The 62,288-nt window shown below is 39.0% G+C and overlaps 1 protein-coding gene across 1 annotated transcript; it reads left to right on the forward strand.

Moving 5' to 3' along the window:
• The first annotated feature begins 6,828 nt into the window (after positions 1 to 6,828).
• LOC150085916 (cytochrome P450 3A8-like) lies at positions 6,829 to 52,188 on the forward strand. The gene is made up of 14 exons (XM_090374297.1): positions 6,829 to 6,951; positions 14,843 to 14,939; positions 16,096 to 16,148; positions 19,771 to 19,867; positions 26,717 to 26,833; positions 26,985 to 27,073; positions 27,376 to 27,521; positions 31,012 to 31,127; positions 39,181 to 39,307; positions 40,471 to 40,631; positions 46,716 to 46,804; positions 50,503 to 50,646; positions 51,009 to 51,171; positions 51,759 to 52,188. Exons 1-14 carry the CDS (start codon positions 6,866 to 6,868, stop codon positions 51,861 to 51,863), a joined length of 1,590 nt encoding a protein of 529 aa, XP_090230423.1. The 5' UTR covers positions 6,829 to 6,865; the 3' UTR covers positions 51,864 to 52,188.
• The last annotated feature ends 10,100 nt before the right edge of the window (positions 52,189 to 62,288 follow it).

Consider the following 62,288-nt stretch of genomic DNA (forward strand, 5'->3'; position numbering starts at 1 on the left):
ACCTTTTTTTTTCCTTGACTCCATTTTCTAAGATGTTCGACACATGTATGGCATACTTTATGCAGTGCCCACGATTTATCCTGATCGCCTAGTTTTATGTCAAAGTATGCATAATACGATTTTTTTACGAAATCGGAATATTTCGCCTCTGCTTTACAGAAACAAAAAACCACACACGGTATGTAACAAAATATGTCGGGACTGTTTATATAGACTTTTTTTTTGCCTTACTAAAGAAAACTAACACAATGACAGCTCACGACAGTTTTTACAAGAGTACTGTGACCGCATAAGGGATTGCTACTTATGTAGGCTCTGTGGTTGAGTGGACTGTACAAACAAGTGAGTGCATGCTCAGACAAGTTTAACCCGTAACTACACACAGGAGTCTCCCAGACTCCACTCGGAAAATAAAATTCTGGGAATCACAGATGGGCCGGAAGAGTGGGGTGGGGGCCATCTACCTTCCTGGGTCAAGGTCGGCTACCTTGCAGTGTGTGTAGTTATGGGTTAAACATGCACAATCTGTTGTATTTGAGGCAACTATCTGATATTGATTATGAATATAGGGGTATAAAAGTTGTAAACCATTGCAGAAATTATAGTTATATACGCATTTGCGTATAATACCTAGATAATATTTTGTAATGAAGTGTGAAAAATCTTTACGTGATAGAAACAAACGGACTTCGGTTTAGTAATCAGTAAACATGCATAAATAACTGCCACATGCTTTTACTCAAACCCCAGATAAACTGTAAACCGGTGTAATGTATGTTTGTTATCTAAGATGCTCGTGGATGGCTTGTAAACGATGATTCATTTATTTTCTTGTCATGCCTTTGCAATTCTGTATACTTCTCTTTCGCTGTTCTACACTCTTATTGTCTTCAACTGTGTCTGTCTGTCCGCATGTAGCAATTTGAGAATTTCAAGGAAATCCATCCACTGAGGTGGACGAATTTTCCTGGAATTTATATTTCGGTCTTTCAAAAAGATTTGACGTTCAGCAGTTTGTTTTTTTTCCCAGACATTTGGACACCACTCGAAGGAAAAGTTGGTACCTGGGACGCCTTCAATACCAATTACGATTCCATATGTTTCCCTCCCCTCCCCGTATAGAAACCATGCGATAAATTTGTAACATCATATATGATCATTTTAAAAATTTCAGGACATTTAAAATATTCTTCCGTGCTTTGTAAGTAATCTCCTGTCCACCATTCTTCCCCACCTCCTAAAAGGGGAAGGGAACCAACACAAGAGTATTGGTGCGGAAATCTAACGAGTTTTTAACCGAGGAAGAGAAGACCATAAGACTACCCTACACGTGGTGAACATAACATGGTGAGGTTTTGTTAAATGCTTCTTTGGTACATTCTTGGAGCGTTGTTCGATAACATTACGTAATTATTAACGTGGATGATTTTTGCAAAAGTAATATTGCGTTTCCTGCTCTACAGCCTCAGTACTGTTGGGAGGGATGCTGTTTTCCTCTAGAACTGTGGCAAAGGTTATCCGCAAATTATGGGCTAATTGGTCGAATAACAAACTCAACTTGAAATTCTGCCAAAGCAGTTAACTACACTTAAGTACGGCGGATATAATTGCACTTGCGCACACTCCAAATGTGACGTAGTCTTTGTAATTTGCCACACGCACTTTCCAAATGAACGATGATTATGAACCCTACGGAGGATGTACGTCATAACGTACACCCTTCAGCAAAGTGGGCGAAGCTTATTAAACTTCCCTTTGTCAGAAAGCGAAGCTCAGTATTTTTTTTCATCGCATGCGAGGTTATCTTTCATGGAGCTACGTTAGTTCACTTTGAATCACGTCATGGCAGTGCGAATTCCTCTTCAGTGAGTTTCGTCATACAGTTTGGGATGAGACTTTTTCGAGGTGTTACTCTTAAGATATTTTATGCGTTTCAAATATTTTGAAGAATAATCAAAGACAATTCTTAATTATCTAAAGAGATTATCTAAAGGAATTAAATTTTTATTATGCTTGACCAAGTTTCAGTAAAAGCCATTCAAATCCATCGATTCTGTAAATTGTATTCTAATATCTGTTTGCATGTTTTACTGGATGAAAAACCAGAGTGTCCTGGGAAAGTTTAGGATTTTAGGAATATCAGCGACTAAGGCCGTATTGCTCAGTGTATACTGTCTGTAAATTGTGCGTGTTGTTTGGTCGATTTTCTATTTGCTGGACGAAAAACCTGTGGTTCCGGGATAAAAACCACGTTACCCCATCCTGAGAAGAATCACCCAGCGAAGTTGTGAAAAAAGACCATAAAAATTCCCCACTTCATCGGCGAATTGGAACTGAAGTCTTTTCCACCCGGTGTTGGTGGACGGCGATTTACCAACTGTGCTACCCACGGGGGCTGTCTTGGAAAGACCCCCATATAGACTCCCATTTGCCCGGGACCGACTTATATAATTATTTTTGAATCAATCGGCAGGACATTGAAAAAAAAAAAAAAAAAATGTGTGAGAATCCGATCGGGTTCAGTTTAAAAAGGGCTAGTACTATTGTCACAATTGGAAAGAACGAGCGTGATAATTGGTGAATATGTGAAGTAAATTATGGAAATGTTTTAAATCGATTTATTTTTGTTTTCTGTGTGTTACACATATTTTCGAATTTCTTACAACGAAAACTAAACTGTTATTGCCACAGGTGATGATAAGCACAAAATATGGAGGTTATTGATCACACTTGCTGATCGTATACAGAAGACAACTGGGTGTTACCTTTTTAATGTACCCACCTAGAGATAATTCTTCTTCAAAATCTCTTAATCGGAAATAATTGGAGAGAAGGCAATCTTTGATTTTTTTTCTTTTTAGATAAAATATAGATTTTTCTTTTCCAGTTTAAGAACTTATCAATGCCATAATTCAAAATGTGTGAAGGAAGGCGTTAATAATCTAAATACTTTTGAAAGTTATATGCGTTCTAAAAGAAACACGTGGAGTAACATAAAGTATTATTAAATTCGCCCCCAAATGGGATGGAAATTATTTTTGATTAGGCTGCATATCCAGAAAGTCACAACCCCCCACTCTTGCAAGTATCACTGCCTTTATCAGTCTTAACTTCTTTGAATCACTTTTGAGAAACTTTACTCAGTGCACTTGGAATTATTTGAAGCTTTATCGGCGTTCGCGAAATATACGAAGTTAGAAATTAATTTGTTCTTTGACCCTGCTTGGATTTTGATATTTCTTAGAATCAATTGCAGATCTCTCTTTCTATTTTTCCTGAAAACACTCCATCATCACTCGATATTTCAACTGCTTAGGGATAATAATCTGATATTTACGCCCTCGTGAGCAGCACAGTTGGAAGAATCGCCGTCCTCTCCACACCGGATAGAAAAGACCCGAGTTTGAGTCCCAGCGATGACGTAAAGAAAGATTATGGGCTTTTTTCGCAACATCTCTGAGTTAGTCGGTCTATCATGGTTTTTCATCCAGAAAACAGAAAATCGACCTTAGAACACACGTAATTTACAGGCAATAGACACGAAACAATATGACCTTAGTCGCTGATGCTCCTAAAACCCATCTACAAGAACAACTGACAGTTCTCATGTTTTGCGTTTGTTATTACATTTGGTTGTATCTTTAAAATTAAAATATAATAAATGAATTTTCTGTTTATACTCCGGGACAACCAAACGGTCAGAGAAGTTCACAAGCTAGACAGATTACAAGAAATAGCACCGTATTCAGTAGCCACGAGCTTGAACCCCAGTTACGCAAGGCACGTGTACTTATGCACCCGCGCGCCTGACCACTAGGCTACGGCGGCCTGCATTCCTTTGTACTTAAAGCTGAATATGACGCACCAATCAAACGCACTCCTCCACTCGCTCTCTATACATCCATTATCAGGCCGAACAATGGTTCTTCTGGTGCCTGGGGGAGGGTAATTTCTGCATCCCCACGCACAATCAACAATAGAGTATATCAAACGATTTGACCCTAGAAATCCTTTAGAGCTATCCCAGTTTCCCACAGATAACCGTTTTTCAGTTGGTTTTTTGGTCCTTGTAGTTTTGTAGTTACCATAAAATCCTGTCAGCCATCTGGATTAAGATTCGAAGCCGTATGTCGGTACTCTTTCCATGTTCCGCCTAAAAACGCACTGCCCCTCTCTAACGCGCTGAGCTTTCTTTCTTCAGATCAGTCGCATCTTTCTCTGTTTTCTTAATCCTACTATCGAACTGCCTGCCACGAATCATTAATTCAGGGTATGTTTTCTCCTCCGGTTTCTCCAGATAAGCAATGCATTCAGTTCCTTTTGTCAAAGGCATTTACAGAGGTTTAAAAGGAATTCTACAGCAGGACTTGTGAAACGAGTTCAGTTGTTTCAGAATGAGTGCCGGTTCCAGCTAAGCCACGAGGTATCCGATATCGTAAACTGCGTATATTCTGTGAAATAATATCGAGTGCTTCAGTATAATATACGATATATGGATAGCCTGTGTGTGTGAAGAGAGGGGGTAAAAAAAGAGAGATATTGGGGGATTTTCTTTTAGTTCGGTTTTAATGAAATTAGTGAAAGTGCAGTAAATCGTAGCAAACCAGCCAAATAAAACATTTTAGGAAAATTCATCCACTGAGAGTAGACTTATTCCATGCGGACGGATAAAAAAAGAAGAAATAATAATAGCCGGATTTTTATTGAACCGATTTTAACGAAATTTCGGATCGATCAATTTTTTTATGAAAGAGCCAAATATAAAATTTATTAAATGTCCACTCATTGCAAGTAGACGTACTTTATGCGGACGGACAGCTATGATGAAGACAATAGCACTTTACATATAGATGACAGCACCTAATAAAGTTCATTCTTCCTTGAAAATTGTTTTAATTCTTATTTCCTTTTGCTCGAGAGCATTCGGCAAGAGATACACCATTAGAAGAGTCCACGAACAGTCATCTTTCCATTATTTAAAGGCAATATCATTTTTAACTGCTTCTCCACTGAGACATCGCATATCGCCATAGATTCTATTAGCGATTGCCTAGTGCTTAACAAAAAAGACAAGGGTCATTCAAACAGGCGCACTCTTCACGAAGAAACAGCTCCGAGGAGGATATTAATTGAAGATAACGCGTTTCTAGATTTCACAAAAGCCACTGAATACTTGAAACAGTTGTAGATTTTGTCTTTTGATCGAATACTTCCAATGAGCAGCAGGTGTTAGATATTTTAACAGATTTCCTCCATCAGCTTCAATACAGAATGCTGCTTCTTCAACCAGTAACAGCAATGAGTGTAAACACGAGCGCTTTATCACACAGGTAAAAGCTATGCAATAAGTGCTCGTGAGCTTAATTTTGGTCGAATTGAGCGAGGTTTTGGCATACAATCATAGATGGCAGCACTAACAGGAAACGGTTTCCAAGCAACGCATACACATATCATATTTGCTACTGGCCTACAACAGGTGATTATCCCCAAGCGATTGTTGTCTGGAAGTATCTGAACCCTGGTGCACTTATCCTTCAAGTGGATTCCTCACCATAAGCTTGCTTGTTTGCATCTCGAGCATAACTCATAACTATTCGACATCTTTTACTATAGAAAGAAACTAATCCAATAAAATGCAGAGAAACACGCGCAGCTCCATTATTGCGCATGTGCAGCGATTACGAAAAAATTTTTTTTTTTTGGACCACGCGTAGGAATTGGATGAAAACTTCGTTGATGGCACTGAAAGACATCGTAAAACATTTCCTCAATACCATCAAGAGCGGTTCAAGCGTTGCATTTCTGCAAGTGGAGAGGAGGAGGGAACTTTTAAACTGCTAACGAATGCATGGTACATAGTTGAATGGTGCACGATCATTGTCCTCATAATTGCTAAACATCCATCTCGTCTCGATTTCTGCGCTCCCTAAAAATGTCGAGTCGAAGCTGAACAAACGAGTTTCGAAGAAGCTGCAGTTAAACTTATCCGGACTTCCACACGTATTTGGTTGAAAAATAATTCCTCGAATTATTTCTCGCAATCTTCAGCAATAAATCCGGATTCGGTTCCCGTTGACAATGTGAGGAATTTCGAGACTTTTCGACCTTGACTCAGTTGACTGTTTCAGTGCGAAGGTGAAGGATTTTTCATCCCACCAACAAACGGCATTTAAAACGCGTGACCAAGAGCTTCATGACCTAAATTGCCTCGCTCTAATCTAATCCTTCTCTGCTTATGTATTCCGGGACATGTAATGTCAGAGAAGTTTAAAATTATTTTCTATAGCTGCTAAACGCGCACAGGTTGTTACTGCAACTGACTTCGTGCACGTACATAATTCTCTACCTGCATGGTAGAGAATCCACAAAATCCTCTAGTAAGGGGATAATAAAGAAGATTAACACAGTCGCTCACAAAGTTTGCGCATACGATTTTTATGATTCATACTTGTTTTCGCAGGAAATAGCTGCAAAATATGGCAGGGGAGGGAGCCTGTGAACTGTTAGTATCTGTAGGGTATTTCATTCTGATATTCTTATCGGAACAAAACATTGCAGCATTCCTCAATGGACTATTTGATTGGGACGTGTTGCTTAAAGAAAAACAATTGCGTTGTCCGTAAACTCGGTGTTACTGCGCTATCCCACGGTTATGCAACGCGAGCTTGGAAAGGATGTTGTCACGTGCAGTTATGGTGCGTCATGTACTTCCAACTATCGCCAACAGCGCATGTATTGCGTCTGCAGATGAGATGCCGCAGCTGTCCCAGATAAAGGCTCATTAAGCGTCTTCTGTGTTTTCAGTGAATTCCTGTCGCTGTTGACAGCACTTCGATAAATTTCCTCACGCTCGGAGTTTGTGTCAATGTGCACGATGGAAATATTCGAGATTGGCGTTCCTGGTTGGTTTTTATACGTGGTGCCGCTGTTGGCCTTGGTTGCTTCGTACTTGTAAGTACTTTTAGTGTGTAATAGTTAGTTCTGAGACTGACTTGTAAGACAGTCTGACAAATATACTTCTCTTAGAAAGAATGGTTGGTGGAAGTGAAGCATTTCAGGAATAAAGAAAATCATTACGAAAATATTTCGATTAGTGGGAGTAGGCATGGAAGTAGGGCATTTGAGGAATATGGTGAACAATGGTATGGTGCAGTAGTAGGTTAAAATTAAGTTCTGGACAATAGTTTAATCCTTCTATTACAACTTGTGGACGCGACACTTTATGCATTTTGAGAAAGGACGTCTGTATGGAGAAGTTCAAAGGTATGGTCAGCAAGAGATGTGCCGATAAAGATGAAAGAGTTCCGTTGTTTGGGAAAAACAGGATGGGAGTTATGGACGTATGAGAAGAGCGAGTTTAAAGAGTAACACCGTGATTGGGTCAGGTTTAAATGAGATAGGTGGAGATAAGTGAATGAGGAGGAAATAAAGTTTTCGCACTAAAAGTTGAGTGTTGCTGTTGCTGTTCGGAGTGGTTGCTGTTGTAGTTCTGGGTTCACTTCTAGGAGAGTTCCCAGAACTGTGTTAAAGAGAGAAGTCTCAATGTTAGCAGAGAAAGTATCGAAAAGAGTAAAGTAAAATGGTACTTCTTGTCCAGTTACTCCTCAAGCAGTAACGTTATTAGGGAAAGTTTAGCTTATCTGTCGTCGGGCATCTTCCTTTGCTAGAAGTTGATCTGGAAGATGGGTAACAAGCCAAGACAGTCAGTGCTCCTCACTACTACTGCAGTGGCAATTTCCTTTAGTACTAACAGCCAACTGTTCCCAAAATAAGAAAGTACTGGAAGAACTATATGGTGTGGGGGGTTGATTTTTTAAGAAGGGTAAATATTTAATATTACTTTAATATTCCTTGTTTCTATTCTTATTTTGTTTTGTTCCCTTATGTGTGTTTGTCCACTTTATCTTATTACCCCCACTTACGCATCTGAGATTTCTTCACAGGAGAATTCCCGAATCAAGGGAACTTCTCAATTATTTATAATTCCCTTCGGAAAGGCTGAGTGTTCAAGAATGACAAACAACACACACACATTAACATATAACATAACAGTTTATTTACACTTACATATACAACATGAAAATTATCAACTCTCAGGCACATACTATTATTATTCAATTTTTCCTACGAAGTATCAGTTATATACATGCAATTACGTACATTGGTTTACTCTAGCAAGGTTATCCCCTTCTATACAACACAATCAATATCATTACAGAAAATTGCTATAGTTCTTCTTCTTTAGAGGTTTAGTTAACATCCCTTTTATACAACCTATGTAAATCAAATTCTTACCCTGTAACTGATTTAGGAATTTCGCTCTTCTGATTTATTTAGTGCCCCTTTTTGTCTCGGGGATTATAATATCACAAACTTCTCTAATTAGGATAAATCATACATTTGATATGAATTTCTGGACTAATGCTTGTCCCAGCTACCTTTAGAAGTCTATCTCTTACTCTGTGTTTCCTTACCCTTCCCTTCCAAAACATATATGTCAGACAATAACTTGATAACATATCCAATTTCTCTCCTTTGCCTTCCTACATATGTCTAGTTATACAATAATCAGTCATTACTATCATTAAACACCCGTATTTTCTCAATTTACTTAGTTATACCTGTCAAATTACAATTATTATCTAACTTATCTTTGCTTTATGTGTATAATTTGTACATATATACCTCACAGTATCCTTTTAAACTTCCACTAATCTGCTATTAAGGTTCCTACAGTCCTTTAGGGGTAAATGAGAATACTATATGCTAGGCACTTACTTAATTCTTCGAATCGAGCTCCTCTGTTTTGGGGGCTTCAGCTCCTTGTTGGGACCGGCATCATCATATGTCAAAGGCATTCATCTCCGGACTTCTAGCGGAATATTCGTGCGGGGTGACAATTCTGGTACTCTGCTGATCTTACTGTTCTATCTGGACTGGACTGGGACTTAGCGGTACGATCATACTCCGTCGTATCGGGGACTGCTATCTTTCCTTCTGCAGCCTTTCTCCACCTTATACAGGCCACTTTCCATTCGCTGCTTCCTTCTTTATCATCGAGCTACTAATTCCGCATTTTCGATCCTTCTCTCTCTACCTTATTAAAACTTATTCACAAAAAGAAAACTCAACGGGCATCTCACACTAACTCCTCTACTCCACTTTTTACAGCTCATCCACAAGGAGATAGCTCAGAGGGTCCACCGTCGCTTCTCCGCTCCACCTATTAAGAACTTCTTATTAAATTAAGATGTAAGAACTATTCTTACATATATTTTGAGGAGTTTATAAAAAACCAAATTTTGATAAATATCTAAGTTAGAAACAGACAAGCACTCAGCAGATTTGCTTGTGCTGTGTACTTTTCAAAAGGGAGAGATTAGCTTAGCAGCAGGAGGGATGCTGACCGGACTGTGATACAATGGGTAGGCCAGTTTGACGCAGTTCGTGTGTACAGAAAAAGGGCTAGGGCAAACTTACGGTAGCAGGGGACAAAAGAACGCCCACACCCCTAGAATGGTTTCGGACTCCATCCAAAGGGAAGACCCAGAGAGTTCACCGTGTTCGAGCTGTAAAAAAAGTACAAACAGGCCGACACGGGAGGCACTCTCAATAATTTCACAGGCGGCATCTCGTAAGGAAGCGTGACGGAAGAGGTAAAGTGAAATGGTCATCCCAAGGATAGTTCTTGAAATTGCTTAGCGCCCGGATGTTCTCGACACAAAGAAGGGAGCTCGACCTACCAGACGCGGGTCGGGACGATGTGGAAAAAAATGAGCAAATAAAATTAAAGATGAAGAGGGAAAGATAAGTAATGATTGGACGAAAAATAAGGGCGAGTTGGAAACAAAAATCGGATGCAGGAAGAAGACGGAGCGAGAGCCCAAAAGTCAGAGTCCCGAAACCTAGAAGAAGAGATCCGGAGAAAATTCCGGGGAGAGGCGTGAGAGTGGAGGAAAGATATATTTTTGGGAGTGCGGGAAACGCATATAGAAAGTTCCGAAAAATGATAGTATAGTGGGGAAAATAATAGCAAAAGGCAGAATGGTCAGAGTAAGGAAGGTCGTTCGAGTTATCCACTGAGGGCTAAAAGCAACAGTCCTGGAGAAAGATCCTGTGCGCGGTAGGAACGCCTGAGGTCGAGCCGGGAGCACATCTAGCGAATCTGCGGTGGCCAAGCCCAGCGAGGAAATAGCGGAAGAAGCAAAAGAAAGAGAACTCATCCAGGTGGTAGAAAAGGAAAGCAAGTAAGTTTATGTAGAATATTTATTAACAGAAATGGTGTTATAAAGAAATAAACGAAAGAAAAGGTAACGGAGAGGACAGTCAGTAAAGAACTAAAACCAGATGAACACTATATTGTAAGGGATAGAAATTAGAGTCACTAACTACGGAGAAAGAGAGATAGAAAGTGTGTGAGTGTTACTCATCTGTGATTAGAAGTATCTGAAAAATAAGGAAAGTTGTTAAACCTGAAAAAGGTCAAGTTCATGGAATGTATAACTGGTAATAACAGTGTATAATATTTATTCTGTAGAAATTCAGTGGAACATTCCTCTCTAGTGTATATAGGATGAAGGTGAAACTTAATGGAATTACCCCTTGTATATTAATAATTAGTGGATTGTAAGAAATTGGATATTATGAATTATATAGTGTGTGTAAATATCTTGTATAAACAAGTAAATAAATCTAGTTTGTTTTATCATGAGCTTCATATGTGATATTATATAAGTCATGGGAACTATTCTAGCACGGGGAGATGATAACAATAAGAGAAAATTAGCTTTTCCTCCAACTTGGATCTTCTGATACAAAACCTTGATGACAAAGGAGTGAGTAAGAAGGGGTACTGATTAACTGCGCAGTGGATAGCTTGTGGGTCTTGGAAGGGTAGCGAGGAAACCCCCCTTTGCTTCAAGAAAGGTTAGAAAAAAATAAATTTCTTAAGCATCGGCCTAATGAAGGTTCCGAGGAGGGATAGAGATTTGTAAAGATAATAAATCCTAGAGCTCGAAACAAAACTGCCGTTCCAACAATTGGCGGGCCAGATTGCGTATTGTAATTGTTAAAGATAAAAATCAATCCTAGCCCCCATAAAGAAATATTTCCCAGCGCTCGTTGCATTCGGGTCACTACCCTTGCCTTCCTTCCGATGTGGATTAGACTATAGCATACGGCCACTGTTCTTGCCTTCCAATGACGGACAGGCTTATTCTCCTTACACTCCATAATTTTCTACTACGACCAAACACTCAACTGTCCATGTTACTAACTCATTTTTCCAAACGCCGACAAGAATCTCAACTTTGTCTCCCCCTAACTCATTTCCATACACACCCACATAACTCAACTCAGGGATCTGCCTCTCTCTCTCTCCCTGTTCACTCACTCTTTTCATCTCAATTATGTACCGCCCCTATGTGTCAGACCTGCCCTAATTTTTCAGCTTTAACCAATCTTCTTTTTATCAACTTTCATTCTGTCCTATTCGTCCTTTAACTTTTCTCAAGCTGTATCTACAATGTACGATTCAACCTCTTATTTTAATAAATCGTAATTTTCCCAGGTTCTCTGTACCTTTGAAGTGCGCCATCATCTTCGCCACCCCTGGTTAAACAGCGGATTTATTTCACACGATCTACCAAACTTGCCATCGCCGACAGCCAGACGCCAGTCCTAGTTCTAATCCGTGCATTTGACCCGTATTTACTACCTGTCCCATATCCAGGTGTCATGATCAAGGAAATGTCCGACAATATTCAGCCTACTGCCCTTTGTTCTTTCAGAGCCTTAATTGTTCACACATACTCGCCAGTAGTCGCTGCTACCGTTCCCGTCGTTTTGGTGTTATCCTGGGAGCTCACCCCTTATTGCCTTTGTCAAGCTTACCGCTCCCTTTCTATAATTTAACCTTGTCTAATTTTAATCCCTAGCGAGTGCCTTAGTAATATTAGTGACTGGTAATGTTTTGCTGTCCCATTTTGCTATTTCATAAGCTTTACTTTATATTAATCTCACTTTTTATAAAATATTATACTTGTAAGATTTTACATCTTACAATGCCAGATTTTAACTAAAAATAGAGATTTCACCTCACTCCCTGGAAGTAATCCGCACCAAGAGACCTTGAAAGAGAAAGAACAAAAGTCCTCTGAACTGTGTTGTATCGGAAATTATTCTACTCCAAAATAACATACAACTTTGTAGATTATTTTAAGAATACTTTGTAGATTATAAGACAAAGGTAAGGGTGAAGTTGAAGAAATTAGGAGAAATATAAAGAAACGTTTAGTTAGTATTCGATTGGTTGAAGTTGTAAAGATAATTGACAAATGATAGAGAGAGAGAGAGATGGAATTGTTAAATGTTGAGTTACTTTTGAAGTTGAAATATGCGGAAAAGGTTACGATTGAATTAGTTTAGTGATTGCAGTTGTAGAAAGAATTAAAATTATTTGAGAGAAAATTTATGGAAATACAGTAAATCCTCTGTATTCCGGATTAATTGGAGGACAGGTCATCTGGATTAAGCGATAATCCGGATTAGTGAAGCAAAAGATAGCCTTCAAAGATGAACAAATACTTAGAACACAAATAAATGGAAAATATAATAAATAAAATATACGTGGTGCTGTTGAAAATAAATAAAAAAAATATCACTGTAAAGTCTTTTATTTAAAAACTACAAAAAGACAATACATTTATCAGGTGGCGCTGGCGTCGCACACCAACGCCACTCGATCGTTGCTATGGATACTACTTAAATACAGCTTCTTCCAGCAACGCTTCTTTTGGCTTTTTTATTGTCAGTGTTTTTGATGCACTGCTTTTATCACTTCCCACATCGAATTTTAAAGAAAACTTTAATTTTGGTTTTTAATATCTAACGCAGTCTATTAAACAATACCAAATTCTTTAGCAATTTCTTTTCCAAAAACATAATTTTCAAGTTGTTCTATCACTTTGAGCTTGTTAATGATAGTTAAAGTACCGTGTTCTCTTTTTATTCCACTTTTCAAATCCTGACAACCCATTCGCATGGTCCAACTCTCTTTGCGCAGTCAGAGTGACTCATCTGCATTCCTAAATCCCATGTTTTTCAAAGTACTCAACCCTGAACAGAATTTTTCATATTTCTATCCGGATTAACTATAACCGGATTAGGGAGTTTACTGTAATAGCGTGTATTAAAAGATTAATGAGCAAATGAAAGATTTAAATGGAAATGAATACTAGTTCTGTGTATATTTGTAAGCAGTTTTTTGTAATTCATCAGTTATAACGAGATATGTGCTATTAAAATTTCATTTCAATAATAGACTTGAAAATACGGCTCACGTAACTTAAGCTAAACAGTGCATCGCGTGAGTAGTGACGTCGTAACTTCTGGCAGAAGGATAATTAGCAAGTACAATACCCCGTGGAAAAATTCAATCGAATAACAGAGATCGCTTAGTTTTGCCCAGTCCGCCATTATAACTTTTCATACAGTTGACGAGTGGTGTGAATAGTTCTAATGGAGGAAAAACCTTTGTGAGAATAAATCTGTCAGATGTGTCTTGAACCTGTTCGGGGAGTTAGAATTTTTTTAATTTATAGGAAGATTTTTCTGACTTTTGCTCCTTTATGTCTTTGTCCGATGACTTTTATGAAAAACGGACCTTCAGGTCAGCTTGCTTAAAAGTAAAAAAAAAAGTTAAGTTTTTTTTGTTCTATTGCTGTGCAAAAGGACCTGAATACATGAAGGAAGTCTGTGTTCACAGTTTGGAAACAAATACAATCCCAGATTTCTGTAGAACAGCTGGTAGATGTTGAGGATGTTCCTTGTATCTCGTGCTCCGTGATGCAATCCAAGACAGGTGTAAAATTGATTGCTTTGAGAATGGAATTGATCCTCGTAAAGTTTACTTAGCGGTTGGTATCCGAATTAAAAAGAGAGGAAAAGAGCAGGCAGCTTACGGCCACTCACAAGCCTTCTCTTTCAGAGCGTTAGTACCGAGTGAGAAGCCCAATGAGTGAACTGCTTGTTGTTTTTCCCTCTACTTTAGTCTGAGAAGGGAACATATACTCGCGTGGCGGATCTACCAAAGATTATCGCGAGTGGGGAAATCTTGCGTGTGCAGTAGTAATTAGTATATCCCAGCTAGCTTATTATCTAACCCAATTCCAAGAAATCTGGCTCTAAAGTAAGAAATAATGTCGCCCTCGTTTGGATGGATTTTTAATGACATATGCCATCGTAGATCCCAATTCCCAAATTGCTTTCTCAATATCTCTGGATTATAAAGTGGTGGGGTGTTTGTGAGAGAGAGAGAGAGAGATGCGATGGGTGATTTTAAAGAATACGTTCCTGTATTTGATGTGACCTAGCTTTTACCACACAGCAAGATTAATAAAATCGTTCTGCTGCCAAACGAAATATACTAATCAGACCTTCCAATTGAACATTTTTATAATTAAAATTATGGAGTTTTTAATTTAAAATTTACAACTTAAGATGATGAAATATAAATAAGTAATTATAAGTAAGTAAGCTTTCGCCATTTTTAATTCAAAAATGCTGCTGCTCACTGAAAATGGTAGGATCATTAAAAATGGGAAACATTATTGAAATATTACATCTCAGGCATTCTGAATTTGCTCCTAAAAATTACAACTTCCGTAGGAATTCCTGTAAAAGTTTCCTCACATACCACTTCTCCTAAAACCAAGTCTTTCCGATCCAAATCAGTTCAAAGCCAGAGAGAGAGGGAAAGGGCCCTTTTCCCTCCGTAATTTTTAAAAAAATTAGACGTGAAGTGAGATAAATGAAGGTTCTTATATATTGTATTTTATTTCAGTTATCTCACCAGGACACACAACTATTGGCAATCAAGAGGTATTCCGTGTCTGAAGCCTTATCCAATTTTGGGAACATTTCCAGAGTTATTTGGCAAGGTAAAGTACTTTTATTTTTTAAAACTTAAATACGTAAGATTTGATCATTTATGTAATTACACTGAAAGAATACCCTGTACACTAGGTCCGTTCAATACACTGATTATATCATCGCATTCAAGGAAGTCCACCATGCTTCAGGACCGCCTCCATAGCCAGGTGGGAAGGAGCAGCAGTGCGTAGCACACGCTTCTTGATTACACCGGGGTTCGAGTCCGTCACCACCAAATACGGAGGATGCGGAAAGGTCAGGGAATGACCACCATCCCCGGAGCAGTATAGCCTTAGTTGCTAATGCTCCTAAAAACCAAATAACAAACAAACAACCATGCTTCCGATGACTTGCTGTGCTCAACTGGCAGTCCGTTCTTGTATTTCTGAAACGACGAAATTGGAATTTTTCACCAATTACAATTTTTAATGTTCAAGTTAAAAAAAAATAATAAATAAAAAACCTTTTAGGCGATAGTTTCAATGCTGTTGGCATTTCTGTACTCGGAAGACAGCCATCTAGATGGATAAATCTAATTCAAATTAAAAGCTGATTGTAGTAATAGATTGGATTGAAACATTTATTTCCTTTTCATTTCATTAACTTTTCCATCCATAGGCTTTTCAGCCGACTGAAATGTCAGCAGCAGAAGTTAAAAGGTGTCCGAGAAATCATTTTAATTTGAACTGTCAAGAAGTCCACAAATTACAGGTTTTGAATTTCAGCTGTTCAACACGCAATGCCCCAAGAATAGTTGGTCTCGGCACTAGGAGGCTAATTCGAAGCTTACTCAGTTGGAAACCTTACATTTTTTTCTTGAGAAATGATTTTATAGTGAAACAATTCAAGCGAGAAAAACGGTATGTTAAAACCAAGATGATTATAAAATTATTTTTCATAGAGTGAGTAACCTAGGGGTCCTAGTATCGGGGGTCTTTTTCCCTCCTATACAGTAGAATAACCGAAATCAGTAAATAAAACAACCAACGTTTTGCATATTATTTTACATTTGGCTACTGACCTTTTGCCTATTCTATTCCTAACTGATGCTGAATTAATCCACTACTTGGGGATTCATTAACAACATTTCTTCTTTTGAGATTTTTCTGCATACTGAGAATTTCATTTTAATTACAGGTAATTGTTATTCATTCGTCCTTTCAGATTTTTCATCTAAAACAACTCGAATTGTACCAGAAATATGGAAGAATGTTTGGGTAAGAATTATATATATTTATAAAAATAAATAAATTACTTTTAAATATAAATATTAATTAAATATTTATTTATTAATTCATACAACCTTTTATAAATTTTTGCTATTTGTTTTCAAGGTAAAGAACACAAATATTGTGTTATTTTATTTATAAATCTCTGCTATAAATGGATGAAGTTGCTGTTTTATTGAAATTGGAGTATCGTATTTGCAGTATCTAGTTTTCTTATCACACATCTGTAAGAGTGTAAGTTCAAGGACTAATTTCCATGCCGTGTGTCTGAGAAACCTCAGTAACTCCTTGTTTCAATTTCCTGTCTGAAAAGGAAAAAAATTCAGATAAAAATCTTTAAAAATAAATTAAATAAAACTTTTAAAAAATCTTGACATAAGAAAAATAAAAAATAAATGTGGCCGAGTTATTTATTTCCTCGTAGCCTAGCTGTCCCAAACCTCTAATTTAAAAAGGGGTACCTGTGATATTTGACATTTAACATAATAAGCCGATGATATTTAACGTTTTGCAGTTTGTTCTTCCTGTCCCAAAGAGAGGTGTAAAAAAGAAAAATCGGCTTTCTTTTCCAGAAACACATTCAAAAAGGATTCGGTTCAAGAAAAATTGAATAATAATTTCAGTTATTTTATTTTTAAATGTTTTTTTTTATTCTATGCTCCGGAACAATGACGGTCCACCGGAGGAGTTCATTAGAACTAAGAACATCACCGTATTTCTTATTATCATAGATTCGAATATTCCGTGTCAGGGTTCGACAAATTTTAATAGCCCGGTTTTATCGTTGACAATTATCCTTTTCATTGTACATGTGGACTGTGAAAACATCAAAGGAAGTATTAAATGAAAACCGTTGTATTACGATACTATAAACTGCATTTAGAAATATTAAAATATATTTCCTAAATACTTCGTGCTTAGCAATCTTTCTTCATAGCAGCGCGTACCACGTGAATCTCGTGTGTGATTAAGCGCTTGCAACTGTTATAAAATGAGTTTGTGGGGCCACATAAGTGAAAGGACGGCGAGTGAAAATGCCTGAAAATGTTAAGATGGACGATGCAATATTTCCGGGCAATTCTACAGTTATGGAGAAATTTTCCTTGTCTCGAAGGTGTGTGTGTGTTCTGTCAGCTAAGAGGTTGTTTCTGTGCGAAGCATTTCTGACTTGTGGAACTCGTATTTATTTTCTGCATGCTTGTAATACTTTAGGTCTGTAATTGCAAGTTGCTCTTATTTACTCAGAAATGAATTGCAGAAGAGGATCTTCGTGCCGTTCCTCAAATTCAAGTAAGCAACTTTGTGATTGAGTTTATACTAATTGCTGCTGGGAACATCATCTTTATATCACGGTCTACTATCATTCAAACATGCGCTATTTCACAGCGCATGTTAGTTAATGCTGATCATACTTTTGACTTTTTACTTGTCCCCATGTTTGATTTAGGGAGACGTACCCTTACTGCATGCTATTCGGAAAACGAGTTCCCGATTTAAAAACAACGGTAAGTGGGGATAAACACCCTAGGCATATCAAAGAGGACAGTGGGCGGGGTAAGAAGATTGGCACTGCCCATCATTGCATTTTTCCTGTCCGTTTGTTGAAATATGGACTACTATCGGTCTGGAATTTTACCGAAAAATTAATTATTATTTTTATTGGTTTAATACTTCGAAATCTCTGTAGAAACCACACAAATTTTGGTTTTGATCTGACGATTCATTTTTTCTCTTTTTTCCTTTACTGTGCCGAATGAAGTTGAAGTGGATAAAGTAGAATACAGATCAGTGATTCGGTTCCTCTTTCTGCAAGGAAAAGCATCCAAAACAAACCACGAAGAAATGGTCGCTGTTTATGGAAAACACTACTAAGGTTACAGTGTTGTTGCACATCAGTATAAAAAATTAAAATGTGGAAGAACTCAGTGCATGATGAAGAAAACCCAGATCGCCAAGCAACAACTGTAACAGAAAGGGGCGTTGGAAAAATCGAAGCATTAATCTTGGAAGATCGCCGTATTAGGGTCAAAGAACTAGCTAGAGAGCTCCAAATTAGTGACGGATCTGTGGGGAACATCATCGACCAGCAGTTGCACGTGAGTAAAGTGTCTGCTAGATGGGTTCCCAGATTTCTGATCACTTACCAGAAGAAGGAAAGAGCACGAAAATGAAATACTGTTGATGTGCCAGGAAAAACTAAAATAGTGCAGCATCCTGCTTATTTCCCCCGACCTTGCATCCTCGGATTTCTTCCTATTTCCTGCCCTTAAGTCCTTTCTTCGTGAAAAACATTTTGCTGCTGATGATGAGGTGATTTCTGCTGCTGAGTCGTGGTTTAAAGGACAGTCAAAGAATTTCTACAAAACTGGCCTGCGGACATGTATTGAGAGACGGCAAAAATGTGGTATTTTGTCTTGCGACTATGTTGAAAAAGAGCAAAACATGGTGTTTGTTGCAGCCTTCTACGAATGTTTTTGAACCCCTCCCCCTCGAACATTTTTTGGGTAGGAAAGTGGTACAATGAGTTACCTACATTTAGGAAAAAACTGAAATTTCAAGCAAAGAAGACTCGACTGGATATATGAGATTTAACAATAAATTAAAAAATAAAATAAATAATCAACGCATCTAGTAACCGTTTGAGTTAAGTAACCTTCAAAGTACTTTCCATTGGTCTTTGTATGCACACTCTGCATTTCTGATATTTCTGAAATCGTTGCTCGAAATATCTTCAAATGATTCAAAATGAAGTCCGTTCAAGGAGTTGTTTGGAAACGCCAAAAGAGTCGCATTTGGCAAGGTCATTCAGGATGTTTTTTCCAGTCAGTACTTGCCTTTCAGAAATAGTGGGAAAAGTGCGCTATCCAAAGAGTTTATTTGTGAAGTCTTGTTCGTTGCCAGAAGGTAGTCTTCTGTGACAGTATAGCGGTTTCGTTACTCGTTTGGAGATGTCTGAGTACGATACCAGACTACAAGGCTATATTTAGTCAACCTCAGAACGGAGGGAGCAGAAATTTTCCCAGTGAGTTATTCCTGGTTTTTTAGTCCTCACGACATACAAATCTGCCATTGCCAACACACAGTTGTACCGATATAATACACATTGGCGCAATATGGTCTAACTAACTAATACGCCTGAAACCCAACAACTGTAGTCAGAAGGTTCTAAACCTTTTTAAGAAAGAGTTTTTGGTTGACTGTTGTGGGATAACGAATTAATGGGAAATTGCTTTGTTATTGATAATGGATATTAAGATGGTTAAAAGCAATGACTGAACTGCTTTGCTGAAACTACTTACAGAAATTATTTCCATCAGTGTTTCCAGTTATGCCTGAGACGTTGAGATGTGTATAAACTCAGAAGGAGAGGAAGGATTTGAGCGAGTCTATGACTACAAAAGTCAGTGGCAAAATGCTTGTTTTAACAGAAATAGTATGGTTACTTTTCTGACCAGAGCTTTTGGTTAGTTTCCTTTTTGTCATTTCTAAATTGAAAAGCAAGATTTTCTTGCATATTGACATCAAAAAATATACCGTTCACAGATTTAAATTTTCAGTTTTGTTTCGATCATAAAACTTTTCAATATTTATTTTTGTTTATTTCTTTCAGAACGTACGAAGGCACCCGACCTACTCTTAACCTGGCCGAACCCGAACTCCTTAAACAGATCTTAGTCAAGGACTTCCCGTACTTTATAAACAGAAGGGTAAGTTAAAAATGCGTATATTTGCCGAATTATTGGTTTCAAGGTGCGAAATATCACAATTCAGAGCTGAGCGAAAGATATGAACTCTATGCAGCACATCAGAATAGTTCTGCCCCTTATAATCAAAATATTCTGACAGTACTTTTTCAATAAAATGTATATTTATTAAAAAAAATTAATAATGTAAAAGCGCAATTTTGGACTTAATGCTAGAATAGGAGTGCTACTTGTGAGAATATTTTAATTTGATCAATCGTCCTTGAAAGCAGTTAACTGCAGAGCGTGACCCGTTGAAGAATTGAGAGAAGGGTTGACCTGTTCTGATACTACTTGAATTCTAACCAAACTAATTCTATGAATTGTTTGGGTTTCGGGATGACTCCATTTCCTATACGAAACACATTCAACTGTGACCATCTTGCTATTCCGTTTGTCAGTATAATCGAACAGCCGAAATAGTAATATTCAAAAATATATTTAAGCTGAAACACGTATAGTGTAGCTCAAAAAATCAGAATAATGCCAACCTACGTGTCTTTTTATTCGGTAAAACTATCTAAGAACATGACTAAAAATTAAGCTATTACTTAAAATGCAAAATTGTTTCAAAGTTTGGCTGCAGACTCCTATTGGACTACTTTAAAAGCTATTTACAGATTTTTTAATTTCAAATTTGATTTAAATATCGAAAATCTTCATCAGACTTTTTCCCTACACACAAGATCGTCTGTTTCTTACTACGCGGGAGTATATTGGTCATTAGTCCCTACCTGATCAGACAGATTGGGGACTGCACGTGCCTTATGTCTGTGCAAGTGTGAACCTTCCAATTTGCGAACCTTCCGATTTCTTTTTCTTACATATTGTAATATTACTGTTAATCCCTGGCCTTGTGGCCGTGAAGGGATTATTGCAATGTATCCATTGTATTACTATTATTATTGTAATAAAGATTTCTACTATTCTACTAACTCCATAGTAGGGATCTTAACCCACCACGTGAGGTTTTCTAACTCAGTCTCGATTGAAAAGACTTTTGAAAAAAAATTTTCTCAGTCAGTGACTGGATTCTAACCGAGACCTGGCCAATCGAGTGGCAAGTGGTGAACTTGCTAAGAAAACACTTTCACAGAGGACAATCGGATTACTGTTCTTCTATTAAGAGTTCTGAATGAGCAAAATAAGCTCTTTATCTCTGATGCCGGATTATCGGGCGCCGTGAATCTATTAGTTTGGTTGTAAATTACGAACATTTCATAAAGCTCAGGTCTTTCATCCAAATCATGAAGTTACAATCATATCAGTAAGATAAGATTAGTGTGGCACCTTTCCGCTACTAGGTAGTCGGATAACACCACACGAATAAAAAGCAGCAGCCCCCGTACCTAGCAAAGAAATAGCGTTTACAGTGATCGGCGTAGCATAGTATTTTCTAACGCAAGTTCAGACTACGTCAACAAAATTCTTCTGTGTGTGATGAATAACTAAAGGTGATGGTGATGTATTCGAAATCATGGCTGTTCAGTTCGCATAACTGCTCATTCGGTTAACCGGCGTCCTACTGTAAAAGCAGTACAAGGCCAATTTAAAGAGTCTTCATTAAAGTGAAAGAATTAGAAACGTCAATAATTCATAATCTAATTGCCCTACTTGAATGAAATGAAAATGTTTTTTTTAAGGACGTTCATAAATTTGGGGGCATACGTCACCCTACCAAATAATGGTTCTGTTTTAAAGATTGACGCGAATCATAGTGCATAATTGTAGAATGCCATCAGCGAGAACGTTTGAGAACCAATGCAGCGAAGGACGGAAGAAATCCAGCATAAAATTAAATACGTTTGCATGACTTTAATCAACATCGACAATATCTTTGTTTCCAACTATTAAAAGTAACTCATTATTGGTGCAGGAAAGATCACACAAGATCTACTATACAGCATTCAGACCATTGTTAACGCTATAGAGTAGAAGGTTCTCTTGTTGATAAATATCACAGAACACAGAGACGTCAATGGCTCAGTAACCCATTTGATGGCGGTTGTTGGGCTAATATGGTCACGTGTGAAGTGATTTACTCGAGACAGCTATTATGTTGGAATTGTGAAGAAGAGAACGGTTGGAGAACATGATTGTATACTTGTCATTTCAGATTTCCTGCTATAGGGAAGATAACAGGATAGGTACTTAATTCTAAGCATTTATTACAGAGAAAAAGTATGTGATTTGGTAATAGCTCATAGAAACTTTTAAGAAAGTATATTCCAGTAGATCTACTCCAGAACCTTTTGTCTTTTTTCGTTGAATGAACACCAGATTTCAATTCTTCTGATGAAAAAGGAAGGCAACGTTGAAGTAGGGGTAAAATTGATTCATTTAAACTTTTGGTTTCAGCCTGTAGAGGGGAGTCAAGAATTGGATCGTCCTGTGGGATGAGTTTCTGTAGTATAGTATTTTATTGACGGTATTGTTCATTTTAAAAAGGCTTCAGTATTTGTGATAACTCTATTAAGGATATCACTTGAATTTATTTTGTTTCTGAAAATTTAATCAGAAGCCAGGGACCCTCGCTACTAATAGTTTTTACTAAGATTCCAACTTACTCTTTTGAATTGTTTTTACGATTAATTTCTTAGTATTTGTAAATGCCTTGTATAGTCTTCAGAGTTCTAATAGTATGGTATTGTTGTTTCTTTCTGCATTTTGAAACGTTTTTCTAGTATAGGCCTTAGTATTACAATTTGCACGACGCACTCTAGTAATGTCCTTTGTGCATCCGCTAGACCCAAAACACGGTTATAGGTCGTAATTTGCCACTCCATAACAGACCTTTCCAACTTACTGGGAACCCACGACCTATAGTCGTGGGACAATAAATATTGTCCTTGTACTAATATCCGTTCCTGTAGTGTTCGTGAGTGATTGTATTCAATGACTGATGGAATCTACGTACCACTCATGAGGGCGCCACCCGGTCTTTTTCCATCAAATTTGCAGTCAATCCGAATGTTTCCCGACTGGGTTGCACCATGACGTTTCCCGTTGGTGATTATCAGCCACTGTTTATCTAGGGTGTCGTAGTTTTGTTGTCATGGCACGAACACATTTATGGGTATGGCATCCTATGATGACTCTCCGTTGAAGGTCGCAAAGCTCAACGCTTCGATGAATTTATTGCATTTCTTCGATCAGCATACATTTACTGTGAACACAGTTGCTTTTACACCTACTCCGGACGCATGGATGGCAGGTGTAATTTATTTTTCTAAAATCCCTGGTGTGCGAGGATATTTTGGCAGTATAGCATATAACCCTTTACTGCTAAACAAAAAATCAAAAAAGAGCTCAGTGATGGAAACACAGATTTAACTAGTAGGGCTAGTTTAAAAATGTTCACAAATGACAGCAATAGCAAACAATTAAAAAAAAATTAAAGTACCCTGGTTTACTTAAATTCTTTCGAAGAGAAAAATCACTGAACGAAAGAGCTGAATAAATTAAGTTCGACAGACATTGTGTCAGTGTTCACGAAGTATGTAACTTCATAATCCTTCATAGGATAGAAATTCTGACACCAATTCTAAGCCCGGCCTATGTAGTCCAAACAAAACCGAATTGCTCACTGCCGAACAAAATGGCTATCGGGATAGGTGATTTTTCTCATGTACCTATAACAGATTTCTAGAAAATGCAGGTAGATTTTGCAACCAAGTTGATCCTTTTTTAATGCCTCTGAATATACAGTTCTGCCCTAAAGTCTTATATGAAACAAGGTTATGTGCACCTTACCAGCATCATAGAAACAGTGTAGGACTGTTCGTGCAGTGGAAAGACATTGGTAACGGTAAATCTTCTTGCCAGAATATTGGAGCATTTTTACAGTTTCTTTAAATACTTTTACAATCCATTTTCAATTAGATGTTTTATTTATACGATGTACAATGGTATTTTTTGGTAAAACTATTTTACCAAAATTAAAATAAAATGTCTTTATTGCTTGCTGCTAAATACTGTACAAGTACTAGAAACAATAATTCTGATCAAGGCGACGTGGCCAGAAGTTTTACATTGGGAAACGTTTTACAATAAGGAATGATACATTTGATTAAATGGGAAAATGAATAGTTACATGGGAAATTATAAGTTACACAAAATTAAAACATGTAAAAATGGAATTATAATAAATAGGAAAACATAAAGAGAAACATAAATGAACATCGTAACACAATTTGGAAGAATTTAATTTAGGTTCAACAGATGCGATCCACTCGAGGAGAATGGTGAATGCGACGGATCTCAAGGATAAGCGGAAGATTGTGCCATTGACAGACATCCCAGGTGTTTGGGGCGTTTATCATGCCTGTGTGCATTTTTATTGTAGTCATTAAACGCCTGCTGTCAATTAACTTTGGGAGCATGGGTACATTTAGCCGCTCAGCCCAGTTTTTCTCAATTAAGGGGGTCGGTGATGCTTATTTGTGGCCCATTTCAGGGTCCAGTAATCACACGCGAACACCGGTTATGGAAGTGAGGGCGACGCAGATGCCCAAATTTCACCAGCGTGTAAAATAACCTGATAAACAGTGGTTTGAAGATATCTGGTAGTGGTTGCGGCATCGTTGGAATGAAGTAAATGTTGCTTCCCTCTCCAGCGTAAGGTGATAAATCGCTTCCGGAGGTATTCTGTGTACGCATCAAATCTCGCCTTCGGATCAAAATAGACACCGAGGTCCTTGTGGCAGTTAACCACTAGGATGCAAGTGCCAGAAGCTGATGGTTGAATTACTGTTGGTTCCTGTTTCAATGAATAATTCATTATTGCAGATTTTGAAGGGTTAAGGTTTAATCCAAACGTCTTCAAGTAAGTCGAAAGAGCGGTCAAGTTCTCTGTGTTTGAAAACTTAATTGCTTTTGGGTTTGCAGACAGTGGGAAAATGAGGCCAGACAGAACGCCACCTTGTGGGACTTCTGTATTGATTTTTCTTGTAAAGTGGGTCTTCTTCATTGAAAGGTGGACATTTCTATTCCCTCAATAAAGCGGTGAGGAAAGCTAGTAGTCTCCATTAATCCAGAAGAAGGATTGCAAAAGACTGAGAAGGGCTGTGATGTCTAGGCTGTCAAAAGCAGCTTCAGTATCAGCATGCACAATAATTTATATTGCATATGGAAGTATTAAAAGCAAGAACAATATAGAAGTATATGAAAGCTGTTGTCAAAAATTTTAGATAGTAGAAACCGGACTCCCAGTTGACAGGGGCTACGTGGTTGATTTATTTTCTGTATTTTCAATTTTAGATTTTAGCGTTGTTGAGTTCATTGCTCAGGTATATAAGCTGGACTCTAGCTTGGAGAAGGCAGTACCATCTCGAAGCAGATTGATGTTTTTCCATCAACATCAAATAATTAATGTTCGAAAAATAATCACTTGAACGTGTGCAGTAGAAGAGGCATCCAATTTTAAGAGTAGCACAAGAATTTATTAATGAAATCGGGTCATACAGCCGGGAATTACCTTAATGAGCAGCCTTTCATTTTATTTTTTGGCCATCCGCAAATATATCAAAGTTGAATAAAGAAAAATTCAACCGGTGATAGCGAATTTCACTCGAATATAAAGTAACTTTCACTTGACCAAATATTTTATTTAAAATTAAATTTTAAATAACACTAATTTAATAAACACGTGATTGCAGGGTTGTTATATTTTATTATTCTACGAGAACTGTAATGTAACTTACTGATGTAACATCTCTAAGAAAATCAATTATTAATTTAATGATTACCATTAGTTTTCAGTTGCTTCGCACCACTCTATATCATTATTTTTATTTATTTTTTTTTTTTCCAGTTTCTGAAGAATGTTACCGTAATATAACATAATATACTGGTGTGCAAAATGTAAGGACCATTCAGGTTTACACCCTGTATCTTCTCATAGGAATGGCCTGGATATGTGAAAACCATACCAAAGGAACCTTGTGAGGTAGAGAAATGATAAAGGAAACAACACCGACACAACAACGGAAATAAATCGGTACAGAGGGACTTTATTCCAAAAATGGCAACATTGCACCGGCTGCCATGATACAGATGCATCACTGCCAAAGATTGAACAAAGGGAAGAGGTGGTCCTCAGTAGGTGATATAACCACCCCTAATGCCGATGCACGCTTTGCACCGCTTGTCCATACTTAGAACAATGTTGTTGATAACTTCTTGGAGTAACATCATCCATTCCTCTGTCAACGCCATCTTCAGCTGGTGAACATTTTCTAGTGGGTGTGGACAATGTGCTCGATGGGATTTAGATCGACAGAAACGGGCAGGCCAATCCATACGAACAATATCCTCACTTTCCAAAAGCATATCAACAGCAGCAGTGGGATGGGGTGTGGCGTTATCATCCATAAACACGAACTCTGGGCCAATGGTACATTGGAACAGACGCACATGGGGAAGGATTACTTCAGTACAGTAGCGTGCACCGGTTACAATACCGAGTTCCAGTTTCGGGAGTTTTGTACGTCCATCAAAAGTAACGCCTCCCCAGACGAGAACACCACGACCGCCATATTGATCCCTCTCAGTGATGTTTGCGGAGTGATACCGTGTGCCAACCTCTCATCATATTAGCTGACGTCCATAATCGCTCTTGAGGCTGAATCTACTCTCGCTAGTAAAGAGTTCCTTAAGTAAAGATCTTGTGGTTGTAACCTTTAGAAATAGTGTTTGTCGTTACGTTTTTCACACCAGTGTATGTTTTGTTAATCAATAAGAAGCTATCTTCCTGAAAAAGTTATCAGCTGTAAACTACTTCCAGTTTTCATAATTTCTATCATTTGGTTTCAGGTTGTTTCGTTTGGGGATAAAACTGTAAATAAGATACTTTCTTTGCAAGAAGGTGAGCAGTGGAAGAGAATACGAACTATCATAACCCCAGCGTTCACAACAGGAAAGATGAAGATGGTAATCGCTATTCCTTAAATATATATTTTCAGATTGAGCTCTTTTTGAATAATAGATTCGTGGTGAATTAATATTGGAGCTTCAATATTGATACTGATTTAAATTTAGAAACTGATAAATGATTTAGTTTAATTTTTTTCGCTTCAATTAGATGGCAGTGGTTATTTGCGACTGTAGTGACACCTTAATACAGAATTTCATGGAAGCGGCAAAGGAAAAGAAGTCAGTTGACTGTAAGAAGTAAGTGAATCATTAACTTATTTTCAGACCTTATAAAGAAAAAACTTAAATCATAAAAGCAATCTTTATTTTTATATTTTCAAATGAAATCCTTTTTTAGATCTGATGTAATCTTTGAAGGTTATCACGCGGTGAAATATTTCAGCCTAACAAGGACAGCCATCTACTTGGGATTTGGTTCTTTTATTATTTTATTTTTTTCTAACAGTGCACTGTTCTAATTATATTTTAGAACTAAATTGTGATAGATCTGTGCAAACTGTCTGAACTAATTTTTATTATTATTACTCCTCCTTCTTTAGGTTATTCGGAGCGTTTACTATGGACGTTATAAGCATCAGTGCCTTTGGTATTAAGATCGACTCCCACAATGATCCTAACAACCCCATGGTAACAAATGCTGGGAAATTGTTCAGTAGGGATACATCAGTGTTCTTTTTAATTGGATGTAAGTGTGTGTGTATATATGTCACATCATGTTTTAATATGATATATCCCCCTTTAAGATTTAGAAAAGCCACTTGTCTTCAGAGGGTAAGGATTCATCAATATCAGCACAGTGGCTCGTTGACGAAACTCCTGTTCGAATCCCGATAAAAGTTAGCGAAATTATTCCTGAAGTTCTGTCAGAATATTTTGAATGATTTCTCATGAGAAAAATTTACAGCGAGACACTTTTAGTAAAGGTCACAAAGGAAAACTCGATGATTGGACAGAATGTCATTAATGGCAGTTGTCATTAACCAAACAAATTCCACACGGTAGCAGCAAAATAATTTTATAAAAATTTTATAAATTGTTATAAATTTATTATTACTTAAATTAAAATAAGACTGGAAAAAGGTATAATTGTTGGTAACCGTGTATATATAGTGTCTGTACATTTCGTGTGTTCTGTGATCGATTTTCTGTTTGCTGGAAGAAAAACCCGAGTTTTGGGGAGAAAAAAACCATGCTACCTTCGTCTGAGACCGACTAACTCAGCCACGTTGTGAAAAAGGCCCATAAAAATTCCTCACTTCATCGACGGGATTCGAACTCTGGTCTTTCCCACTCGGTGTGCGAAGGACGGCGATTCTACCAACTGTGCTACCCTTGAGGGCAGAGATATTAATGTGCCAGGACAAAATTACAATGGTCAATCTGAAAAGACTACTTGCGTCTCACCTTACTTTTCTGGTATCTGAAAACTGCAAATGCAATGAAAAATCGATTGAGTTCTTAGAGCTGACTCACGTTTAGGTTCGGTAATAATAATTTTGATATCTATTTGGATTGCCTTTGTCCTAGTGTCATTAAGGTAAAGTGACCAGACGTCCCGGATTTCAGTCCTTTGCCACGCATTGCCAACTGTTCTGAATTGGACATGTAGCCTCCATACTTAATGGCATAATGCAAATCATTTGCATTGTTTGCAGGGACCAATATTTACCCCCCCCTTGTCTTAGGGGTACGCCTGTGACGTCTATCCTGCTTAAAATTAGGCAATCAGTTAGGACAATAATCTGAGCCCTCTGAAATCAGGGGTTTTAGGATTTCTGCGGCAAAAGATAGCGTTGTGTTTTTCATGGAAAGATCGCTTAGCATCTTTCCATCTCGCAAAATCCATTTTCTTAGTTTGTATACCCTGGCGTGGTTTACGATGCTGACAGAGTGAATGCGATATGCAAATAACACTTAACAACATTTATTATGAACAGCAAGATCATGTACATAATCTGCTTTCACACAGTAAGAGAACAATGAGTAAAGTGTGCATCAATTCTAAGTGCAAAGATATGCTAACAGTAAGACATATTTAAAGCTACAAAATTCATTGGGCGCCTCCGTAGCCAGGTGTGAAGGAGCAGCAATGCGTAGCACACGCTTCTTGATTAGACCGGGTTTCGAGCCCGTCACCACTAAATACGGAGGATGCGGAAAAGTCAGGGAATGACCACCGCATATTCTCGGAGCAATATGACCTTAGTTGGTAATGCTCCTAAAAACCAAGTAACAACAAAATTCATTGGTGTCGCGATTTCAGGCGATTGTACACTTCATTCTTTTCAACAAATCCTGTCCCTTACTTCTGACATCTTCTAAACAATACTAGAATGTAAACTATGATACACCTTATTGAATTAATTCTAATTTGCACATATAAAAGAAAACAAGAAAGGAAGCATTGAGTTTAAAGTATATTTGGTTGTTTCACACATGTTCATTTTATACATAAGAATGGTTTATTTACCAGGTTAATTTGGTTTATCCTGGAGTCTGTTACAAGGCTTCCTTCTATAGTGGAGTGGACTTCTCTGGCCATCACAATTCTATCTCTTCAGCCAGACCGGATGGTGTGGGCAGCTACTGAAGAGGCTTAGGCGAGAAGCCGATGGCCACTTCGGCAGCGACGGTGACCAGCATCGATGACCGCAGGGATTCGCTAGACGACGGCGAACCGGAAGCAGCTATGTTGATGGTGGTGAAGATCTTCCGAGGAACATAGGAGAGATGTTGACTAGAACCTTTGGCGACGGAGACACCCCTTTGGTCTTATTTTGGACCCTTTTATATTCTGTGCTCTCCTTTGTACTCTAGAGTAAAACTCTCTCATTGGCCATTGGAAGTCACGAGTTTCCTGCCCAAGACGGTCCAGGGATGACTCATGCTTCCCAAAGGTCCCTCTTTCTCTGGTTCACTTATTTGGGCGCCGTGGTGCTGGAGACATTAATAAATAAAAACCGCTGGAAGTCTTGCCGACCTCCCACGACTTCCGTTCTGTTACCCCGGTTGTAGAATCTTTTGGGTATCGCGGCTGGCGAAGAGGGCCTGACCTATTGCATTCTTTCATTGTAGATTAATTGATGCAATTCTAGATGTAACCCTGATTACATTCTCTCAGGATCTCCGTATCCCATGTTCGACATATGCTGCGAATGTACTGCCCTTTAGCCCGGGTGCTATGATAGTCTTCGGGGAAGTTTTATCTTGCTTGTCATCAGATATGGGGAAGAAACTAGTTAGAGTGAGAGATTTTCACGTTCCCTGGGATACAAGCTTTGTCTATCTACAATGGCAATATTCTTTCTATTCTTTCAACTGGCAGTAGGTACCCACAGTTAGACAACTCAGGCTTGATGATGCTCCATTAAAATATTGATAACTGAATATTAGTATGGATAGGTTATAATTTCAGGGAAAGTAAAAACTCTCGGACTAATACCAATGGTACAACGGAAGAGTTTTTTCGGTAGAAAATAAGGACGTCAACAAAAACATAGTTGTCCGTAGAAATGCAGAAAGCAATACTACAAGTTAACTGCAATTTTGCTAATTCTTGTGAAGAATTTTACGAAGAAATAGCAAATAATGAAGAATTGTTTAGAAACATTCACTCGGTGTAAAAATATATTTAATTATATTATTTAATTTCCCTTGTTTTTATTGTTAAAAGAAGTATGTATTTTTATAAAATATTTAAGGGCAAAGGCCTCATGCTACGAGGTAGAATGACTAACATGTGGGTTAGTTCAAGGGCATCATTTTAACGTAGCCATCTACCAAATTAGTTAAATTAATTAATTAAATTGGCATCGTTTTGGTTATATCTCATATTGTGAATGCCCACACACCGAACAGAAGCCAACAAGCTTTGAAACGGTGCCGTCTGGGTGGTGGTGGTATTTTATTTTCTATGTGAATATTTTTATATATAAAAATTTAAAAAAAAATTTTGTGTATATTGTTTCTAGGGTGGTTGAAAATCCCCACCCTCCCTAGATCTCCCACATTGGAATACCTAAGATCTGGTCACTTTACATTAAGGGAAAAGTCTCTTTATTTTTTCCCTTTAAGCGAAGTATATTTAAAGTAGATATAAAAATTTAAAGTTTTTTTACCAAATTAAATTGACTATCGATACAAAGTTATAATAAAATTTTTTTGTTTTTACTTAGTTTTGTTTCCAATAATCGGAAGATTATTTCGTCTGAACTTGTTGTCGAAGAAAGAAACGGATTTCTTCCAGGACATAGTTCGGGAAGTAATTGACAACAGAAAGCAACAAACCAAGGTAAATCTTTCATTGGCGTATTTTTTCACAGTTCAGTGGCTTTTAGTAATCGATTTGTTAATGTACAGACTTCCTCAGAGTTATAAATAATAAATGCGTGTTCGTTAAAATGTTACCGTAATGAACAAAATGATACACAAAATCCCTCTAAATGGCACCTGTACGTGGTCAGGGGACCCCCAGTGATGCTGTTGAGCTTCCTGATTGACTTCACCGGGATTCAATGCTTATACCTTGTGATCCAGGGTCACATTATTGGGATCCGGCGTGTGCATCCTTGCCCCGGGACCATTGGAAACTCGGAAAGGGAGGGAGACCCTGGTGGGTGAGCGGTTGAACCCTAATACACCAGTCTTGCCCCTGCTTCGACAGGGCAAGGCTTCATGGCTTCTTACTGTTAGGTTCAACTGTATTCCAATAGGTCTCCTTCCCTCTGGTTCTGGGACAAGGACAAAACTTCTTGGAAATGTGGGTATGATGCTGTAATAACTAACTTGGCATCCCATTCACACTCAGTATCAACTAGTTCGAGTGGACATTCCCTCGTAGGGCTGCATGGTGGATACTTAGGGCATCAGAAAATTTTATTTTTCTAATGAGTAATTTAAACCCTTCTGTTGCTTTTGGAGACCAAAAAGGCCTCTTCCTAATCGATCAAAAGTATTGTCTGCTTCATGAAACGACATCACTCAGCCAGGCCTTGACGATTTCATTATTATTATGATGTCTAAGATGGCACCTAGACTTCCGTTTATCTCCACCTTGATAAACTGAATTTGTGCAGAACCTCTGCGAAACAGACCTGTATAGCAAGCCTGTTCGCCACCAGGAAGCAGCTGGCACCTGGACAGCTGCCCCCTAATGGCCGCCCCTAGTCACTTGGGACTATGCATGGTCTACTATTTTAACAGTGCCTCATGAACCAAAATCTCGCACCCACCGGAAGTAGTGCTTTACCGGTGTGCCAGCGATCCCGCTCCCATGCTGCCCACACCTGAGAGCCAGAAAAAAAAAATTTTAAAAATATATTAAAAATAATAATAATAATAATATATATATAACCAAATCTTAATTAGTAAGCATTAAATTATTCCAATGTCTTCTCCGTTGAAAAATAGTTACACAGAACTCTTGCAGTGCTTGAAATTTATCCTGATTAGCAATAAGATCACTTTCACAGCCTCTAACTAAATTACCAATCTTCACTTTTAGCCTTTCTCTATGTTCAACATACAAACTACAATCATATAATAAATGACTCCAATCTCAGGTTGACCGCAAGTGCATAAAGGAGAGCTGACTATACCAAAGTAATGTAGTTTAAAATTTAATGACCAGTTAAAATAAACGATGTTACCATAGAAGGAAAAAAACATTTGTTGTTACTATCATAAATAAATTTAACTGTTGGAATAAACAATCTAGTCACCTCCCCAGTTACACTAAGATCCCATCTCTGTTGCCACATACCAATCAACATTTTTCTTAGCTTTAGCTATCTCTATGGTGACATCAGATGTAATATTCATGAAAGAAACAACTATCCTTTTTTTTTAAGTAATAACAAAGGGCCCGATACACAATATACAAGTCCAGAGGCAAATGCCCGGCCAAAACCTGCAGAGCATTCGTTGAGACTGTTCTGCACAAACTAGAAATAACATAAAGCATTGAGCGCTGAATCGATAACAATTTCTGTTTAAATTTAACGTTAGTAACTCTGAAGTACCACGCTGATGCTCCGTACGCAACTATGGAATAGTATAAATTTAAAACTTTCCTTTTCAACCCCCAATCTGACCTAGTTAAACGAATTATTGCTGCACTAAATTTTTTAACTTTTTCGTGTAAGTAAATGAAATGTCAATAAAACGATAATCTATCATCAATTCTTATACCTAGATATTTCACCTCAGATACTAGGGGAATCTGCCTCCCCTTAATTAAAGCTTTTGGCGGTCGCGCATAATTTAGTTTCCCCTTAAGCAGCGTCATAACAGTTTTAGTTGTAGATATCAATAGCTTATGCAGATCAGTCCATAACATTAGACTTTCTAACACCTAGGCCACTCTTATTTCAAGCACAGACCTGGATTTAAAACCAAATCATCTGCATAAGCAATCTTATGCAGATTTTCAACTGATTGTTCTAGCCATAAATTAAGTACTAAGTTAAAAAAAAAAAAAAAAAAAAAAAAAAGTGGACCCAATACAGATCCTTGAGGACACCCTCTCGAAAGATTCCTATTAAACTGTAGATGCTTAGCTTTAAGTATCATTTTCCTACCACACGAATAACTCCGTATCGTTGTATACAATAAGTCTGGACATTGCAGACATTGATAAGGCAGGGTTAGACCATTTTTATCCATGACTTGATTCAGTTTTAAAAATAATCTTTCAAACATTTTGCCAAGATTGGCCAATAACGAATGCGGCGGCAATTGCCTAATGACGGTTTCATTAGCGGCATTTGTTGTGTCTCTGGCTACTTAGCCGTAGGGCCCCCAGTGGAAACCTAAGTTGCCCACCACCACCACTAGGAGGTGAGCCAGGTTGCCTTCACACTCTGGCTGATCTCCCCCAGGGTCTCCTGAACTTTCTGGACGGAGACCAAACAAAAAAAAAGGGAAGAGAGTAGGGAAGATAGTCGAAGTGGTGGAGTCAAAGTAGGCAAAAGGAGGAGGATGAGAAAAGAAGGCATCCTCCAGTGGAAAGAAGAGGTGGGAAGGGAGTAGTAGGAATCACCCCTGGTCTGGAGCCCACAGAAGGCCAAGGAAAGGAAGACAGCTTGTAGAACAAGGGAGGTCTGCAAAGTTGGGAAGGTGCAACGGGAAGTGTCTGAGTTTGATTTCTATCAGTTCAGTGCCGCCATTCCAACCAGGAAGATGGCCACGTGTTTGTCTTTAATTATTGCAGTATGGAATTTCCCAGCCCCATAGGCCTGTTTGAAGATGTCCAGTTAGGTGTTCAATCAGTTCTGATAGTGGCCGCTGATGAGGGAAGAGCAGGTACGAGGAGAGATCACAGCGGTTTCAGGAACGCCTGGTGTGGATGTTTATGTTGTGGGATAAATGGTGGAGAGATGATACCAACGCCTTTTGAAGACCGCTGAGGCATACCTGCTAAAAGCTAAAAACGCTTCTTTTGATTTTAACAGGTTGCTTTCCGGGCTGAGTGTGAGTAAATTTATATCCAGTAACAGTATATCACGTAGGTCTAAGTAGATGTTACACGAGTGCATTACGTGGTGCCAGTCCTCCAGTTCTCCACAAAAACAATGGGCATCGTTTACAAGCCCAAAGTCCTGAAGTCGCTTTTTGAATGACCCAAGGCCTGTCAGAAGAAAGGTAGCGTGTAAATTAGAGAAGAACCAGCCAAGTCTTTGTTTGTTGAGGTAGGAGACACTAGGTAGAACTGCGTTTGGTGGAATCATTCCAACGGATTTGCCAGAGGGAAACAAGTTCCTGCCAAGTACGCCGGAGTTCTTGTTTCGGATCTCCATCGACAATAGTTTTTATCCCCAGGAATTCAGTTTCTTTTTTCTTTCTGATGGCATGTGAAAGCGCTGTGAAGGCCGCTTGGAGGTCAAGGGGAATACAACCTGTTAATACTTGTAGTGCTGCTGTTCAGGTCGTTCTATAATCCCGAGTCATTTTTAATAACATCAACTGTTGTATCTGCAGAATAACGTTCTAGTGCTAATGATGGACAAACGTTGGAACCATACGGCAGCGCCGTATGTTACGAACGGTACAAAAACAGCTGAATAAAGAAGGTGGAGTGCAGTTCCCTTAAGACCCCAGTCTTTGCCGGTGAAGCGAGCAAGCATATTGATATAATTTTTGGCTTTCTCTTTCATGGACTTAGAAGTGGCATGAAAGTTCTGCGATCGTCTAGGGTAACACCTAAATATTTGAATGAACGTTGATTCTTGAGTGCATGTCCTTTATGACGAATGGTTGGTGGTCTGTTGATGTCAAGGCGGCCTTTGAGAAGCAGGGTTCTGCTTTTATCTGTAGAGATTTCCAGCTTATTCTCTTCAGCTCAAACCGACAGGGCATTCAAGACTGTGTTGGCTCTGGTCTCAATAGCTGCACGAGTAGGGCCCTCAAAAACGACAAACAGGTCATCTGCATATGAGATCTGTGTGGGGAAGTCCTGCAGGAGCCATTCATCCAGAATCATATTCCAAACAGCTGGCCCTAGAACAGAGCCCTGCAGGCAGCCTGTGGTGAGTTGGCGGGTGATACTATGAAATTTTGTTTTCATGGTAACTTTTCTGTTATGGAAGTAATCTGTAAGACATTTGAAGATGTTGAGGGAGCAGCCAGATATTCTGTCTCGCCGCAAGATCCCTGGCTATCAGACGGTGTCAAACGCTCCCTTAAAATTTTTAAAAATCGCCAGTACGTAATGGGCATCAGAATTATGTGCTAGCTGAGTGGTTTTCAGTAGTGCTTCAATATTTGAGCACTCCTGCTTGAAGCCAAACTGGAGTAGAAGCAAGTCCTTTAGTTTCATAGACAGACTGAAGCCGGATGAGAAGTAACCTCTCAAATACTTTTCCTAATATTGGCAGTAGAGCAATTGGACGGTATGCTTTGGCTGCGCCAGTGAGACGATTTCGATCCTTGGGTAAAAGCCTGAGGTTGGCATGATTCCAACCTGTAGGAAAGGAACCTTCATTAAGACACGTGTTGAATAGTTGTACTAGAACATCGGGTGCAACAAACCAATGGTGCTTGGACTCCCCCTCGATGAGGTTCAGTCCGGCAGCGTTTCCATTTTTGATTTTATTTATGACTAATGCAACCTCCTCGCCGACCGGGCTAGCCAGGTGGGTAAAGTGCCTGCCTGGCAACCCAAAGGTCGCGGGTTCGAATCCTGCCTCGGGCTTGGATCAAAGTACTGCAAAAAAAACATTGGGAGGTGCATTATGGCCACAGAAGCCGATGCGCCAACAACTACCAGAAAAAAAAAAAAAAAAGCAACCTCCTCTTCTGTGGCCGAGGGCAAGTAGCCCTAATTCTCAGTGATGACGTTTCCATGTACTTCAGTGTCATGATCAGGATTGTCTTGGTAGATTATTCTGTCTAGAATCTTGTTCATTGTCTCTTCCCAGGAATGCATCTCCGAGGAACCCTCAGAACGGATAGAATTTATATCTGTGGACCCGACTTTGTTCCTTATGAGCTTGTGCACCAAACCCCAACGGTTTTTATTGCCTTCCGTCTCCACCAGGGCACGCCAGGAACTTTGTTTGGCATGATAAATTTTGTTCGTGTATTCTCTCCGGATTGCATTGTATCTTTCCTTGTACTGTGCTACTGTTTGCGGTGGCTGTGTTTTTCATTTTAACTCTTTCCTTGCACGCTGGAGAGAGGAACGGAGATCTGAGAATTCTTCTGACCACCAGGGAACTGGTTTTGGATGTCGGGTACATTTTTTTCATCGAGGCACGTGATGCTTTATGGAGGAAGTCTTGCAGGAAATTAGTTTTCTGGTAGCTGTTCATGGTTCGAAAGCGCTCAGTTGAATGGTGGTGAAGAGCATCTCTGATTATGTTCTCAAAGACAGCCCATTTGGCAGTTCTAGTGGGGAATCTGATGGTATCGTGAACTTACATCGAACGAGTAAAGGTGCTGTTTTCAATGCTATATGTTTTAGTCGATGATCACTGGTGGTGGCAGTATCGTGTACTTGCCAGTGCCTTAGTCTGTTGACAAGAGAGGCGATTAATAGTGTGATATCCGGATTAGACTTCCCATTTCCCGAGCTGTATGTAGTTGGCTGTCCAGGTAGGTTGGCTAGTACAAGTCCACGAGAGACGATGAAGTCCTCTAGTAGGTCTCCTTTGTCGTCAGTGGTAGCATTTGAGTCAGCAGCTATGATAACATCTGCATTTCCAAGGAGGTCAAGGGGAGACGAGAAATGTGTGGTTGTATCTCGGTGCTAAATTGTAAATACGCCATGAGAAATGTGATGCAGCCAAAGTTGCCCTCAACAGTTGCCCCAGCCAGATGTGGGCAGCATAGGGAATCAGTTCTAGTGATGACTAGATCCGAATTGCGGACAATGATGGATGCGAGACAGTGCTGTTGTGTAGTTTGAATTTTTCTGTACATTAGGGGATAAACAGAGACCCTACCACATATGCAGTAGGGCTCTTGTAGAAGGAGAAAATCAAGATTAAATTCCTCCATAAGGAGATGAGATGCAACTGAAGTTGATTTTCGTGCGTTTATTTGGCCTATGCGAAGTCTGGATGATGGTAACTACGCTGTCCTGCTCTCCATAATTGGTGTTATTGCGTATTATTTCAGCTGCTGTCTTGTAAATAAGGCATGATCCATTTCTCACAGCGTGGTCACTAGGTTTGTTGATGGCTTTACAATTGGCACATTTAGGTGGGGAAGTTTTATTGGGGCATTCTTTGTAAAGGTGGGCGGCTTCTGCACAGTGGCCGCATACGGCTTTTGTTTCAGATATTTGGCTGATATGTGCCCGTATCCTAAACAGTTATAACATTTCAACTGGTACAAAATCTCTTATCCTATGTGAGGACCAGCCTAGAAAGATTCTTTCTTGAATAATTAATTGTTTTCTGATTCTGGGAGATACTTCTATGATCCAATTTCGGCGATCACGTACCCTACTTTTAGTGGAGTATTTGATCTTAACTTCACTATAAGCATCCTCCTTCTCCATAGTCTCATAAAGATTCCTGTTGTACATGTCTTTAATTAAGTCATCCTTCTGGATGGAGCTTTCTATATCAAATACTATCAAGCTTGTCCCCCGAAGCTTGGGGGTCTCGAAGACAAGACTAGTATCCACTTCGGTCCCGCAGGATTTTATCTTATCTAAGTCAGATTTCGTGGCTGTTTCAAGAATGATTCCTTTGTCCCTGATCTTGCGGATACTTTTAATCTTGACATTACCTAGGTTTGGTTTGATAGTCTGACGGTTTCATTAGCCAATCGCCGTCCACTTTTCTATTACTACGAAATTTTTTATATAGGACATGGTTTTGGTGCATTATATTAGAAAACTTAAACTGCCCAGTAAAACTTTACTGTACGTCCCAAAGCCACAGGTGTTTTACCTGCCGAAAGGACGGCTACTCGCAAACAGCCAGTCAAGGCTCCCCTGCGTGTGCTATACGTCGTGCCAAAGACCACGACAGCAAGGAAGGTTCAGCTTCCAAGTTGATCTGTACAAATTTCCAAAGATTGCACCTTGCATACTCTCGAGCGTGCCAGCGCTGGAAGAAAGAAAAAGAAATTCAAAAACTGAAAACAGAGCTGAACATCTCTTATCATGACATCATAAAACGCATCTAACCAATAAATAACGCAACCCCCTCATATGCCCAGAAAGTTTCTGGGAAGCGTACCAATGGGAAACAAACTGAAACGACTACTCCAAGCGGGTCACTCACTCCCTTTGCACACCATTTACTGAGCTCACAAAAGCCTGCTCAAAAAAATTGTCAGCTGCCACTCCAAAATCAGTACGTCCTGGTTTAAAGCTTTTATTTTATTTTTTTATTTTTTGTTAGTGCATTTTCTTCTGTGGCCATAATGCACCTCCCAAGGTTTTTGCATTTTACTCTGATCCAAGCCCGAGGCGGGATTCGAACCCGCGACCTTTGGGTTGCCAGGCAGGCCATTTACCCACCTGGCTAGCCCGGTCGGCAAAGCTTTTATTTAAAGTGCCATTAGCTTTGCTTCATTGCGAAGGCTTTAATTTCGTTCAGAAAATCATTTATGCCACTGGAAGGCTTTCCCAATGATTGAAATTTTTCCTTAAATTCCACTTCTTTCATGGTGAAGGTTGTCCTGCCTGTTTTCTCCAGTGAGTACAATTAAACGACAGGTTCTTGCACGGTCAGACTCGATTATAGTATAAGCTTCTTTGTGGTACGTTACTGAGGCAATTCGAGTAATTTTTAACTCAATGAGACGTTTGATACTTAGATAAATCTTGTTGCTTATTTGAGTGTAGAAATCCGTATAATTAATAAATTTGTTCTAAAATTGTTTTTCAGCCTAGAAATGACTTCCTGCAGATGATGATGGACGCAGCTAAGGAGACACAAACTGAAGACGTCGAGAATGCTGAAAATGGAGCTGACAACGTTAAGCAGATGTTTCGTTATAATCCTCAGTACAAAGGTAGAATATGGGCATCCCAGTTTTCTAAAGAGAACACATTTCTGAACAGAATACAAACATCTTAAAACAACCCATAAGAAAAAAACATTGAATGTTCTTAAATCAGGCCTGTTAAACCTTATAAGACGGCCGGTTCTTGTCAAGGAAAGCGCAACGTTTGGTTTCTTCGTTTCATATTTATATCGTTAAAAGTAGAATCTATCCAAACATCTGATAACGGAATTAGAGATTTTAAATTCAGCTGACATAATTTGTTTTGATCTATGGATTAGCTTTTTACGTCTTAAAAATTTACATGTAGTCTTATTTCCGAGCCCTAATTTAGAAAGCGAGTGTCAGTCTGTAAGTGATAAATAAATAAATAAAACTGCAGCCATTATCAACCCATTGCAAGATGGAAGCCTCCTCAACGTTCAGGGAAATGGACCATAATCTGCCACGCTGGTCCAGTACGGGTTGGTAGATTGACTGTATTTAGCAATCGGGGCTTGAACCCCCACCTACTTAAAGAGCGTGGGCTACTTCACTCCCGCTCCTGACCACTTGGCTACGGAGGCCTCTTTCATGATTCGATTTTATGATCTGATAGACCGTGTATTGTCAGTATTTCGTGTTGAAAAGCGCGAGTATTTTCTATTAATTTGAGTTAAAATTCGGCACGTAAATATTGAGCAAACCTTGTCCTTCTTTGATTCAAAGTATTAACTGAACAACCGTGCACGATTATGACAATTTGGACCCACTGTGTTTTGTTTAAGTCGAGACAGTTCGAGTATTTTTAGACTTCGCAGCCAAATTTCTGCCTGTAGCAATGTTGTTGTGTTTTGCTGATGTCGCGTGCCTTTCCCATGGCACACTTTTAATGAGTCACCGGCGCTGCAGCCCTTATTACGAGCCTGTCGAAGGTGGCACAGCATGTCGCGGGCTGTTTTATTTGTTTATTTATTTTATTTTCTCTAATATTACTAATAAACAGTTTTTTTTTTCCTACTGATATTCAGCAATTGAGTTTTCTGTCGAACTTTTCCTGTAAGTTGGTTGTTACTTAATGTACTTTACTGTGACTGGAATTTATCCATTTGTGATAAAAAAAAATTAAAAAAAAACCACTCCACTCCTTGCATTATTAGTAAAATAGACTGACACACGCTGTCCTCTTACAGAACTGACCCACGATGAGTTGCTGGCTCAGTGTTTTCTGTTCTTCATTGCTGGATACGACACCACTGCATCTACGCTGTCTTTTGTTGCTTATCTCTTGGCCTTGAATCCTCCTTGTCAGGAGAAGCTTATAGAGGAAGTGGACAGGACCTTCGACGAATATGTGCGTATCTTTTGATTTAGCCTTTTATTTAATATTTGTTTTCTGTAGAAATCCAATACGAACCTCCCGGCAATTGGACATTGACTGCACATTGTAGCAAATAAGTAACACTTAAAAGGGATTTTTTGCATAAGTAATTTGTAAGAATTTGTACGAAAATACTTGCCTATCTTGCAACCGGATGCAAAGATAGAACTAGTAAGTTTATATTTATTTAATATGAATGTATGAACCAAAAACGTGGCACGTTTTTTGTTCACACCAAAACTGAACCAAAAACTTGCCACTTGCGGTTCAGCAAGTCCTTGCAGTGACTATATATATATATATATATATATATATATATATATATATATATATATATATATATATTTTTTTTTTTTTACCGATTAGTAATTGTAAAGTGTTGACTACCAGCATTTATTAACATCTTAAAAGGAGCTTAACGTAGGTAGTGTGTTTAGTGTCAAACGGCACCAGGGGTTCCTCCATCTCCGCGTGCTATACATTGTGGGTGTGAAACAGAACACTGTCAATGCCAGAGGTTTAAAAGTATATGGATTTTGTATTTGTGTAGTGTCGTGTACCGTTGTTCATTTAGCCGCTGGGCCCCTAATGGGACCCAACGTTGCCCCACTCCGCCCCGTGGAGGCAGACCAGGTACACCACTATTATAGTTATTTCCTCTGGCAGGTCCTGCCACCTAATTTCCTGAGATTTCAGTGGCAAGGACCTAAAAAAAAAAAAAAAAACCGCTATAGATAGGGGTCAGCCAAAACAAAGGGAGTACTAGTTGGGCGATTTGATGTTGTTAAGTTTTTGGGTGTAGGGCTCAAGCAATTTGGAGTTGATTCAGACACTAGTTGTAAGTTAGAGAAGGGGAGGGAGACTGAAGACTGGGGGGAAAAATAGAGATACGGGGTCCATAGGGAAGATGACCCCAAGTCAGTGGAGCAGGCCCATGCCCCACCAGAGTGAAAAAGAGGGGTGGCGAGGGGGGAGGACACCAGGGAGTGGAGGCAAAGGACCACGCAATGGAGCGTGGCTAGGGAGGCCTAAAGGCAGCAGCTGAGCTGTGCTGGTGTAGGTTCTGTCACTCCTGGGACGAAGGAAGGAAGGAAGGAGTTTTTTTTGTTTTTTTTCGTTCTCCTGAGAGGACCATCATATCCAAGAAGTTTCTTACTTTGATCTTCAATGGGTGGTGTTTGGGTGCCGAACCCGTCTAGCAGTGAAGACAGACTGTGCATACTCTGTAAAGGCGGCATAGCGCTGCTCGTCCATTATAATCAGGTGCTCACAATGCCGGGGATTTTCTTGCATTTTAGTGGCAAACCTTAGCCGGAACTCGTCATATTCATGTCAATCATACATCACGTGATCCCACGTTTCTTCAGCCGCGCAGTGACACAGCGGATCTTCTTCAATGCCTAGGGATGTTAGTTTCGCTTTAAAGGGTCCGTGGCCTGTAAATAGAAATGTAGTATGGAGGCCTGGTGAGTACCATGGAGGAGGCTTTGGACTGATGAGGTTCACAGAGGGAATGAACTTTTTGGTTATCAATCCTTTGTTGGTGGTGTCCCATGTCTCTTGCCAGATCCTTAACGTAGATAGCACAGTTTCCTGTGCATTAAATATATGTAGAAGAAACTGTTGAAACGTTAATGGCGGCATATGTGGACTATTTCAGCGAATTGCGCTGAAATAATGAAACGGTTTGGCATCCTGAAGAGATACTGTTGATATCCCGTAGATATACAGAGACAACCTCTTCCAAATGCAGAAACCTACCCAGTCCAGTGCCGTTACTGACACGGACGGGAACTTGTACTCCCTGATTACCGGAGCACCAGCTTTATATTCTTCATTCAAATTCTTTTTACTTTCCTACCCCTATAATTCTTCCACACTCTGAGCTATTAGTGCAATACGAGGGCAGGAGTGGCTATTGCTATCCTAATTATCTTCCTAACTTCGTCTTCCATTAGCTAAACAGCCAGACATTGACTGCTAATTGTAACACACATTCATATGAAATAAATAAATAAATCAATATATATATATATATATATATATATATATATATACACACACACATACACAGGGTGGCTCAAAAATACACGGCATAACTTCAGGAATGAGTTCCTCATATGTAGACAATAAAAATATTTTATATCAACATAGATCCGGAAATGCTTGGTTTCCGAGTTTTGAAGATCTGTCTGTGACACTTAACTGTTCACATCACCTTATAATAATTGTTCAAAATGTCCACCTTCGTCTGAATACAGGCCTCACATCGACATCTCACGGACTTGCGAAGGCGATGCCAAATTCCTGTCATGTTTCGTACTGTCTCACAACCTACCACAATTCAATTGCGGAGAGTTCCCACATCAGCTACCGGAGTCGAATACACCAATGACTTTAAATGGCTCCACAAGAACAAATTTAGCGAGTTTAAATCAGCTGAGCGTGGAGGTCAGGCAGTTGGTCCACTTCCACCTATCCACCGACCAGGAAACATTCGATTCAGGAAATTGCGAGCTAGGTTGCTGAAATGTGCGGGAGCGCATTCGTGCATGAAGTGTGCTTGTTGGCGAATGATCAGTGGCGTGTCATCCAAGAAATCAGGCATGTTGTTTTCCAGAAAGTTTCTGTACGCCTGCCCTGTGAGTTTGTTTGGAAGTTCATGGGGCCCAAATAACTTATCACCAAAAACATCCGCTCAAATGTTGAGGCTCAACCGCTGTTGGTGATGTGACGGAAGAATTGCATGTGGGTTTTCCTTAGCCCATACATGCTGATTGTGAAAGTTTTGGATTCAGTCTCGTGTGAACTGTCCTTCATCTGTGAATATCACTAAGGCAGGAAAGCGAGGAGTTGTACCGCACTGCTGCAAGGACCACTGGCAAAACATTACTCGCGCAAGGTAATCTGCTGGTGACAGGCATGTACCCGTTGCAGATGGTAAGGATACAGTTGGTGTTCTCGCAACACTCTCCAAATAGTCGAACGTTGAACAGCCAGTTGCATTGCTGTTCTGCGTGTGCTGATTCCAGTAGTGGCATGCACAACATCCAAAATCTCCTCCTCTACTTCAGGAGTCGTAGATCTTGGTCGTCCTCTTTCGGCAGCACGAGGTGTAAAGGTCCCATGTTCACAAAGGCAGCGAGGATACCTTCAAACGTTTTCCTGTCTGGATATCTTCGTTCTGGGAACCTTTTTGTGGTACAAACGACGAGCCTCCAAAGCATTGCCGTCCGCCAAACCGTACATAAAGTGCATATCCGCTTGCTCCTGATTTGAGTACATGGTCGGAATGGGAAACCACCAGATTCTGTCAGTACCTTGTGATGAAGGAAATCACATGCGGGAGATAAGACATTCTGTTTAATAACTCGGGAACCAAGCATTTCCGGAACTATGTTGATATAAAATATTTTTATTATCAACATATGAGGAACTCAATCCTGAAGGTATGCCATGTATTTTTCAGACACCCTGTATATGTAATTTATTTATTATGGTTACCTGACCCAATAACTTCACCCACCTAGGATTATTATGTCCATAAACTGCTTGTGCCCTCTGGTCGGTTTGCTTGTTTTGCTCAACGAAGAACCCAAGTTTTGGACGAAAGAGAGAGAAACCTTGCTACCTCGCCTGAGACCGGCTAACTCAGCCACAGAGTGAAAAGAACCCATAACATCTATGCGTCATTCACAGGATTCGAACTCGAGCCTTTTCCACTCGATGTGGAAAAGATGGTGATTATAACCACTATGCCACTCTTGAGAACACTAATATCTCTTCGAAGTCGAATTGCATTCAGTTCAGATAGAGAGAATTATCAAAGGACGTGTGGTACATGCATTTCAGTTGACCACGTGAATAAATACTGTACCGTACTTGTATTCTCTATCTTGCAAAGAATTCTGGCCTATGTGGCTGCCTCGTAGTATAAATATACTTAGACTATAAGGTATATCCATTCGCTGGAATCAAGATTGCCTAATCGGTCTTGAGAGTGGATACGATATGGTCTCTTGCCTATCGCTATTGTAGCATTCATGTGTTGAATACTTCCCGTGCTCTTTAATACTGTTGTGCAAAACTTAGGTACCAACACTATTTCTAAACCGCAAAATCTTTACTTAAGATACTCTTTACTGATTAAAGTAGATTCAGTCTCAGCAGCGATTCTGGACGTCAGCTAATCAGGCGAGAAGTTGGTACACGGTATCACCCCACAAACATCACTGAAAGGGATCGATATGGCGGTCGAGGTGTTCTCGTCTGGGGAGGCGTTACCTTGGATGGACTTACACAACTCCAGATCCTGGAAGGCGGTACTGTAGTGAGATAATCCTTCCCCATGTGCGTCTGTTACGAGGTGCCATTGGCCCCAAGTTCGTGTTTATGGATGATAACGCCACACCCCCATCTTGCTGCAGCTGTTGATATGCTTTTGGAAAGTGAGGATATTGTTCCTATGGACTGGCTGGTCTGCCCGTTCCTGCAATCTAAATCCCATCGAACACACATGGGACGCTCTCGGGAAACGTCTAGCGGCACGTCCACACCACCAGAAAATATTCACCAGCTGAAGATGGCGCTGACAGAGGAATGGACGATGTTACCGCAAGAACTTATCAACAACGTTGTTCTAAGTATGGACAGGCGGGGCAAAGCCTGCATCGACATTAGTGGTGGCCATATCTCCTACTGAGGACCACCTCTTCCCTTTGTTCCATCTTTGGCAGTGATGCATGTGTATCATGGCAGCCAGTGCAATGTTGCCATTTTTTAATAACTCCCCCTGTATAGTTTTGTTTCCGTTGTTGTGTCGGTGTTCTTTCCTTCATCATTTCTGTACCTCGCGAGGTTCCTTTGGTATGTTTTTCCCATATCCAGGCCACTCATGTGAGAAGTTACAGGTGTTAAAACATGACTGGTCTTTAAATTTTGCACACTAGTGTAAAAATCCCTGTCAGCCATAGAGCCAGACAGCTTCTGTGTGCTTGTGAAGTGCGTATTTCTGATGAAAGCAACACTACAGTTGGGACCCACTAGCCCCTTGATGGCAGTGTTACAGTTTTGTAGTAGAGAAGGTTGCGATGGAGTTGGCCACCTGGTAATGAGGGCGGCCGAAAGATCGGCGCTATATTAGTAGTGGCGACTGATACAAGAAAGCATCAGCCAGAAATAAACTTTCCACATCACCTGTCCTACCCCTCCAATAATTTGTTTAGTTCTTCCTTGAATTTATTCAAACTGCCCACTTCCACTACAGCAAATAGGAATTTGTTCCAACGATTAGCCACCCTGTGGCTGAAGAAAAACGCCCTCACATCTATCTATCTATTCAGCAACCATCCTTCCTCAATTTGAATTTGTGCTCTCTCACTTGTATAGTCCGAGCAAGAGGAAATATTCCATCAGCACTGAGCTTGCTCAATACATTCAAACCCTTAAACACTTCAATCAGATCACCTCGCAGGGGCCTAGTCTCCAGATGCTGCAATTTGCAGAACTGAAGTCTTTCTTGGTAAGAGCACCCCTTTGTTCCCCTCACTAATCTCCTCTTCCTTCTGTGCACTCGTTCCGGCAGATCTGCATCCTAAGATGATGTCTCCAGACCTGTATACAGTACTCAAGATGCGGCCTAACCATGTTGTAATTATCTTTTCCTACCCAAATTTTCTGTTTCATTTGTTTGCTTGAATCAAACATGTACTATGCATTTGATTTTAGATATTTCAATCATAAGGTTTAAAACTTGTTTTTTTTCCAGACACAACGCGGAAAAGTCTTTTGAGTAACTCATCAAAATATCTTATTTAGAGTTATCTTTAAATGTTAAGAATTTATCTTGTTTTTTTTTTAAGTCTATCTTCTGTTTTGAAACATGCACAGAAATTTAAATTTCGGTTTTGTCCTCTCACTAAATATATACTTTAGTAGATTAAAATTCTAAACATTTTTTCTATTGCTGTTTTTTCTTTGATTTTGAATTTTCTGCTATCTGTTTGATTTTTTAATTTTTTAAAATTTATTTAATTTTAAATGTTTAATTTCCACCAGGGGGAACTAAGCTACGACACCATCAGCAATATGAAATATTTGGACTGGGTTGTTTCAGAAACTCTACGAATATTCCCTCCTATATTAACGTATGTATGTTTTTTTTTCAATGTAAATTTTAAGTCATAAGTTATTGAAAATGCTGTTTTTCTTTCACTTTAAATTTGAAACTTAGTGCCATTTATCAGTTGATATTTTTTTGGCGCACCCTGTCTCGACTACGGAAAACAGTTGTGGGAATGAACGTAAATTCTGTGTGAAATCTTCCCTGAATGCAAATTAAGAAAACAGCTTTCTATAGCCTGAAAATCGAACTCCGCAAAACTTGCAAAAATTATACAATCATTAAATATTTGAAATCATTTCTGGAGCATGGGGACTTGTTTACCGTCCACACGAAAAATTGCTCAATCGGCGATCACTCCTGAAGGCACTATGAGTTGCTTTTGGAATGCCACGGTCAATAACATCTTGGCCCACATTTTCCTTGAGGATGCGCATCCTGCTACAGCGCATCAAATAGGAACATGCACCCACAACCAAGCAGAAAGCTGTGAGTATAACTAGTACCACTGCTCAAACTATGTAGATTCCAGAGCGCGTCTTATTACGTCCATTATATTGTTTTCCTCTGGACTAGACCACTGTTTCCTCGCTGTACAGGACATCGCGCTGTCACAGTTCGCATAGGATTAGATATTACGAGGCCTCCCCGAATCAAAGTCCAGGGGAAAACCGTCAAACTCGCAATGGAATTAAAATATTTGGGAGTCATGCTCGATAGGAATATATCCTTCACACCACATCTGACATATATCAGGAATAAAATCAGAAACTATTCTGCACTCTTTGCAAGAGTTACACTTAAGGACTGGGGCTTGAGGAAAAGGACCCTTGCCCACTTCTACACGACAGTATTTCTGCCAGCCATTTCATGTGCCTCCGGAGTCCGGTACCACAAAGCGACTACCGCGGTCAACAGGAGAAAACTCGAGACGATACAAAGATATACACTGCTAACGATCTCCAGAGCCTGCAGGACGGTGAGTACTCACGCTCTGCAGGTCCTTATGGGTGCCCTCCCCCTGGACCTGGAGATCGTTCGTCGCGGAATCGTCCACCCGCCAGAACTACACGATGACTTAGCCAATGACCCTAAAATGGAAAAGAAGCGACTCACACTGTATCTCCAACAGACCTGGCAAACCCGCTGGGAAAATTCAATCAAAGGTGAAACCACTCTAATATTCGTGCCGACAATGCAGACAGTATATCCAAAATATCCCCATTGGCGCTCTACAGGACTCCTGGTCTCATACCTACTCACCGGACATGGTGCATTCAGACACAAGCTATCAGGCTTCCGACTCAGTGACACTCCTCTCTGCCACTGCGGCCAAACAGAAACATGGGAGCACCTCGTGTATCACTGTCACCTGTATGAAGCTGCCTGCCTGCTCATCACTGAAATTCGATTCACACTGCAAAACCAGGAACACCTCATCCTGGAAGAAGAAGAGAGCTACAAAGCGTTAACAAAATTCGCTCAGGGCCTCTTCAGCAGAAGACGGACCTTCCCCCAGCCGCAACTACTGCAATGAATTTAATGCAAGTACCCATCAAATCTGCCCATAATCTGAAAAATAGTTTGGCACCCCTAAGGACCACCAGAACAAATCAAACCCGCAGGGATCCGACTTCATAGCAGAAGGACCAAAATAAAATCACAAATGCACATCCAAACTGACTGGACTAAATAACCTCGGATGGGACCCTAACCAATGAATGACTACAAAATAAACTGGACTTTTGGAAACCTCGGACTGGACAATAGCCCAGAAATGACATTCCACCGACTGAAGAAACTGCAGAGCCTCTCTGCGCACTAGCCTTATTGGCGATCTGAGCCGCCACCTTTCCTTGCCTGGCCCACTTTTTCTTCCCTTTCCCTGGCCGGGGGGGGAGGTGACGGTCCTTCTGTCTCCTTGCCACCCACACTTTCCCTTCTGGTGGGGAATAGGCATGCCCCACCAAATCTTGGAGTCACCTCCCTATCGACACCATTCTTCTGTTTGTCGACCCCCCAGCCCTCACTCTCCCTCCCACTCTATCTGCACGCAAGTGAAAGCCCCATGCATCCAAAGTTAATTACAACCAAATTAGATTCGCCCACAATTTCGACCTCACAATTCTAGCGCAACCATCACGCGATCATCTCTCATTTTTTTTTATTTAGTTATTTTTATTTTTTATTCTTTTTATTTTTTTTATTTATTTATTATTATTTTTTTTTTTTTTTGTACTTCCTAGCCACTGAAATCTCAGGAAACTAGGTGGCAGCACCTGCCAGAGTACTTATTTCAAATATTGGTGTGCCTGGTCTGTCTCCACGGGGCAAAGTGTGGGCAACGTCTAGCCTCAGCAGAGGCCTGTTCGCTAGATGGCCAGAATAACAACGGTACACAGCACTACTCATGTGCAGTATCCATACACTTTTAAATCTCTACCTTTACAGCATACTGTATCACACGACAATGTAAACTACGCGGAGATGGGGAAAACCCCTGGTGCCGTTTGACCCCAAACACACTTTACACTAGCTCGCACAGGAAGTGTTCACGAAACTTAGGAGCAACCCGAGAATCCAAACCAACTTCATTTCAGCTCAATCTGAAGATTAATACCAAACTCGACAATCTACGCTGACTTGACTATATAATCATCTAACCCACAGCGGGTAGAAATTCACCTGCAAACCTTGTTGTGGGACAGGTGGAACTGTTGTCTTCGGATGACCTATGCCATTCCGGAGCTCATCTTTTTGCGGCACCCCAGCCGTGCAATCTTTTATCATTTGCCTGGGCCTGGGCAGGCTCGCACCCCAACCCAGGGACATCCGAACTCTTCGCCCCTCACCACCTCACTCATTAAAGGATACCCTCTTTCTTCGTATTCCCATCTTCTCATTTTACTTTCCTCTCTCAAACTGTTTCTCGAACTCACTTTAATTTCCTCCTTTTTTTCTTTTTCTTTATTTTTTTTAGGAACCCCTAGAAAGCTCAGGGGACTCTGGGTATTGCATATCCAGAGTTCTTTCCCTCTATTGCACTGTCTGGCCTGTCTCTAACGGGTTGGTAACAGGCAACGTGAGGTCCCACTAGGGACTCCACGTTGCAACAGTGAAATTTACCGATCCCAGATTTCTGAAGGAAAAATTGTTGTAGCAATTTCCTTGGACCACGTGACCCTTTGCTTTCAAAGAGCCCCATGTTAACATTAACTCGAAACGATAGGCTAACACTTAGAAACGCCTCAGCACAAAACATAAGCGATGAGATCAAGTGACAGAAGGATTCAGGCTGTTTTTCGAAAACGCGCGCTTTCACGTTGCCAACTGGATTCAAACCTTACCTCAAAAAATAAGCTTGGAGGGGGAACTGAAAGACTCTATGAAGAAGTAATTTTTCATCCTGCGACTTTTTTTCTGTTAAAAAAAGCCTTTTTTAAGGATTATATTGATTATTATGAAGGTCATGTAGCGATTAAACATGCAGCATGTAATCGCTACAAGTGACTTTTATAATTTATTCAAAACCAAAATACTTTAAAAAGCTCAAACGTGTTTTAACTGAACCCTCGTATTTGGAAATGTTCGTGTGTGCAATATCGCCAGCAAATCAAATTAGAATTTCGTAAGTTTAATTGTGAACAATTTCCCACGTAATTTCTGAACAGTATTTAATGCGTGATGTGCTGCATTCTATTTATTGTTTTTCCTTTTGTGCAGCTTGGAGCGGAAAGTGGAATACGATTATAAATTAGGAGATACGGGACTCGTGCTCCCTAAAGGAATGATTGTGTCTATTCCAGTGTATAGTATGCATCATGACCCAGAATATTACCCAGAACCAGAAGAGTTTATTCCTGAAAGGTAAGAACTTCGTCTTTGAATGCCCATGAAGGCCTACTGTAATTAGAAATAATATTGAATTCACCAAGTTTTTATCTTTTCCACATAACGCAAAAATTTCTTAAAAAGTGATGACAATTTTGAGGATCGCATCTGCCATTGATTCTGAAGAAGTTAAAGCATTTGTTCCCGTCCATCATGGTGTTATCCTAAGGTCACAAGGACTCCATCAAACAAACTATATAACAAAAGAAAAGTTGATTATTTGGTTGCATCAGTTGTTGTTTCTGAAATAACCACACGATAATCCACTTGTCGTAAGTTTTTAAACTATCTTTATTTGAAAGTAATTTAAATGAAATAAATTGTTTTTTCATTTAAAGATGGGCGCCTGAAGCCAAAGCCAAACGATTGCCTTTCACTTATTTTCCTTTTGGAGCCGGGCCGAGGAACTGCATCGCTATGAGGTTCGCACTGATGGAAGTCAAACTGTGTCTGGCAAAGGTGTTACGCCACATCAAGTTCTCGGGGTGCTCGGATACAAAGGTAATATTTGGACAATTGTTTACAAATTTAATGTCGCATATTTAAGAATATTGTTCTGATCTCTGGCCTTGTGTTTAATTCGTGGTGTTTCAAAAGACTCAACTTGCCTACTATGGCACGTTTTAGAAATTTATACACACACTGTTTAAAGCAGGGGTTTTCAGTTGATTTTCGCGAATGTCTTTCCCACATTTGCTCATTCATGCATCCATATGACTTTTTTGAAGGTCATTCGTTAATACCGATTAAACAATTACTTCATACATTTCTTCTACTTCTTTTCAACAGTCCTATATAACGGCTTCATTTTTATTATTAGGTTATTCGAAAGTAATTAATTTTAATCTTAAAATAAGTAAGATGGGATCCTTAGGAGATCGATTTTTCATTCTTAGAATACTGTCAATGTTTTCTTTTTGGAACCTTTTTGAAAAGTTTTGATTACTTATGGGATTTGTAAGAATGTGGTAGATATGAGAAAATGCTAAAGATATACGAAAAGCTGGACAGCACATAATATATATTAATAGCATATTTTATTAGAATATTAGACATTTCAATATTAACCATGTCTTGTTTTTTGCTAGGTCCCTCTGGAATTTTTCAATAATGGCCTTCTGCTGCCGAGAGAGGTGCAATTAGCAGTGGAGGTTAGATCTGATGTGCCACCAAGTGAGAAAACAGTGTTATGAAACCCAGATAAACAATGGAAAACTTGAAATTGAAAGCTCATTCCAATCAATCGATAAAATTATACTTGGTGTTTTAATTTCAAGTCACAGTTTTTGTCTGATTTTTATGCCTTCTCCTTCTGTTCACTTATATCACTCTGGTTTATACAGTATGAACCAAAATTGCCCACAAGTCAATTAATGCCAGATGGTCATCATACTGAATAGGTCTTTGTTAAATATATTTTTAACTAGGGCCTGAGGTTTAACGGTTGTGCACACATTGGTTTTTATTTCCCATGTTCTAAGTCACACAAATGTAATACAGTGAAACTTCCCTTTAACGGACAGCCAGGGGGAACGAAAATGTGTCCATTAGAGAGAAGTGTCCGCTAACAAGAAGTCTGAGGGACAAAAAAAAAAAAAAAAAGAAAGAAAGAAAAATCGTTAAACGTTTTATGTTAAATTAAATTATATACAGATTTTGCACAATATTTTTGTAAATAATATACATACAATTGTGCTATGCATATTATGACTTTATCTTAAGAAAAATACATACAGTAATCACTTATTTTCTTCTGCACCTTCTTCCGGCTGATAATTTTGTTTTCAACTGTTTGGAGTGAAGAAACCATCGAAAGTCCTTCAGTATCTTCTTCAGCGGCGAAAAACATTTTTAAACGATTGATTTGTATGAGCGCTTCTTCTATTTTCATCGGTGGTTCGTCGTTAATATGTTCTTCGACAGAATGACCTCCTTCCATTTCTTCATCCTCATGAGGAACTTCTTGAAAAATATCGATGATAATGTCGTTGATATCTAGAGCACCATCTTCTGGTGTCAGAAAGTTCGAGTCTATATCTTGGTAGCCAGGGTCACTTGTAGCGGAAGTATCGTACATTATCAATAGATGTTGAAGTTTTTGTTCTTCTTGGTGCTCCACATTGCTGTTCACAACTTCAATTTTTGCGTTTGAGAAGCCAGACTTTACAAAACAGTTCACGACAGTTTTTTTTTCTAATTGTGTTTACTGAAGAGGAAATCCATTGAATCGCAACTATGATGCTGATTTTCTTTGCAAGGTCAGTCGCACATGTTACATCGTTCATGTTTGCAATGAGATGTCTGAAAACACGTTTTCTGTAGTGAAGTTTAAATTTTTTTATTATCCCTTGATCCAAGGGCTGACACTCTGCAGATGTGTTTGGTGGCAGGAAAAGAATTTGAATGTTGGGCAATTCAATGTGCGGGTGAGATGCAGCATTATCCATGAAAAGAATAATTTTTCTGTTTTGACGAATCATGTTTTGGTGAAAGTGACTTATCCATTCGCTCATGATATCTCGTGTCATCTACGCTTTTTTATTAGACTTCCAGTCAACATCCAAAAGATTCAACTTTATGCCCTTGAAACAACGAGGATTTTGTGGTTTTCCTATAACAAGAGGTTGTTCAAAGTCTCCCAGCATATTTGTACACAATAGTACAGTCAAGCGTTCCTAAGAAATTTTTCCGCCCTGGCACCTTTCGTTTTTTAGACTCAGTTTTTTCAGGAAGAGCTTTAAAAAACAACCCTGTTTCGTCACAGTTGTAAATGTCCTTAGCTTCAAAATCACGACATAAATCTTCCAATTTGACGGTCCACTCTGTTACAACCCCAGTATCAACAGATCCACCTTCACCACTTACGGTTTTCCAAGGAATTTTATGCAGAGTTTTGAACTTGTCTAGCCATCCCACAGAAGCTTTGAACTCATTTACTCCCATAGATTTCGCAACCTCCAAAGCCTTTTCTCTAATAATAGGCCCATTAATGGGAATTTTTTTAGCATGTGTGCGACAAATTTGAAGTCCAAGAGTTTTCGGGAATGATTTTTGAATCCGATCATTTACGTGTTGCCAAAATTGTTTGAGCAGTTAATTTTTTTTCTTTAGGATGTCGCTTACCTGCGTCTTCCCGATTTTGAATTTTGCAGCGAGATTGCGAACACTATTTTTTTTATTGCCGATCATACGCATTAATGAGTTCGACTTTATCTTTTAAAGTTAAATGTTTACGAGAAGACATTGTGCACTTCACACGACACTGAACAAAACTGAAACTGAAAAGACGAAAGGTCGACCATATCCCCCCCCCTGCACACACCGAATTCATCAGCAGTTTTACACGTGCCTTAAAATTCTTGAAAAAGGGTTTAAAACCGCGACGTAAACCTTGATAAAATTCAGAGAATCGGAAATAGAAAATAAACACACGATTGAGGCAATACGTGGAAGAAACGTTCCTAGAAAAAGGGCCGTGAGCTCGCCGCTGTCCGTTATGGGGAGATCAAATTAAGTGCTAATCTAAACGAAACAGTGCAGATTGCCTGTCCATGTCTGTTACAGAGAATGTCCGCTAGACAGAAGCTGCAAACACGTTAAAACCAATGGAGGTGAGTTGGGGAATTTGAAAATGTCCGTTGTAGAGAGATGTCCGTTAACGAGAAGTGTCCGTTAGGAGACGTTTCACTGTAGATTGTTTCATTGGCCCTTTTTTTATTGTTCTCACATCTCATTGCATAATTCGGGATTTCCGTCCATATTCTGTAACATTAATAATTTACGCAGAGTGTCAGAAAGTGAGATTGCACTAAACAGGGGTCTCCTTTCCCACTCCGATAAAATGGCAACTCCACTGAATCAATAAAATTTCTTCTCGATATGGAGCTATTTATATATAGTGCAATACCAATGCAACTCTTTGTGATACATGGAAAGTTTCAACTCCAGTAGGACAGGCAACACAACAGAAGAATTTCAAGTATTTTCTTTAAAAATTATAACTGGATCCGAATATTAATTCTCTTATGCCATGATTTTGTATATGAATGTTCTTAAATACCAACTCATAAAAAGCTAGCATGGATTATTTTGTACTATAAAACTCTCATCGTTTGTATTCTATATGTACATTTAATAAAATTTTTGATATCGCCAAGTTTGTGTTTCTCTAATGAATAAATACGAGTCCGTTATCTTTATTGTCAATCTTTTTCCGGTGTTTCCGTTATGTTTCTTGTACCATTAAAGAAAACATTGCACAGATTATGCAAATGAATATGAGGGGAGGATTAAGCTTGTACCAAGCGCAGTTTTTGATTTTTCTCCCAAGTACACGCAAACAGCTTACAACACACACACAATGTTGAGTCCCTGTATTTAATATTAAAGTCCTCGTGGGCCCCAGCGGGGAAATCCTAGAGATCGAAGTATCTGCATTCCTCTATCGGATCTTCGACCGTTCAACGATATAATAAAATACAAGAAAAAGCCATACATTGTTTTTCACAGGATATTATTGGCCTTTTTTATTTTTAAGAAACAAATTAGACGGTAGAGAAAGAGATTTAATCAATGGCGAAGTCAATTTTAATATTTTGTCAACGACTGATAAGTCCAGTTTTCCCACTATACATCCAGTATGGTAATGATATACAGGAAAATAAAATAGTTTTCACTTCCTGTGTTAGAGTGAAAATACTTAAGATGTGAAAGGCGTTCTCTCACGAAAGCTGAATTTTCCATCGGGAATCAGTGTTTCTTGGGATGCGAAGACCTGTTGTGTAACTGGTTTTTTTATTTTGAAGTCAAAATTTAGGCTAAATGGAGAAAATAATCGTTTTGGTAATCACCTCCAAGAAGGATCAGTAACCATAGACTTTACTTTCTAGACATCTCTCAAAAAATTCAACAGTTTTCATGCAAGAGAGGAGAAAATGTTCGAAGAAACGCGTAATATCCGAGGTTATAATATTAATATCACTGCATGAAGAAAGACTGATAGGCAAGAAACTTTCTGCTCAAGAACTGTGATCTCGGAACAAAAGAATTGACGCATTTGACTGCAGAGTGGACTATATCGGAAACACACTGCTTTGATTGATGAATGGAATTCTACGTCTGTAAGGGTGAAGGTAGTTGGTGTTCATAAACTCGAACTACCTTTTTCTAAACCCAGCGCTGGCCTTCACGCCAACCATGCATAAAAAATAAGCGTTCTGCGCTTTCGTGTCTTGAGCACATTGTAAGAGTTGCTGTACATTAGCGGGTGCATTCTTCCTCTTTGTGGTCACTGATTCCAAAGGAAGGAAAAGACCGAACATTTGCTGTCTATACATATAGTTCCAAGCATTTATAAAGTTTTTCTAGAAGTGTTCTGAGTCAAAAATAGCAACCGCTTTGAAAATTACTGCTCATTAGTCACCAAATGAATTGTCATTTTAGGCTAAACTGAAGTTCCATAACAGACAAATATCGTTCTATGAAATACAGCAATACCCCGACTTACGCTACCCCGACTTACGCGAACTCGGAGTTACGCGGTTCTTGATTTTTTCGTTTGGCAACGCTGCCGACCACTATCTTCAAGGTCGTTTTTCATATGTTATCGATATACGGTGCGACGGCGGAGAATGAGAGCGAAAGATGAACAAAATTCAACTTTGCTGCTTTTATGTTTTTTATATCAGTGAAGGGGAAACACATTTCACCATAATGTAACCTAAAAACCAACACAATTCCAGCTACCGATATAATCGCAAATGCAATTAGATCGAGTTTACTACAGTTTATAACAGATTTCACTAGCAGAAACACAACTGGATTTTTATTGTTTTATGGTAGTAACCCCTAGAAATGTGAGGTGTTAATAGTGTATCTCTGCCTTTATGGTGTTGTTTATTCAGTTGCTACATGCGCGCAGCTTTGTTTATGCGTATCAAGCGTGCCTCCTCGTTTTGTAATTGTGCTTTATTCCCTAAAAATGAGTAAAATACTTAATTAAAAGGTGTGAAAAGGAAGCGTCCTGGTGAAGACACTGCAGATTCAGAAAGAAAAAGAAAAGCAATTATCGATAAACAGAGGCGGACTGGATCAAAAATTCTTACCCGGGAAAATTTATAGTGGCCTCATACTATGGTTTATGGCCAAAATCACACTGGCCCACCGGGGTTTCCCCGGTAAGGCTTATGGCCAGTCCGCCTCTGTCGATAGAGAAAAAATATGAAATTGTGAAACGCTTTGAGCGAAACGAAAGACCATGTGATATTGCACGTGCTACAGGCCTAAATGAAACAACGGCGAAAAGCACATGACAATTGCAAACTTGACAGGTTGAAAATTGAAAAGGGCTCAATTGTAAAGGGCTTAAAAATTTTAGAAAACAGACTCCAACGAAGAACGCGTTATAGCTACAAAGCAAGGAATAAAAAAATTATTAGCTTGCTACGAAGAAATTCTGCGTGAAAAAAAGAAGGCGCTGTGTCGTCAGACGAATTTGTTAGATTTTATGAAGCCATCGACATCGAAATAACTTTTTTACGTAAGTCATTTGTTTTTTAATACATATTTTGTATTAATATGTATAAAGAACTGCAATTTTATTAATATTTTTCTTCTAAACTAGTGTTTTTGTTAGTCCTTGGTCCCAATTAAGCAAAATTTATATGTATTTATATGCAAAGTTGTACCCCGACTTACGCGAATTCGACTTACGCGATTTTCGTCGGACCCACCTATCGCATAACTTCGGGGTATTACTGTAATGTTAAATCTGCACCAAACTGTGAACCTTTGTTCATTTGGAATTTTGCTAAAACGTTAGCAGTATCTTCTGGCTACGTGAAATTTGGTTCGAAAATTGGTGGCATAATTGCAACTTAACCCATTAAGTGCTAAATTTAGGGAAAGAAACTGAATCAGTGCTGTTCAATGTTTTTATTTGAAGACACTCTTAAAAATGTTTTTGAAGATTCTCATAATCCTTAGATGTATAAAAACAGTATGATTATAGTACTCATATTGTTAGGCCATTGTACACCTAAGGAATGTGTACGGTTTTAGGCCCATCAGAAACTTTCGGATGTTTTATAATTTTCACCTGAATGACCTCATTGGACTGTTGATAATAGGGGGGAAAGTCTTATTTTTCGATAAATCCCGTTTGTGTCTTACTGAAATTAGGCGGAGAACACGGGGGAAAAAATTTAGAGAGGAATCTCTCCGATGTGCTGGTCCAACAGAAACAGGTTGGTGGTCGCAATGTTTTTGGATGGCAGATGTTTTCCTCGGAATCCCTTGGCGCCCTCATACCCCTAAACTGCACTAGGAATGCTAAATCCTACCTCTGCATAGAGCGGAGATGAACTGACTTTCAGGTGTCGTCCTATATAAGATACTACCACCTCTGAATAGTGGCTGATCAGGTACACACCTTCATAGTGACTGACTTCTTGGATGGCCCAACTGTGTTGCAGCGGGATAATGCACCCTGCCAAGTTGCTAGTATCATACGAGTGTGGTGACGACTGAAATTGACCTTCGCGTTCGTCGAACACGAAGGTCAGTCAATTCCAGGCATTATCTTGTCAGCTCAATTCACTGGATTTGAATCCCACAAAACGGCTCTGCGATTACATGGATCGACGAATCCTGCCTTTGGATCATTCCTCACAGACTTCATGTTAATATTCAGTACTGCTGAAGCCCATATGCACTAAAAACATCCACAATTCTTTTAAATTTTGATCATCCCAACTATGATACCCACGAGAATAGTCGATGATTATACCAACTGTACTACCCAAGAGGGCAACAGATAAAGGCCAGCAGAGCTGGGGTTGATGCCATACTGCAGAATCGACATATCGCCGTAAGTGTAGACCGCCCAATGGAAGATAACTTATTTTGCACAGCGACTTGACAGATATGCAAACCATGCACCAGCATCTCAAATACAAATGGGGAGGAATACAACTTTATACACCAGATGCAGAGAACAAAAATTCAATCTCCAAGATTGTTTGAAAATGCAGATCAACATAGATATATAAGTGTGGTGTATCTTTCACAAAGATACGCCAAATGTTTCATAAATTTGAAACATAAATTTAATACATTATATTGGAATCAACGACAATACCGAGAAATTTAATTTGTGAACGGCACCAAGGACAGTAAAAGTGAAAGCCTGTGGCTTTCTTGCACTATGTGGCGAATACTGTGACTTATTTGGAAATTTAACGATCGAAGACTTGACCAGATCTTCCACGGTGCCATGATCTTGGCGAAAGCCGTACTGTTCAACAGAGGTCGTCTGCGCTGATAGCATAGTGGTATCATCACCGCCTTCCCACACCGGGTAGAAAAGGTCCGGGTTCGAATCCCGTCGATAACTCGAGGAACTTTAATGGACTGTTTTCATTCTGTGCCTGAGTTAGTCCGTCTGAAGCGTAGATAGCAAGCTTTTTTTTTTGTCCAGAAAAAAAAAAAGGAAAATCGACTAGACAACACATGCAATTTACAGGCACAAATACGAGTTTAAACAATCAAATACGGGTGACCCTAATATATGTGAGTATATATACATTTTTTTTAAACAGTGTAATTTTCAAATAAATTTTAATACAAGTATATTTATTATTTTTTTACATAAAACAACTATTTGTCACGTGTAAGAGATGTTCTTATAATTTTTATTAATTTTGTAATAGTTTCTTTTCTTGAACATTCATCACGAATTATGATGAATGTTCAAGAGCGAATTGTTGTTGTAACATCCCGCATAAAAGGAATGAAGTTTTGTGAAATTACGGAAAGATTTTCAATGAGATTTCAGAGTGTGGTCCATTAAGCTGTTATTTTGGATTTGATCGACAAGTTCTGCAAACATTGCTGCTGCTCAACGTGGAAAATCTTCATGCAGATCATGCAACACTTGGATGTGGTAGGACTTTTTCATCAGTGTCGAACGCAAAATTCTGTGAACTGATGCCTTGGGTATGTTCAGTCTTCGAAATCCCTCCCTAAGTGATAAATTTGGGTCCTCTTCGAACATTTCTTGAATTCATTCAATGCTTTCAAATGCTGTCCTTGGGCGTCCACATCTCTCCTCTTCACTCTTTTACGCTTATTCAGCAGGGCACGAATCGCATTGTCCGTAGGACAGGTACTATGAAAACTCCTAAAAAATCTTTCCCTAATTTCACAAAACTTCATTCCTTTGATGTAGGATGTTACAACAAAAATTCGCTCTTGAACATTCATCATGAATTATGGGTCTGAAAAGAAAACATTAAAAAATTAATAAAAATTATAATAACATCTCTAACACATTAAAGCTTCTTTCAGTGGGCACACTGCACAAAATTGTAGATGCACTGCAATGCGGAGTAATTATTCCATCATTTAATTGTGATGTCAAATGTCGCCACTGTAATAAAGATTATTCACACATTTTAACAATACGTTTTATGAAAATGGGAAGAGAAGGAATTGTTTCCGAGATTGTTAACAAAAAATAATTGAAAATTTCTTGGTTCCTTCCAACAATTGAAGTTGATCATTTCAGTTTTTACTGCTGACAAGTTCAGAAGCGAATATTATTTTCTCAGAAAAGATTTAAAAGACGTAAGACTGGTGGATAAAGAAGATTATAATTATACAGAAAAGTATTAAAAGTTCTTGACATTCAAATATATTGACAGACTGACGACAAGAACTCACAGAGGTCCCGACTGACTTCTAAAGAGAGAAAGAATTTCGAAGGTCCAAAGAAAGAGAACCAACGACATATTAAAAGCATCGTTGAGAAATCAGGACAGTGGTAAAGAAGGCAGATAAAAAGTTCTCTACACATCAAAAGGCAGTAAAACTACTTAATCGACAGCGATACTAGGAGCCCTCCACATATTGAGGAGACTCAACTTTTTTAGAGGCAGACGTCGTAATTTCCTTCAAGGAAAAAACTACAGGGACTTCATTTTTGAGGAATAGAAACATTGATTGAAAAAAGCAAGGGATTTGAGCTATACAGTGCTGAGCTTTCATCTACCGTTTCACTGACGTAAAAAGGAAGAAGAGCCAATTTCCAGTTTGAAAGAGAAACGGCAGGACATTAAAAGTAACAAAAGAGTTTTGATTTGATACTGAAAGACAACGCTCTATAGAATACTTCTAAATAGAGTTTTTCACGACAGAAAGAATCAAAAGAGATTGGAATTTACATTGAAAATACTGAGAAAGCGCCCTATAGAAGACTTTAAAGAGTGTTTTTCACTATATCGAGAAACAGTGGTAAAATAGCTTGATATTGAGCGGGAGTGAAGACCGAACTCATCACATTTATCGAGTTACCTTCAAAAAAGAAAGATCCGAGTCCCCCTGAGGGACCAGAAAAACACAGAAAACTTCAAGCTATTAGGAAGCATAGCACTGAGTGCTGAGATATTTTGTCTTATATTTGAGCAGAAGTAAAAAAAAAAAAGAAAGAAAGCGACATTTTAATTAAAATGGGAAGAATTAGGAAGATAATCAAACGTAAGTTGTTTTTCTCTTTGTCGAGAGATGTTGAATCCATTAGTGTTATCTATGAAACGACGATTCTGTTTTAATGTTTTTTAAGCGCGATTCTCTTTTCAACGCGCAATTACTATTTTTAAGCTTTTATTGAGGGGCGTTTGGGATACATTTGGGAGACATATTTTCGAAGGTGGTGGCGGTAGAATTTAAAAATATCCTCTTTCAGAAAAAGGGGCCCGTCAGAAATGAAAGTATTTTGGAAATTTTAAACGTATTTTGGAAATTTCTTAACTTATTTGAAATATATGTTTAAAAATGTATTAATTATGATTGGCTACAACAGTGCAGCAATTTTTAAAATGTAATTAATAAGTGTAATTTATAAAGCTTCAATTCTAGAACTCGGTATTAAGAGATTACAGTCTCTAATTTTCAGGATGCACAAAGGTTTCGCTAAATACTAAAGCACGAATATTAAATGAACAAGATTTCAGATTACGTTATATGTGCAATTTAATGCCAAAGCAAATAAGTCTATGATGCTTCGTTATATTTTACTGGATGAAAAACCGGAATTCTCTGTACAAAATTCATTTGCCCTCGAGGGCTAATGAAGATTGAACGTTAGTTCCGTGAACCCGAGTTAGCTATAAACGGAGATCGACATGATCAGAAGGACAGTACAGTTCATGCAGGTTTAGGAGAAAGGGGTGGAATTCCAGATGCCAATTAAGAGTTACGATGGTCCAGAAAATACGAAATACAAACAGCAAACGAAAGCCACATTTCAGTGTCTGGTCATCAGACACTGAAATGGGGCAGTGTCTGGTGACCAGAGTGTGATAGGCAGGAAGAGATGAAAAACCAAGAAAGCAATCTTTAACTAACTGACTGCTATCACCAGCACTAAGACAATTCAAGAGATGCATGGGGAAAATATCACATTAGACTTCAGATTGAACACAGTTCGTACTGTTCAGAAGAAAACAAACTGCCGAAAACTGTGTGTATTTGTTTCAGTTGTTAACACAGTGGTTCACGCGCTTGATTTGAACGTGTTCTTTAATAGCCAACCGCTAAGTATGGATTTTGGAAATACCCCT

Source organism: Mastigoproctus giganteus, chromosome 5, assembly GCF_048544385.1.
Source record: "Mastigoproctus giganteus isolate SK-2022 chromosome 5, ASM4854438v1, whole genome shotgun sequence".
NCBI classification, from domain to species: domain Eukaryota; kingdom Metazoa; phylum Arthropoda; class Arachnida; order Uropygi; family Thelyphonidae; genus Mastigoproctus; species Mastigoproctus giganteus.

What these genes read in the sequence shown, in the direction of transcription:
- LOC150085916 (XM_090374297.1), top strand. Translation starts at nt 6,866, where the DNA reads ATGTGCACGATGGAAATATTCGAGATTGGCGTTCCTGGTTGGTTTTTA. An exon ending in CGTACTTTATAAACAGAAGG is followed by an intron (nt 19,868 to 26,716) that starts GTAAGTTAAAAA and finishes ATTTGGTTTCAG; the next exon opens with GTTGTTTCGTTTGGGGATAA. An exon ending in ATATTCCCTCCTATATTAAC is followed by an intron (nt 46,805 to 50,502) that starts GTATGTATGTTT and finishes CCTTTTGTGCAG; the next exon opens with CTTGGAGCGGAAAGTGGAAT.